Source organism: Canis lupus, chromosome 9, assembly GCF_003254725.2.
Source record: "Canis lupus dingo isolate Sandy chromosome 9, ASM325472v2, whole genome shotgun sequence".
Classification (NCBI taxonomy): domain Eukaryota; kingdom Metazoa; phylum Chordata; class Mammalia; order Carnivora; family Canidae; genus Canis; species Canis lupus.
The window spans coordinates 18,571,810-18,643,898 of NC_064251.1; the positions used below are offsets into that span (position 1 = coordinate 18,571,810).

At 39.2% G+C, this 72,089-nt stretch overlaps 1 protein-coding gene and 1 long non-coding RNA gene across 2 annotated transcripts in view; one reads left to right on the forward strand and one right to left on the reverse strand.

Moving 5' to 3' along the window:
* Positions 1–11,781: 11,781 nt before the first annotated feature.
* LOC125755818 (uncharacterized) lies at positions 11,782–50,636 on the forward strand. Its single transcript, XR_007413180.1, has 5 exons — positions 11,782–12,375; positions 32,262–32,436; positions 36,368–36,422; positions 43,883–43,937; positions 50,382–50,636. It is a non-coding gene; the product is annotated as an uncharacterized LOC125755818 (long non-coding RNA).
* Positions 50,637–70,780: 20,144 nt separating this feature from the next.
* Positions 70,781–72,089, reverse strand: part of LOC112656707 (translation initiation factor IF-2-like) — a 193,820-nt gene continuing 192,511 nt past the window's right edge. The window contains exon 6 of the mRNA XM_049113780.1: positions 70,781–71,318. The gene's annotated coding sequence lies outside the window, so the exon portion shown is untranslated. The remainder of the gene's footprint in view (positions 71,319–72,089) is intronic.

Sequence of the window (72,089 nt, forward strand, 5' to 3'; positions counted from 1 at the left end):
CCTGAAATCTGGCATTGTGATGCCCCCAGCTATGGTTTTCTTTTTTAAAATTCCCCTGGCTATTCGGGGTCTTTTCTGATTCCACACAAATCTTAAAATAATTTGTTCTAACTCTCTGAAGAAAGTCCTATGGGTTAGTTTCTAAATAGCACCCCCCCACACACACACAGATTTAATGTTCTAGGTACTAAGTAAGCTAATTAGACTTTGTGTCTACTTTTGCCACCTATTCCAATCAACACTCTATTTCTGCCAGAGTTGTCTAAAAAGTGAGTCTGATGGCTACACTTTCTCCTTAAAAATAAAGCAAATCTGCAACAGCAAAACTGTCCTCTTTAAACTCATGAGAGCCTTATAATCAAGCCAGTCCAAACTCCTGTGCACGTTCTCTCTCTCTAGATTCACCATTGGTCTGCCTCTTTATCTCCACTTCTCCCTCACAATTCGCCTCTAACATCTCCCTGTGGAATCTTTCACTTTCCTCTCTTGAGTTGATTCTACATGATGCCATGACTCTGTAGTGCATATAACACGATTTCTCATACTGATTTGTTATTATTCTGTTCCAGTCTTTGACTTCCTTGAGGGCGAGTCCTTATCTCTCTAGTAACCTCTACTCTGGGTGCTCACAAAATGTGTGTGGAATGAATGAATGGCACTGAGGAGCATAGAAAAGCCAGATCCAGCAGCTGATTTCAAATACTAAAGCGTGATATTGGCCACCAGAACTCATGACACAAATTGTTTAGTCTTCTTTTAAAAATATAACATTAGTTTGTGGAAATTTGGGCCACACACAGCCCTGGTATGGGAAAGCAAATCTGACGGAGTTTCAATAATATTCCTTTGCTCCAGCTGGCTAAAGGAATGCTAAGTCAATGCCTGTGTTTACAAAACCAATATGTTATTATTTGGTTTGCCATTTATCAACCTCTGAATAACTTGTTATAGGTAGAGTGATAGGACAGAAAGAGATATTTCTTTGAGAGAGGCTGGCTGGCTACTTAGGCTCCTGAATGCCATCATCCCAGCAGGGCTGCTCTGTGCTAGATTTGGTTTGTACAACCTTGATATTTCATTCAGCACAGAAAGGATCATATAACTGGAGCCATGAGACTGATACATATTCACCAAGATCCTGGTCTATTAATTTACAATGAAAAAAAGTGTGTTCTTACCACTTTAGGAAAACATGTTTGGGAAACTAATGTTTAAATCACTAGTTGTGTAGTGGATCCAAATAAAGAGAAAGGGGATAGGTGTCATTGAGCTGTGAGCTAGTCCCTAAGCTTCCAAGCAGACTGGATATTTGTGTTCAGGGGCCCTGGATGGGGGAACCATTAAAAAGTTCTTGTACCTTGACTTCCCACTTCTAAGACCCCAAAATAGTCAGTTCTTGCCATCAACAGGATTTCCTCAGACAAGGCAAATTAAAACTGTGGTCTCAAATTTTTATATTAGAACTATAATCCAGTAAGACTTCTGTCACACTGCACATCCTGGACACCTTGATTGGACTTTCAAATCCCTGCAGCCCTATATTTTCTTGAATTAATTTCTACATTTAGCTAATCTCATCCATTATGTATTAACTCTTATTAATTCCATTCGTAGAAAATGTTATATTATTTATAGGTTTGGGTGGATCTGGGCTTTGCCTCTAATGTTGATAACACAGTTTTTGGGCACTTGGTCCACTGCCACACTCTGTAAATTCTAATTGATAATTAGTCCTTAAGTAGTGCTTTTCAGACCACCAGTCCCTATGCATTAGTGTGTCATAAAATCAAATTAGTTAGTTCTGACCTGTGGCTTAAAAAATGAAATAGAGTAGAAAATATAGAAAGCATGGCACAGAGTTAGGTTAACTATTATTTTATGTGTGTTCTGTGTACTAGGTTGTGATACAAAATGCTTTTCCGACTCTGGGTTGGGGTTAAAACATTTTATAAACCACTCCCTAGAACTCTGAGCTTCATTCGCTGCCTCAAAGAGAGAGAGCTATTCATTGTGCATGAAGGTGTTAGCAAATTTATTTAAATAAAACCCTTGCCACGAAAAGCCCTGTTATTGAGGGGACAGTACAAACTGTGTCAGAAGGTTGCAGAGACATCCATATCAGGGAGTGTGTGACAGGAGCAGTGGTTGAAAATAGATGCAAGTCATGTAAAAACAAACGAAAGATGAAGAATCACCTGGGAGACAAGGCAGCAGAACTTTTGTTGGACTCCAGTCAGTGCTTCTCTGTTGCTCCAATCTCTCTTTTGCCCTGGAGCCAGGGATTCCTGACTGTCACAGAAGAGCTGCTCCAATCTCTCTTTTGCCCTGGAGCCAGGGATTCCTGACTGTCACAGGACGGATCTGCTTTCGTGTTAGGCAGGGTCACAGTGATGCCTGCTCAGACTGAGCCAGTCAGAACAAATGAAGAGATTTTCAAATGAAATTCTAATTTTCTTAGCAAATTGCTTTCATAAGCATAAAAATGCAGCATATACTTGGATACTTCAAGGTAAGTATTTGGCCAACTCTTCGAGGCACAAATACATTTGGATTTCTTTTCTCTTGAGTCCAGTTTACTTGATACAACTAGTATATTTGTGGACAGGTGGTGCTGAGTATTTGAGAATGTCAGACTGCATTAGTCATCTATCCATCCATCCATTTCCGTTCATCCATTTGGTCATTCATATGTGTGTCTATCTGTTCACCCATCCACTCCTCGTTGAGCACTTGTGTATTCTGTGCAAATGATTTGCCTTCTTGTGTATTTTGATGTCAGGGAATCTTAAGTTGCAAGGGAATTTAAAAGTTATTTGATGGATGTATCTTCTCTGTAGATCTGTGGGCAGGTGACAATTTAGGCTTCTGTCAGCATTGGAACATACCTCTCTGACTGAAAAAAGTTTTCTTGTGTTAAACTAAAACCTATTTTTTTGTAGCTCCCTTCAGAAACCTCTTTTCTGAGCCTCTCACAGCTAAAGATGCTGATGAGCTGCTCTCTATTTGGCCATCTTAGTTCCTGAGCTGATTCTTCATTTGGCTGGTTTCTGAGCTAATATATATATTAGCTGTCATATATATATATATTTGTTTGTTTGTTTTTTTAGAATTTATTTACTTATCAGAGCGAGAGAGCAAGCACAAGCAGCAGGATCAGTAGGCTGAGGAAGAAGTAGGCTCCCCACTGAGCAGGGATCCTGATGAGGGACTTGATCCCAGGACCCTGGGATGATGACCTGAGCCAAAGCAGATGCTTAACTGACTGAGCCACCCAAGGTGTCCCTGAGCTAATCTTAATCTAGCCTGATGGAACATTAGGATTTGCACTCCTATCAGAGAATGGGATCAAGAACAATATCTGATGTCTGATAAGTCTAAGGTGTGTCCCCATTCCAAGCAACACTATTTAAGCTCTTACAGGGTGCCCAGCAGTGCCTAGCATTGTGCCTTTGTTTTTCTGTTTTGGGGTGGTTACTCTAATGGTCCCTCAGGGATTGACATCCCACTCTGACTTTTTTTTTTTTCAGATTTTTTTATTCATGAGAGACACACACAGAGAGAGAGAGAGAGAGAGAGAGAGAGAGGCAGAAATACAGGCAGAGGGAGAAGCAGACTCCATGCAGGGAGCCCGATGTGGGACTCGATCTCAGTACTCTGGGATCACGCCCTGAGCCGAAGGCCGACACTCATGCTGAGCCACCCAGGTGTCCCCCACTCTGACTTTTAACTGGGATCTTGACGACCTTCCAGGCGTTCCCATAGGTCTATCCCCAGCCACTGGATAAATGGGATTCAACCGGAATGGCCTTCCACCTGGAATTCATCTCTGCCACTGCAGAGGAAACCGATAGGACCTGATGCCTTCTGAAATTGAGCTTGGGCTAGCCATACATCTTGGAGCGTTCTAATCTAGATTCTTTGTTTATTTCCTCAAGGCCAGTCCTAACACCAGATGAGTCCCACAACTCTGATGCTTTGTTCTTCTGGATTTCTCTAAGTCTTATCTTTGGAGTTCCAGCTTGCCTCTCAGCGAGTCTCTCCAAGTTATGCATATTGGTTCTAATTCTAGCCCATGTGGCCAAGCATATGATAGCTCTTCATATATTTGAAGATGCTCCTGTTTCAGTTTTCTCTTGCTGTATAACAAACTATCCGAACACTGACTCAACAGAAAGATAAGTTTTCTGCTAGTGGTTTCTCAATTTGGCAAAACTCAGTGGAAAAAGATCATTTTTGCTCCATGAAGCATCAGCTAGGGTAGCTTGGTGAGGCAAAGATCTAATTCTAAGTGGCTCACTATTATGAGCTGGCAGGGAGCTTGTCTGGGGCTATTGACTTGGTGCCTCAATTATGCTACATGAAGCTGCTTGAGATTTCTTAATACACTGTGACTGGGTTCTAAGAGAGAGGAAACAGAAGCTGCCAGGCTTCTTTGAGACTGGGCCTGAAACTGGCACAGTATCACTGTCCCTTGATTCTCTTGGTCAAAGTGGTCACAGAGCAGCCCAGATCCCAATGTTGGGATACATAACTCCACTTGTTGATGGAGAGAATTGACAAAGATTTTGCAGCCATCTCCTTGCTCCACCCCTGTTCCTACCCCTTCACCCTTCTCTAGGCTAAAAAGCCGTTATTGCTTTCTCACTAATGCAATGTTTTAGTGTAAGCCTATTGTGGAGAATAGAACAAGGTTTTCACCTCGTTTTTATTAAAGCTTATATCTTTCTTAATGCAACTCAAGGTCATGTTAACTTCTATACGAGTGACATTTCATTGTTAACTGACACTGAATTTATTACTGATTATGCCCCTAAGGCTTCTTTTCCTAATGTCTTGTTGGTATGACATGGCACTTTTATCTTGTACTTGGAAAGCTAGATTTTAGACTCAATTCAGTTATTTAAGAGCTGTCCTTGTGAAGTTTCACCTTGTTAGATCTAAACTACTTCTCTTGCCTGTTAAGATAATGTAGATTCTTATCTTTTGTTGAACATAGCAATGTTCAGTCAACATGAAGTTGATGGTTATGCCCTTACATGTTCAGGCAAGTAATTGGTAAAAATATTAAACAGACCAAATATAGAACCATGCGATCTGACATTAGACATCTTTTAGGGTAACACAGAAATCGTCACTCAATTCTTCAATTGTCCTTGCACTTATCCCATAAAATTTCACTTGATCTCACAGCATATCATGAAAAATCTCTTCAAATATCTTGCTGAGGTTCAGGACTTTGCATTTGCTATGTCTCCCAGATAGTGCAACCCAGTAGCCCTGTTGAAGAAGGAAAAACTGCTAGACAAATGTGACATTTTCTTAATGAAAATATACTGTGTCCCAATCAACTCTAGTGCTCTTCCAGGGTCTCTTTGACTTAAAGAAACCTTTTCACTTTTTGGTTATGTTTTAAAATATTAGTTTGATGGAGGTATAATTGATGTAAAATAAATTACACCTGTTTGAAGCATAGAATTTGATGAATTTTGGCAGAATTATGTATAGTCCCTTGAAACCACCTCCAGAACTGAGACACACAACATTTCCACCATCTTTCAAGGTTTCCTCATGCCTCTTTGCAGTTCCCCCTTCCCTCCATCCCAAGTTTTCAGGCAACCACTGATCTTTCTGTCATGATAGCTTACTTACACTTTCTAGAATTTCGTATAAATAGAATTATACAGTAGGCACTTTTCTATATTTGGCTTCTTTTACTCAATGTACAGATTTGAGATTCATCCATTCTTTCGGTAGGGTGTTCATTTTTAGTGCTGAATGATACTCTGTTGTAGGGATATAACACATTTTGTTTATCCACTTCTCTGTTGGTGGACATTTGTTTCTAGTTTTTGGCTATTATGGATGAAGCTGCTTTGAATATTCATGTATGCGTCTTGGTGTAGACATGTGTTTACATTTCTGTTTAGTACCTGGACTACTTCTCCTTTTTTTTGTTTTTGTTTTTTTGTTTTTGTTTTTTGTTTTCTTTTTCACCAGACTTTTCCTGCCTAGAATTAATGTCACCATTCTGCAGTTTCTGAAGCCTAACATGCCCTATTTTGGAAATCACAGCAAAAGTCATCCTCCAACCTTCTGGTATAACTTGGTAGTCCTCAAAATTCTCCATTTGTGAGTTCTTCCAGTTCTTTGAATATAGTTTTCTGCTTAGAGAATTTATTCTCTTTTAGTGAGCAGGTTTTGGAGTAAATATTACTGAACACTTAAAATGTGTGCCCGACCAAGAACTATATGTACATTATCTAATTTCCTGTTCGCAACAATTAAATAAGAAAGATACTATTGTTTTATTTTATTTTTTAATAGGTGAAAAAACAGAAGCATAGAGAGATGAAGTAAATGCCCTAAGTTCTGACCGCTGAGGAGCTCAGTTTGTAAGCTGTGTATTTCTCTCTGGAGCTTGAGTCCAAACCATTTCACAATATAAGGCAGATGATGATTATGATAGCAGAACTGGGCAAACAATGTGATGACGGTTTATTAGAAAGAAAGGTTACTCTGGGTGAGAAAAATGAGGAACTTCCTTAAAAAGGAAGTGATAGCTAAAGTGTGTCTTGAAAACTGGGATGAATATGGATGATGAGGTGGGGACCAAATGATATAAAATTCAGATGGACAGGTGGCATAAACAAAGGTCCAGTGGCAGAAATAGGAGCATCATCCTGACTCTTCAGTGCAGAGGTCTGTGAAGGGATGGGAGGCCAGGGGAAAAAAGTGGCTATGAGGTTAGATACAATGGCAGGGAGACTGTGGTCAGACCACCAGTTTTTGAATAATGAGCTAGGGAGCTGACCTTGATCATAAATTGTGATGTATAGTGGATATGCTCTTGCAGGCTGCACTAAAGGCTTAATATGATTTTAAATGGATCAAAGGAGGATGACATTAAAGTTAGGAAAGCCAGTTAGGAATCTGCTCCACTTAAAAAAACAAAACAAAATGAGGGCCTGAATCAGAATGGTGGCCCGAATTAGAATGGTGGCTGGGGCAAGGCTTGTATTGGAATAGTCAACTGAATTCTGCTTAGTATTAGAAATTCAAATGATTTTTGCATCATTTACTATTTTGGCCTCATCTTGAAACTGCTCCACATTAATATAAACTAGTTTTAAGTACTTAATTGCATTTATACCAGTTGATATTTTTCTGATTTTTCAATTTATAAACACAGATCTCTCAAGTTATGGTATTTGCATTAGAAGGAATTTAGATGTCAATAAATTGAAATTATCTATTTTGTTAACTATGCTGTTTCTTATCCTTAATTGGGTAATACTAGATTAGTAATTCTTTCGGGTAGCATCTCTTTTTGATTATATCTAAAAGACTTCATTACATTTACATAAATATTTAATAAAGGTGTTTGACTTAATAAAGTTTAAATATAAAATTAAAGAGCTTATAGAATACCATAGATTTTATTTATTGAGGTATATTTCATACACATCTTTTAAAATGATTATTAGGTTCAGGAGTAGAATTTAGTGATTTATCAGTTGCATATGACACTCAGTGATCATTACATCAAGTGCCCTCCTTAATGCCCATCACCCAGTTACTCTGCCTCCCCACCTACTGCCCCTAAAATTGAGCAACCCCCAATTTATTCTCTATAGTTGAGTCTTTTATGGTTTGCCTCCATCTCTATTTTTATCTTTTTAATTTTTCATTCCCTTCCCCTATGTTCATTGGTTTTGTTTCATAAATTTCACACATGAGTGAAATCATATGGTATTGTCTTTCTCTCAATGACTTTATTTCACTTAGCGTAAAACTCTCTAGTTCTATCTACATCCTTGGGAATGACAAGATTTCATTCTTTTTAATGGCTGAGTAGTATTCCATTATATATCTCTATCTATCTATCTATCTATCTATCTATCTATCTATCTATCTCTCACATCTTCTTTATCTATTCATCAGTTTATGGACATTGGGAACTTTCCATAGTTTGGCTATTGCGGACATTGCTGCTATAAACACTGGGGTGCATGTGCCCCTTCAAATCACCATTTTTGTATCCTTTGGATCAATACCTAGTAGTGGGATTGCTGGGTCCTAGGGTAGTTCTATTTTTAACTTTTTGAGGAATCTCCGTACTGTTTTCCAGAGTGGCTACACCAGTTTGCATTCCCACCAATAGTGTAAGAGGGCTCCCCTTTCTCTGCATCCTTGCCAATGTCTATTGTTTCCCCAATTGTTAATTTTAGTCATTCTGACCAGTGTGAATAGTAGCTCATTGTGGTTTTGATTTGTATTTCCCTGACAATGAGTGATGTTGAGCATTATTTTATACATATCTTAATGTATAGATCATAAATGTAGAGTTTGATGAATGTGGCAAATGTGTATGTGAACAATACCTCACTCATCCCATCGAGATATGGAACTTATCATTACTCACAAAGTGCTCTTGTGCTTCTCCCAGACAGTCCTGCACCATTCCTACCCCACGACCACTGTTCTGATTTATCACCATAGATTGGTTTGACCATCCTAGAATTGCACAAAAATGGAATCATGCATCATGTACTGTTTTGTGTTTAGCTACTTTTACTTAACATAGTGTTTTAGAGATTTCTCCACAATTGTTGCATAGGTCTGTGGTTCTTTCCTTTTTATTGTTGAGTAGTGTTCCAGCATAATGAAATACCTCCATTTCTTTAGTGATCTGCTTGTTGGTTTGGGTTATTTTCAGTTTAGGGCCATTATGAATAGAGTTGCTACAAATATTTTTGTGGACATGTGGCTCCATTTCTTAGATGAATACCTAGGGGTGCAATGGTTGTATCATATGGTAGGAATATGTCTAAACTTTTAAGAAACTGCAAAATGTTTTCCAAAGTATTTATATTTTTAAAATGTATTTTAGGATTGTATGGTTCCGGACTTCTTGTTTATATAAAACTGACCACAAGACTTGATTACGAATGCACTATTCACATTGGGCTTACAATGACATTTCCTGTGACAGTGAGGACTTTGTGATTATAGATGGCTAGCTTAGCCATCAACACCATTTTCCCCATAATTATGCTATAAATTAGGGGTGACCCCTGAGCCTCTCTCATAAGAACTTCAGTATCTGGAAGGTTAACATGAAATTCTCTAAGGTGTTCTTAAGTGGTACCTGAAGGAAAAACATGCTATAATGTCACATAAGTTAATAATTTTAAGGAGCCTATAGGCCTGGCAGTGAAATTAAATGCTTAACAATAATTCAAAAATGGCTTACAGAAACTTAAAAATGTGAATCATTTAGTGGGGCTGAAATTATGCTCCTGACATATATGTGTGACACATGAGAGCACTTACCTGGGAATTTATTACCAGCTTCTGAGCAAACAAAGCCTGACCTACATTTGACTAAAGTCAGCTGTCTTTGGTTAATCCTATGGGCTTCTTTTTATTAATGTCACAATTGCTAATGTGGTATAACATTGTCATTACTGAATAGCACCGCGGGATGAGCTGCAGCTGTTATTTCTCTTTCTGAACCTACTGAGTCATTAAATCTGAGTTTGGGGGAATACAAGTTGTAAAGATTATTCAAATTCTGATTGAGAAATAGGACTACTGGGAAATTGTAGGTACATAAAGTATAACTTTGAATCAATCAAGGCTCTTTTTTTTTTTTTTTGTAAGCTTGAATGTTCAAAATTGTTCCTTAGGTTTAATTTGAAATAGAATGTCAAAGAATAGAGGGTAAATGTAAGAAAATAAAAGGACAATGATATTTATATGCAAAGGCTTTTTTGCTGATGGGAAAGTGATATGTGGTTATTGAGAAAATATTAGGAAGATCATTTCCTTCAAAAGACCAAAACATTTTGTCGTAAGAATCCTAATGTTAATTTAAGAATATGCTTTTGTTCTAACAAGACAGAGAATAATTGATTTCTCTTTAATAGCTAAGTGAAATTTTGTTGTATTGCTCTTGGTGGTCCTTGCAAAAATTTCTATCTTCTTTTAGAATTCTTACTTTGCCTTTGGTCATGATTAGTATTTTGTAAAGGGTATGATCCTGCAGTTCCTAAACTGAGCCTCAGAAAGTTTTCAGTTTGAGGACAGTATAGCAATATTCAATATTTCTTGGATTGCAAATTAGCTCCTAGCTCAGGAAAGTTTTCAGTTTCTTCAATAAGATTCTACTACTACATTCCTTTCAGCGGTATTATATATTTGCAAAGCTTGGTTTTTGACAGTTGCTGTGATAAATAACAATTACCACATGAAAAGCAATGGTGGATGAGGATGGCAGTGACCAATCTGATTTCAAAGTTTGAGAAGTTGTGCAGTGCCCAGTAGATGCACACATCCAATTAGTAAGTACGTGTGGTTATTTACAGATGGAATAAAAACATACTTTCCTTCAGTTCATGAGTATCGTTGTTTTAAAAAAATGGCTACTAAGTTGTTAGGACCAAAACCAAACAACAGACAAACAGAAAAACAAAATACTTTACCAAGTAGGGTTCTAACTACTTTGTAAATAAAACAGTTGGTTATTTTCTTTGATCTGGGCATGCTGAGGAAGTCACAGAGTCACTAAGGATCCCTCCAAAGATAGAAATTTTGTGAACCTCTGGTATAATCTGATGATCATTTACATAATTATTGACCTTTTATGTTTATTCAAGATCTGTTTATGTTGGCCTGTCATGTGTTTTTTTAAAATTTTATTTATTTATTCGTGAGAGACATAGAGAGAGAGGCGCAGACACAGACAGAGGAGAAGCAGGCTCCATGCAGGGAGTGCGATGCGGAACTCGATCCCAGGACTCCAGAATCATGCCCTGGGCCAAAGGCAGGTGCCAAACCGCTGAGCCACCTGGGGATCCCCGGCCTGTCATGTGTTTTTGATGTTATTTAAAAATGTTGCCCCTGATAGTTCAGTGCACTGATAGGTCAGAGATTGGCATTTCTTTTTTTTTTTTTTTTTTTTTTTTTTTTTTTTTTTTTTAGATTGGCATTTCTGAAGCTCATTCTTCTGGATGATATTTCGGAAGTCAGATGCCTGCAATGACTTCGTTGACTCCAAGAAAAAAATTTGAGTTGAAAAATCTTCTTTTTTTGCATCACATCCATGGGTATAGAAGTCCTGGATACCTGGACTGCTGGTTTCCATGGTATGACTGAGAGTGTGGTCTGTGGACCAGAGCTCATTAGAAATGCAGAATCTCAGGTCCCACCCCCGACCTGCTGAATGCGAACCTGCATTATAATGAGATCTCTAGGTGATTCAGTCACATTACAGTTTGAGAAGTACCACTGTATCATTTCTATCCCATCCCACCTCAGCCTTCCCAGACAGAATCCTCCATTCCCTTTGAATGTGTCTTTAAAACCTAGTTTCTCTGTGCATTATTTGTTTGGGGCTTTACTATCCACTTGTTAAACTTTCTAAGAAATTAATGCTCGATAGTAGTTGAAATGTGCTATCATTTTCCAGACGAGACTTTGACATAGTGTCACACCGGATTATTTTTGTCTTATAAATGTCTTCAGCATCTCCCAATGCGGCCCAAAGCCCTTACTTTTTATCTTCTAGCTATAGTTTTGAGGGTTAGGCTCTCTATAAACCCCACAATGAGTTTCCCCGGTGTGGAGCAGAAGGTGTGGATGTTGGCATGTGAGATGGGAAAAAAATGCGATGTTCAAAGTGAGAAAGGGCCTTTCCATACTCCCCAGAGAGGGGCCCATATGGCATCGTTTTCGGGTCCCATCAAAACTTTAAGGCATACCTTCACCTTGTGCAGAGTCCTTGATGTCCTACCAAGGAAGACGTCCTCACATCTTGCAGCAGGAACCCATTGATACGGCGCCCACCTTGACTTCCGAATGGGACAGCGCATCCTCAGAAGCAACGGTGATGGCGGTGATGGCGCCTGCATCACACATCGAAGACGCTTGTGCTGATAGCTCAAGCCCTTGAAAACCCAGCCAAGGTCAGTGTCGTATCCTCCAGGAATCCTGGCCGGCAAGATGTGCTGGAAGTTGCTGCCGCCACCAGAGCCACCTCTGTTGCCGGCCGCCCCATCCTTGGACCTTCGCCAAGCCAGCCCAGGCAGTCCTCCGAGGGCCGCGACTCCCGCCGTCACTAGTCCCGCTGCTGACCAGCAGCGGCCCCGCACAGGTGCGGTCACCTGTGTCACACGGATGCTCCTCGGGGCCACGTGGACATTTCCAGCCCAGGCCGCAGGGGGGCGCTGGCCCAGAGCCTCTGCGCATGTGCAGCCCCTCCCGAGGCCCACTCGGGGAAGGAGGCCGCGCGGGTCTCTCCTGCAGAGATCCTGAAGGGATGGAACAGGAAGAGCAGGCTGCTGCCGCGGGCCACGACGGAGAAGGAATTTCAGGGTGAGTGGGCTGCCGCGGCTCCCGAAAGCACGGACACTTCCCGTGGGGCGGCAGGCGGAGCTGAGGGCGCTGCTGCCCTGGAGGCCTCGCGCACCGCGCGCTCCCGGGACTGGCCCGCGTGCCTGCGAACCCTCACCCGGGGGCCTTACGCTGTTCTTTCACAGACTTACGCACAAAATGGCAATAAAGCTGATGGAAAATAAGCAGTTTCTTTAAAAAGAAAAAAAAAAGTGGGAAAAAAAGCCACTTTTCAGCGGTAGAAACTGAGGCCCGGTGCAGGGGGCTTGCTGTGCACTCAGGCAGTAACAGCCGCGCTGGGAATGGAACTGGTGTCGTCTGATTCCAGTCGTGCTTTTCAGTGAAAGTGATGATAGCCAACATTGACTGAATTCTTACGTGCTGGGCACTGTTCTATGATCAGCACATATGCTGTCACCGAGCAAGTGGGCATATTATCTTGCTTTTATGCTGCATATGAGGAGGTAGATCCTATTACTCTCTTCATTTTACAGCTGCAGAGACTGAGGACATTATAACTTGAGCTAAGCGTCTTTTATTTATTGAGTATCAGATCCCACTTACCAGTTTCTTGTCTTTTGTTCTTCAGCATTTCCGGTGTGAGATTGGACTTTTTTTTTTTTTATTCATTACAGACACACAGAGAGAGGCAGAGCAGGCTCCATGCAGGGAGCCCCTACGTGGGACTCGATCCCAGGTCACGCCCTGGGCCGAAGGCGGCACTAAGCCGCAGGGCCACAGGGGCTGCCCTAGATCGGACTTTTTGGGGCATTTCTTCTTCTCGGTGGGGTGATGCTGAGCTTTGCAGTAGAGGGTGCTGGAAGGACACTGCGGGAAGAAGGGGCTCTCCACCCCCTGGCTGCTTTGTTTACTTTACCCTGCTCCTGCTGCGGTCAGTCAGGGGTGCACGTTGCTCTGCCCCAGCTGTGCACCACCGGAGGAGGGGGCGGTCCCTTAGCGACTTAGCCACCTTGTTCTGGTCCTCCATGGGAGCATTGCATGCTCCAGTCCTTGTGCCCCCAGTGGCTTCCCAGCTCCTTCTGTGTGCCCTCCCACTGAACTTTGCTTCCTGTGGCTCTCCTGGTGTGGACGCTGTGTGCTCCAGGCCTTGGGCTGCAGTGGTACTTGACTCCCTCTGCCTGCCTACTCACCAGCCACAGCCCGCTTGTACCTCGGGGTGGAGGTTGTTGTTGTGGCTTGCATAGCAGCTCAGGTCCAGGCCTGATCCAGGCAACCCAGTGAACTTCTTTACCATCTCATGAGCAGCAACCACATACATCTTCTTTGATGAGGCTGAAGCTCAGCCTTGGGGAGGGAGCCAAATTTGTCTTTTTTCTAAGTCTGTCCTTCCCTGGATTCACACTTGATTCAAGGTATCCTTTAGAGTTCTCTTTACAGTGCTCGCTTTGGCAGCACATATACTAAAATTAGAGTTCTCTTTATATCTTTATAGTTATTCTCCTGAGTTTAATAATGCTTTATATTAAACTTCTGTTTAATCATTGTGTGGTTTCTATTTCCTGATTTTTTATTTGATACAATCTGGTACAGATTGTACAGTCTGATACAATCTCCTCCCCTTTCCTCCCCTGAATAATCTTTACAACGGTCTGCTTTGCTTTATTTATGTTTGATTTCTACAAAAGTATTTTTGTATGATACCGATAAGTCAATTATTCTGTCTCTTTGAGCTCAGGGAGTGGACAAGGCAATCTCTAATAACTGATTGATTCCATAACACATTCATTCATAAAAACTTTTACTGAATGCATGTTTTATGCAAAATGTTTGAGTTCACAAGGTGGATTTGTCTAGATGAACTGGGTCCTGTAGAGGAGGCATACATTTAAACAGGGTAAATTAGAATAAAATGTGATAACTATTATAGTTGAAATGTGAACACTGCTTTCTGGGAACACAGTGACAGAATGACTCATTCTGTCTGAGGGAGCTGGTGCAGCCTCATCAGAACTGGATCTGGAGGAGTTTTCCCAGATTCAAAGGATATGAAAGTCTGTATAGTTATATATGAGGTTATGTATATAATTAGAGACCAAGTTTCTAGACTTTCTTTATTGGAGAGAGAGATTATTAATATGCTAATAAAAGTAACACAGAAAGTGAGATGGTAAAATATTGTTGTTCTGGACCATACATAGTCCTGGCTTTGTCATCAACTCACTGGGGGACCCTGGTCACAGGAAACTTTGTGGAACTATGCTTCTCCAACTATAACTTGATACTTTTAGATTATATAGTCCTGGGTGTCTCTTCTAACTCTAAATGGTATACAACTTAATGGAATGTATTTAAATAGCAGATGCTAGATTTACAAAACCAAAACAAAATTTTAATGAGAAACAGTCTGAATTGTATTTTTAAAAACAAGTAAGGTAATGTTTAGTTCAATAATAGAAGACGTCTTGGAGGAGGTCTCACAAATAGTTGTTTTAATTTGGGTGAATTAGTGTTACTTATTATTAAATTATGCTTCTAAGAAATATTTGTAATCATGAAATGCTGGCTTTATAATGGATATTTTATATTTTCTGAGCAAATAATAAAGTCAGCCTTGCTGACAGCCCTCATGTTTTGACACATCTTTAATTACACCGGTGGCTATAGATAGATGTTCCTAGGGATCAAATGGTAAAAGGGCAAATCATCAGATCTCCCACTGTGGAAATTTTTCAGAGGCTGGGAGAGAAGCTGAGAAATAATTTTTTCAATGAATATCATGAGTGAGAAAGAAAATGTCCATAGTGTTTATATATTAATTTATCAGTATGGTGTTGTTAAAAGTCTCAGAAAATATTAGTATTTGAAATTATTTTAAGATACTTAACACTGGAGGTGGCAAATGGGATTTTTAACAGATTCTACTTGCTCTATCTATAATAGCTTGGTATTATGACTGGGGAAATGGGCTTTGGAGTGAGTTTGCCTTGACTGAAATTCTAGTTCTAGCACTTAGCGTCTGTGATAGCTTTGAAAGGTCACTTAAATTCTCTTAGCCTTAAGTTTACAGGTCTTCAAAATAAGGACTGCAGTAATGGTACTTACATTATAGGATTAAAAGAGGTGATATATGTCATGAGTTACCAGTGTCTGGCTGGTATAGAGAAAGCACTCAATAAAAGTTAAGATTTATTATGATCACTAGAGCAGATATCTCAGGAAAACAATATCGAGGACAGATGCCAAAAGGATGGGTACAAGTCTTGGATTAGGAACTGACTACTTTTTTTTAAAAAAGATTTTATTTACTTGAGAGAGAGAAAGAGAGAGCAAGCATAAGTGGGGGGGGGGGGCAGAGGCAGAGGGAGAAGCAGACTCCCCCCTGAGCAGAGAGCCTGGCCCAGAGCTCAATCCCAGGACCTGAGATGAAGGCAGATGCTCAAACGACTGCGCTACCCAGGCACTCTGGAATTTGCTAATTGTTATTATTACTTACTCATTGAATCCTTGTGTTAGTCCATTATGGCCTTCAATTTCTGAGTTTTTTTAATTTGTAAAATTTCACTTTTTATGTCTGCTTCCTTCCCTTATAGAATTGTTGTAAGGATAAAGTGATAATGTGTATATGAGAGTAATTTCTGCATGTTGTGGACCAGTGGAAGTGATTACTGTAAGGCAATATCATCTTTCCCCCTGAGGTTCTTCATTCTTTTCTCCACCATCCTAACGTATAAAAGGAGTCTTGAATAAGGCCTAATAAGAAGACAGAAACTTGTTAAGCATGATACATATTTACTTTTTTTTCATCAAAATTAAAGATTTATTCTGTGAAAGACTTTGCTAAGAGGATGAAAGGAAAAGCCACAAATTGATAAAACAGACTTATAGACCACATATCTGACAAAAAGACTTATTTCTAGAATAGGTAGAGATCCCTCGACAATCAATAGTAAAAGAATTAACAATAATCTAACTTAAAATGGGCAAAACATTTAAACAGACATTTCAGTGAAGACGATATGCATATGGCAAATAAATTTATTGAAAGATGTTCAGTAACATTAGCCTTTGGGAAATGGAAATTAAGAGCAGGTTGAGATATCACTACATATATATTAAACAGAATTAGAAATAGTAATAGTATTAATGATGGCAAGGATGCAGAGAACCCAATCTCTCATACATTGTCAGTGGGATATGCCCAATGGTACAGCCAATCTGGACAGCAGCCTGGCAAGTTCATATAAAACATGTGTACTTACTGTACAACCCAGCAATTATACTCCTAGGCATTTATTCCAGGGAAATGAAGACATATTCACATAAAAACCTGTGCCCAAATTATCAAAGAAGATTGATTTGTAATAAACAAAAACTGCAACAACCCACATGTTCTTATTGGGTGAATGGTCAAATAAACTGTGGTATATTTATACCATGAAATACTATTCAGCGACAAAAAAGGAAGAAAGTATTGATACACACAGCAATTGTGGGTAGATATGAAGAGAATCGTGCTAAGTGAAAAAAATCAATATCAAGAGGTTACATGTAACAGTTTTGAAATTCCAAAATTATGTGGATGGAGAATAGGTTCATGGAGATGGTGTTGGAAGGGTCTTGTGGCTGTAACTCTATAGAGTCAGAGTTGGCCACTGAGTGTGTTACCTTTAATGACACTCTGCTGCTTTGTGTAATGGTACCTCTTTTCCATGGCATATTCTGTTGATTCTCTCCAAAACATATTGAACTGTTCATGTTTTTACCTCCTTTGCTGCCACCATAGTACAAGATACCATTATCTGTCTTTGAGGAAGTTGCTGCTTCATTGGTATTCTGCTTCTACTCCTGACTCCTTTTAAGCCACTTTCCACTTAATTTCCTGGGCAATGTTACTCTTCTGCTTAATGCCCTCTAATGGTGTTCCATCATACTTAGAATAAATTCTTAACTCTTTACCACAAAGTCATGTATGATCCATTTTCTGCTTACTTCCCTGATCTAATCTTCTGCTACTTTCATGTTGCCTACTGTATGCTGGCTTTATGAGTGTGCCTTCCTTTAAGAAGGCCAAGTTCATTCTTGACTTAGCATCAATCTAGTTGTTCTGCTATCCCAGAATATGTTTCCTTCTTATGGCTTCCCTCTGATTCTCTTGCTATGACTATTTCTTATCATTTTGTGGTCTTCCTAGAGAGGCTTTTTTTTTTTCTGGCTATTTCATTGCACTGTCCTATTTTAATTTTCACCATAGATTTCATCACCATCTGATATCTTCTTTGAAAGTTAGCTTCAGAAGAACAGCATCCTTATCTGTCTTATTTGATGCTTCATTCCTAGGACCTAACAAATATCTGGCATACAATAGGTGCTAAAAATATCCAATAGTTGAACATATAAGTTAACCTTTGAAAGAGGTCAACATCAGCAAGAAAATAATGCTATTGCTGCTGCTTTGTCTTCTTTTGGTTGTTTCACTTAGAAGACTCTAAAGGACTTAAAATATCCTCCAGGATAGGATCTCAAAGGCTTGAATATATCTCCTTCATCTACTCACCTCATGGAGCCTGGAATTGCTCTCGGCTTCGAGAAGGGCCTGACTCTTTTTTGATATTATAGCTGATATCTGAGGAGGATAACAAATAGAGGAAAAAGCCTGAGGGCACCATCAGCAGTAAAATGGATCTTTAGCAGTAGAACGTCTCCAAATAAACTATTATTGTATGTATATTCATACAATGGTATATTAGAAAGGGAGAAATGTTGCTACATTCAACAACACAGAGGACTCATAGTCATAATGGTGAATGAAAGAAACAACAGTGTATAAACTGTATTGTGTAATTCCATTTATATGAAGTTCAAGAAATAGGCAAAACTAATGTATGGTGACTAAAGTCAGAGCAGTGGTTACCTTTCAGGGGAAGATATTAACTAGGAGGGGGCATGGAGGAATCTTTTAGAAAGCTGGAAATACTGTATACTACATAAAAATGTATTCCCTTTTACAATTAATACAATGGAATAAAAGTATTTTATTTTTTTAAAAGATTTTATTTATTTATTCATCAGAGGGAGAGAGAAGGAGAGGCAGAGACATAGGCAGAGGGAGAAGCAGGCTTCATGCAGTGGGACTTGATCCTGGGTCTCCAGGATCATGCCCTGGGCTGAAGGCAGCGCTAAACCGCTGAGCCACCTGGGCTGCCCAAGTATTTTAAAATACTTATTTTAAAAATTCATGAGTGTAATAATAAAAAAAGACTGAGGGAGGCGGTCATGGGAGAAAAGAAGAGAGATCAGACACTGTGTGGATTCACTTTTTAAAAAGATTTTTAAAATTTATTTGAGAGAGAGAGAAGTACATGAACACAGGGAGAGGAGCAGCCAGAGAACAAGAATCTCAAACAGGCCCCCTGCTGGCTTCAGAGCCCGACATGGAGGTCTGTCTCATGGCCCTGAAATCTTGACCTGAGCCAAAATCAAGAATCGGACACTTAAATGACTAAGCCATCCAGATGCCTTTGTGCAGGTTCATTTCAGGTAGATCTAGTATAGACCCATGAACCTTGAGTTCTATGGGTAGGTGAGATAAGCCAGCATGAAACTTCTCCTTAGAACTTCACCTACACGTGCTCCAAGACTTAATCAGCCTAACCATGGGATCACAACTCCAGTGCTTAATGAATACTCAGAAGGTCCAGAATCTTTCAAGAATCAAGATTTTAGTAGCAAAAGCAAGCATAAGAAATGCTGATTTCTGTAATCTTTAAAAAACATCATACACAGTGACACGTTTCATGCAAAATTTAGCTACATGATAATGCAAAAGTGACAAGGCTGACTGCCCTCTGAAATAAGAAAACAAAACAAAACAAAAAACGAGACAATGTAAATTTATCATGCACAGTAGTCACAGAGGCTTCGATGGCACAAATTAGTCAAAGGAAAAGTCCTCACCACCTGACCTCCCTTCATGTACCAATTCATATTTCTCTCTAGTTTAAAATGAAATGTCTTTCTTTAGTATCATGTTCCCCTGAACTCTGTGAAGGGAAGGTCGTGGCAATAGGGTCAGCTGGCAGGAGACATGGCATTCTGAGGCTTGTATAGCCATTTAATTAAATGAAATAACAGTCAATGCCAATAGACTGCTGCTTGGATGATTTGCATTCTCCATAAATTATGGGGCAGATATTTATCCTTTGTGGATAAGGGTTACTTTCCTCCCTTTTGGCTCAAATTCCCTCTGATTTTTCAGAATGATCAAGTGCTTGGAAATAAATTTTGTGTGGTTTGTTTTATTATTAAAGATGTGAGGGCAGGGTGTATGTATGTGTGTGTGTGTGGCTGAAAAGCCAATTTCTAACATAAAGCCCTTTCCTTACTTGTGCACATGAAACTTGTATTTCCATGAGCATCCGTGGTTGGCATTTTGAAGAGCATCATGCTTGCAATTCTTTATAGAAGACTCAAGGTTGGCTTAAAGGGTTGGCTTGAAAAGCACAGCTTGTTTCCTTATTTCAACAGAACAAAATAGCTCATCTAGTTTGCAATCTGCAGCCATCCTGAATTGGGTAGCATTGTAGTAAGTGGTACATTAGTCCCTGTCTTTTAGAGTCCCTGTGGGTTTCCCTTTTAGTTGCCCTGTTTTCTCTGACAATTCATAAGTATACAGCATGTTCCTCCTACCCTTTGCTGAGATTTCTCCCGCCTGTGCTCACACATGGAACTACATTATTAAGAATAAGCTGGTTCCTCTGGCTTTTGCTTTTCTTATTCGCACAGGAACTTAGGTTCCTATGAGGTATTCCTCAAGGATTTCTAGGTGTTCCTAATGTGTATCTTAGTGTGACTACAAACCAGGCAGTCTCATGCTAGGTGCCACTGTGTCAATAATTATGTGTCTGCCACAAGTGAGGCCCAACAACCCTTGAGATGGCAAAGCCAAAGTGGGGAAGAATGTATGATGATTTAAAAATGTGGCTCCAAATTCTTTGATGTTACTTAAATCAAGTTGAGTTTGTGTTCCTCCTCATAGATTATAGGCAGGCCAATCATTGCTGTGACTAACAGAGTATGGAGAAATGATGGTATGTGGCTTCTGAGGTTAGGTCATAAAAAGCTATGCACTGCCACTTGGCTCTCTTGGAACATTATCTTTCCAGGTGTTTCCTCTTGAGATGCTCTCTCTCAGAATCCAGCTGCATGCTGCAAGACCAAGCCTCACAGAGAGGCCATGTGTAGGTACTTTGTTCAACAGTCCTGGTTAAGTGGAAACTTTGAGTAAAATGAGTTGGACATGTGAATGAAATAGCCTCCAGATAATTCCATTGCCAAAATGTCTGAATCACCCCATCCCTCTCACTCTTCCAAGCTGAGGCCCAGATACCATGATACGAAGATGAGCCTTTCCTCTGCCTGAGAGTCATGAGATATGTTAAAATTCTTACTGTTTTGCACTCTTCAGTTTGGAATGGTTTGTTATGCAGCAGTAGATTACTGAAGTAGAATGACTTACTTTCCTTCTGGATTTTGTGCTCTGCTTTGTCACAGGGCCCCAAGTAGTGCTATTTATGCCTCTGAGTCACTCAGATTCAGAATTGCCCCTTCCATCCTATAGCTCAAGCTTCTTCAGTAGGAGAAGACTTGAGTGCTTGGTTTCCTCTTCTATTCATATAAAGGTTGAGAAGACTTTTACCTACTCCCTGGCTCTGTTCTACATCTTTTCCAGACTTCTTTCTCCTAACATTCATCAGCATCTCTGTGTCAACAGACCTCTGGTGGGCACAGTTCACCAATTTCCAAATGTACCCAGATGATCTTAGTCCTAGTTGTTCTATTGGTAATACTAGTCCTATTGATACAGCTGACTTCCATTTAAATTTAAAAAGGGTTTGATGTTTATTGACTGGGGATGACATGAGTAAGTACAACAGGGGGAGGACTAGATATTTATCTTGTGATCTACATATGGAACCCAAATGCCTGACCCCCTCTACACCCTCACCACCGAAGTCCTCATAAGCACGTAGTGAGGACTTGGGAGAGAAAAAATTCTTTGCCCTCTCTTCTTATGTTCAGTTTTAAAATGGGCTAAAACAATGGAAATTTAACTTTTCTTATCTAGGGGATGCCACTTGAAAGTAATATCAATTGCCTAACCCCATAAAAGAAGGAGAAATAAAACATTTCAAATTTTTTTGTAAGTATGAAGAAGCACTGATAATGCTGATCACCTTTTGCACATCATGTCACCCAGGCCACCAAGATTCTGTGGGTAATGAAGTAGCACAGTTGGAGGGCTGATACCTGAGTTCTGAATTAATTTCACACTGGCCTAAGAATTGAATCACTAGTACCTGAGGTGGATGGAGCATTGAGAATTACTAGTCCACTTTTTAAAAAAAAATTTATTTATTTATGATAGTCACAGAGAGAGAGAGAGAGAGAGGCAGAGACATAGGCAGAGGGAGAAGCAGGCTCCATGCACCGGGAGCCGGACGTGGGATTCAATCCTGGGTCTCCAGGATCGTGCCCTGGGCCAAAGGCAGGCGCTAAACTGCTGCGCCACCCAGGGATCCCCTAGTCCACTTTCTTTAATCACAGGAAAGTAAACTGAAGTTCTGTGGGTATTTTTTATTCTCACATTAATAAGTCCTGTGAGACTGAAGTCATGAGTTGTGCAAAATCACACTATGGTGGTGAAATCTGGACTTCTGTGAGGTAAATCAATGAATTTTTGGTAAATGAATAAATTTAGAAGTACCTAAAAGATGTAGATAGTGTGTTTAGGTTACGATTCCTCTACCTGGTTTCTCATTTTGGAATCTTACCCTGCATCTTCCATTTACTAGCCTTGTCTTTAGATAATTCATTCAACTTCTTCATGTCTCAGTCTCTTCATCTGTAGACTGGGATAATGATACTTGAAAGAATTGTGGAAGAAGAATTAAGTGGGATAATGAGGCAAAGAGACTGGTACTCACTAACGTTTCTATCTATTCTCAGATTTCCCACCAACACTTGCAGTTAGGTGTCATTTCCTGGCTGATGAAATGTGAAAGTACTGTGCGTCACTTCTGGAGTGAGGCATTAAAAAGTTGATGACTAATCCACTAGTCTTTGTCTTCCCTTGCTGTGACAGCTGAGAAGGTAGCATATTATAGGTGGCAAAGCTACAAGATGGTAGAGCTTTAGTCAGCCTGGGTCCCTGAGTGATAGTGTGGAGCAGAGTCCTGGCTACTATGATCAGATAGGTTGCAAAAATGAGAAATAAACTTTTCCAATGTCAAGCCACTAAAAATTTGGATGACTTGTTACTGCAGCATAAGCTTAAGCTATTGTAAATAATACAGATCTTACAGGAAGTAGGATGCTGTTGTAATAAAAGCATAAAATATTTATGTTTTAAATATTAGCCTAAGGGTTGGACAAAAGGCATTAAGGATAGTGATCTCAGAGGTCAGAAGAGTGGCAATCCATGTTATGTAGTGGCAAAATGTTTGGCAGTACTGACATCTGATAGAACTTGAGGAGATCAAATTCTAATGAACTTTGAGTTCTAGGGGAAAGCCTGGAAAATAGAATATTTTCTGAAAGCATGCTTCACAAAGAACTATTGATGCAGATGTTGGTCCATGGAATTTCTGGCAATCAAAGAGAAAGTCTACTAAATATTTGAGAGAATCAAAAAAGAAACCACAGAATAGTAGAGCCTTGGTCAGATGGGTACCTGAGTATTATGTGGATTAAAATACTGTGCTAATCCCTATTAGATGTGAAATGCGTGCAAGAAATGAACCTTTCTGTGTTAAGTCATTGAGATTGGGAATTGTTGCAGCAGTGGAAGCCTTGTCTATACTGATTAACATAGTATATTACAGCATTAGTACAGTGCACAGAATGAACCCTCGGTAAGTGTTACCCTATACTTCTTATGTTTGTTATTATTGTTATTTTTTTGCAATAATTGTTAAAGTGTATGATTGTGGTCAGTGGAATCTAGATCAGTCTAACAGAAAAAGAGGATAAAGCTGTGGTAGTCAGAGTAGAGAATAGTGTTAATTTTGGTTTATACAGGGATTGCAAAATGAAATATAAATCAGAGAAAGAGAGGCAGTGTAAATAAATGAGTTGAACTAGAAATTGGGAGAACAGGAACTTTGTGCTAAGGGTGTAGTCAATCATGTTTACAGCTAATACACGTCTAGTTTTTCCAAGAGAGGCTATAAAATCAAAGCTTTATATGAATTTTCCAAGAGTTTGGAGTGTTGGTAATTATTTAAATATTTAACAAATACTAGGTGGGCCAGGTATGACTCATGGACTACTAGTTGTTCTCCACCAGAAAATTGACCCTAAGAACCAAAATGTCTAATAGCCAACGAGGTCTCTGAGGATAAATCTCAATATATCATAATTTGCAGAATCATAAATGTTCAAGGTTACTGTTGTTTGGGTTCATCTTCAACTCATTTGAAACTTACATTCCCCCTGCAGCATCTCTGCTGAATTGTCTTCCAGCTGAGAATTGAATTATTTCTGGAAGTATGTGGCTTACTACTTTATGCATCTTTGTTATCTTCAAATTGTTAGGAAGTTCTTATGTATTTGAGATGAACTCTGCCTCCCTATTGTTCCTCCTATCCTCTGCCTCCCACTCCTCCCTACCTCTGCCATTGGCTTATACCCTATAATCAATTTTCTAAAGCTGGTAATCAATTCACATAGTGACACTATGGTAGATATCTTTTTTTCTTCTAAGCTACTCCTCTTCTTCCCCTCTCTGCCCACTTTTTCTGGCAGTAGCACCTTCCTTTGAGTACTCTGTGTGTTGAAGAATTCCAAGTCGCCATACCTAGTTCCCTGCCTCTTGCCCCACCCTCACCCCAAACCAAGCTACCAAGGATCCAGAATTGGCGAACTATTTTATCACCCAGGCTTTGAGGATTGGTGCAGGGGTGAGTATGTGCCCTGAACTGGGCACCTTGAAGTCTTCTCCGTAGATTTAATATAAGGCATTGTGAGAGAAAAACTCTGTCTGTGGGTTTCCCAAACAAGGAATATCTGTGTTTCTTCTACCCCCAAACCATGCCACAAACAGTAAGGTGTCTGTAGCAGAAGAAAGTGATGGACGAAATTAAGAAAGTGGCAGAGCAGAAGAGAGAGAGAAATGAGAAAGAGCAAGAGAACAACTTCTATTTCTCTGTGACTCTTCATCCTTGTATCCTTGTCTTTCTTAGGTATGAAAAAAATAGTTTCACTAGTTTATGTTGAGTTCCTATCATTTACACCAAAAGGATCCTGATTTAAACTATGTTGGAGATCATGTGTGTAACAGCCTACATGTGATACTATAGTTTTAAACCCCTTCTTTGAATTTTTGTATTCTTTTATATATTATTATTCAGAGCATTTATGTTTTCTAGTCAAGTTATCTGCAATCACTCGCATCTTAATTTTATATTTCCGATAAGTTTAAATTATTATGCATTTTAGATGAAGCACATTCATTTTAACTCTTGAATATTTCTGTGTTCAGTCATTTTATTTTTGTTGCAAATGTTTTTGCATTTTTAAAATTTGTTATGTAAACTAACTCTATACAAAATTGATTCCATTTCTTTTAGTGAGCTTTTACTCTTTGACACTAACAGCAAAAAGATGTGATGGCTATGACGAAATGTTCTACATTTCATACATCATCAAGCAATGTTGCATCATGAAATACTTATCTGCATTTCTAATAATTATAGTTACTCATTTGCAAGAAATTGCAGGCACTTCTATTTTTTCTTTAGGTTGCTCCCACCCTTATGAGTTGGGACCAGGAACAGAATTCTGTAGCAGTTTGCTTTATTGCTATTTCAAAGCAGGTCTTTGTGTTAAGTACAATTTTCTGTAAGGATCACACTCAGGGTAGTCCAGTGGATTATGTCAGCTGCATGTAAGGAGTGTGACATTCATCGAAGTTTAATGTGTTTTCCACCTTGACTAGTCACTGAGTGTCATTCATGCTTTGAGCACATTTTTTAGGTTTCAGACATGATCTATCACAATATTCCTGCCTGTCCAAGGGATGGTGCCATTACTATGGTTACCTTCTGGCTGACTGGCCCCATGTAGTTCCCAGTGTTCTTCATTATACACCAGCCCAGGTGCTTCTACTTGGAAATTCTAAACACACTGGAAATACATTGAGAATAATAAGTAGAGCTAAGAAGAGATACAGAGAATTAAGGCAGTAAAGGTTTAACTTCGTCCTCAGGTAAAACATCCAGCTCTCCAGGGCTGAGCAGGTTTTCTTCTCCCTCTGGTTCACATCTGCATGGGATATCTCATGGCATGAAAGCTTTCTACACATCAAAATGGGTTGAAAATGAGATTTTTTTGGAACGGATGTGCCTTCTGAGAGCAATTTTCCAAAGCTGTAATTCTTATTTAGTAAGGGATTCAACAGTTAGGAAGTCCCTAATGCCCAAGTGGTTGGGGTTCTCTTTAATTCAAGTTGTCAGTCACCAACTATATATGGTGATGAATGAAGAGAATGATTATTTTTATTCACATCTTCCATAGTAGATAAATATGTCCCACTTCATTTTTTACTCTGAGAATGGAACGTCAAGATTTATTCCTTTTGTTCTGTTGCTGCGGATTTGTTAAAGACATCCTGTTATTTGATGGAATTATTTTTGAGGGAAGGAAAATACCTTATATCTTACTCTAATTTGTACCAGATGTTGGCAAGAATGTTACAGAAAACAGGTTTCAATGAGAATGTAACTATATCATACCCTATACCATATAGTACATATTATACAAGTACCGACTGCAAGCTGATAATAAGCTCATTCTTAAAAATGAACTAATTAAATTTCAAGCTCACATTTTAGATATTGCATTTTTTATTAATAAAGGTAGATTTTGAAAAAAGAAAAGATTGCCAGTCATTAATCACTATATGGAAACTAGTATTACCATGGAGCTTGCAACCATACAGCCACAAGGAGGAGCTCAAGCATCAAATTAAAAATTAACACATCTGATTAAGTGTGGTGCATGCTGCCTTTGGCAATGATTTCAGGCAATATTTATTATATGGAGGTGAGGTGATCTGTAGGTCTTTTGCTCAGATTAATACCACTCTGGGGCATTTATGTTGATATACTGGTACTTTTCAGAACATATAAATGAATATAATAATATAGACATAATACGCTCTTTACCCAGCAACCAGATGGATCTTTAAAAGAATGCAAGTGAGATTATGCCACTCCCTGGTTCAAAGCTTTTCAGTGGCTTCTTTCTGCTTTGAGAATAAACTGTGCAGTCTCTTCTGTGGCTCTGCATCATCTGGTTGTGATGTCCCTTTCTGATGCCATCTCATGCTTATGTCCCCACAAATCTGCAGCCGTGGCCACATTTGCCTTCTGACACATTGTAGAGTAGCTTCTTTTCTTCCTTAGGTACTTCACACTTCTGATTTCTTTTGTTCTTCCAGGTTTCCAGGTTTTTGCATGCCTGAGTCCTTCTCATCCTTTGGAATTTGGCTCTAATGTCATCTTCTAGATTTATTTCCTGACCACTACTGAATATAGGTTGGCCTGCCCTCCTGCCTCTCATTATTCTCCATCCTCATTCTCTGTTCATTCTTTCTTAACTTTTTCTTTTTTAAGACTTATTCATTTTAGAGAGAGAGAGAGAGAGCAAGAATATGGGGGGAGGGGCAGAGGGAGAGAATCTTCAAGCAGACAGACTTCCCACTGAGGGCAGAGCCTGACAGAGCTCCATCTCACAACCCCGAGATCATGACCTGAGCTGAAATAGAGTCAGACACTTGATGGACTGAGTCACCCAGGTGTCCCCATTCTTTCTTAACACTTACACAAGCTGTAATTTCTTTCATCATTTATGTGTTTCCCACTTGTTACCTGACTTCTTTGTTTGAATATATATTAGAGTAGGAGCTTTGCCTGTTTTACGCTGCAGTATCCACAGTGCCTAGCACAATTCCAGGTATTAAGTATGTGTGCAATACTCATACATTGACTGAATTTTTATAATTGGAGTTTAATAGAACATGACTGGGTGTAGTGTGGGTCTGAAATCATAGTTGTGGAAACAGTTTTAAAAAATTAGTCTCCAGGGCTCCTGGGTGGTTCAGTGGTTGAGCATCTGCCTTTGGCTCAGGTCATGATTCTAGGGTCCTGGATCAAAGTCCTGCATCAGGTTCTCTGCAGGGAGCCTGATTCTCCCTCTGCCTATGTCTCTGCCTTTCTTTCTATGTCTCGTGAATAATAAAATAAAATATTAAAAAAATTAGTCTCCTACCTCTGTGACTTTTACTCATAGTTTGAAGGGCCACTCACTGATGCCCCAACAATACACATTATATTCCTCCTGCCCCCAAGAAGAGGCAGCAAATGCCACACAGTGAAATCTAAATGGACACCAATATAGATTACAGCAGCATTGCTGGACAAACAAAATTAAAATTAAGCAAAATATGCTACCATCTTCCACTGCTATCTGTATTATTTGACCTGTGAGAATATGAACTTTTTTTTTTTTTTTTTGAGAATATGAACTTATTTCTGAGGAATAGCTTCTTTGGCCCAATCAGTTGGTACTTAACTGTGGCAGTGTCACACCAGTTTTGGAGGTACAGATAGGACTGGCTCTTGGTGATCCCATCTGTTAGATGCAGAAGGATATTTGGCTTGTTTGGAGCTGCCGGCCTTCCATACAGAGGTCTTTGAGAAGGCCCTCATATCTTCGCTTCTCCAAGAGTCCATCTTTGAGTATGGACAAGTAGGTCCCTTTAAGACTAGACCTCCTGATCGTGTGAATGCTCACAGGAAATTATTGGCTCTTCTAAAATCATGTCCTAGAACACATTAAGCTTGAGTTTCTGCCTAGTTTATTATTTCACTAGGTATAACATATTTCACTTTATGTGGGTTTGTAAATAATTTCTGATTCTTTCAGTAATGACCAGTAATTATTCAACCTTGCTAATTTTCTCCTTCTTCCCAGGAACCTTAGCCAAAGTAGTACATTTATTTATCAAGAAAATAAACACATGATTCTGGGAAATGTACTCATGGAAGATTTCCCAATGAAATATATTTGATTCTTTCACAGGACGGAAGTTGACATGTTATCTGTTAGGATGACCATTCCAAAAACCACACTTAAATATTTAAAAATTTGGAGAACAACAAAAGAAGTTAATTTATATTTTTTAGCATAAATTCTAAGGGATCACTTTGTCAGGATGTGGTATTAAAAATGTTCTTTTACTTTTGGGAGAATTGGAAAAAATAAACACAATTGAAATAGACTATCAGTTTCTTTGCACAGGTTATAACTTAATGGGGAACAGAGATAACCTGACACTATATGACTTATTTACCAGAGCCTAATGAGAGAGGAGACTAGGATTTAGGTGTCTTAATCTGTAACATTGTGCTACATAGGAGGTAGTTGATGAAGGTGCTGGGTTAAGATGTAATTGTTTCTGGGTGATATTAAGCATGTGATGGTGACATGCTTATGGTGTTTTATATTTGTGACCAAAAGACAGTGGCACTGGATGGGTCTTGTACCTTTAACTGTTGGTGTCACTTGTATTTCCAAGTATATGTGGTACTGTTTCAAGTTATCTTCAGCAGGTTGGTTACAAAAATGGCCTTGATTCTCTATACATCCCTAGACCCATATCCTTTACAGTGGGACTTTGCAATAACTTTCATGCCATTAAGAGTAGAGTGTGTTCCACTCCCTTTTTGAATCTGAGTTCACCTTCCCACTTGCTTTGGTGAGCAGAACAGGACTGAAATAATGTTATATTATTTCTAAGCCTAGACCTCAAGAAGCCCAATGTATTACTGTTCATGTTGGTATCCCCCTTCCTTTAATATGAGCAAGCCTGGGCTAGCCTGCAGGAAAGTAGCAAATCATTTTTGGTAGAGCTGAGTCATCCTCAACCAGCCAGCTCCTACTTAACCTACCAGCTGATTGCAGCCAACGAACAAGTTGGGTTGAGATCAGTCAAACCTGGGCTACACCAAAAGAACTGTCTCATCCATCTGTGGAATCATGAGCAAAAGTATATTGTTACCTTTTAAAGTCACTTTATTTTTTTTCTTTTTCTTTAAAGTAATTTCATTTTGAGTTCATTTGTTAAATAACATTATTGTGAAAATCGCTAACTTATGTATTACTGGACATATGTTTCTGGTGATAGTGACTATATAGTTTTAGGCATTAGTAGTTTTGTGGTTCTAGATTATATTAACTATAGTTTAAATAATAGTGGTCTTGTGGTTCAAGGTATAGGGTGCTTAATGACGATGGGATTTGGAGGTAATTATGGCAATATGACCAACATTTATGACTTGATGTTGGTAATGTTAATTTAGATGAATATGATATTTATGCTGTGAGGTAGCTGTAGGTGTTGGCAGCACTTAGTATTGCTACCCATAATATGTTGGACAACTCAGATTTTCTGCCACATTTTGCGACAATTTAATAACTAAATGATAGCTTTCAATGCCACTGTATTTCCAAGAAAGCCCAATACACATTGTTCTTAGTTTCTTGCTAAACTGGGAAAGTCGAGATATTGGTGGGCTTCTTTTCACTGTTATGTGTGTGCAAGTACACATGCATACTGCATACACACACACATACAGACACACACTAGAGGAACACTATGGGGGATCCTTGGATATTGCACTGTATATGTGGAAATCAGCCTTGGCTATGTCAGTCTGGGTCCAATTGGCACAGATGCCAGAAGGGGACACCTTCTTATACCTATTTCCATGATTTTTCGGAAAACAAACAAAGCCAACCAAACAAAAGATATCTCTCTGGGCTTCAATTCAGCTTTTATAAAAAGGGTTGATAAATTGGTATAAAAATATCGGTCCTTTAAAAAAAAAAAATATCGGTCCTTTGTTTTCTTTGGTTAAGCATGTCTAGTGATGACAGCTATATCTATACTTCAGCAGTGGGGCAGTCTATGCATGGCACCGCAAACAGGAGAACCCTAATCCCATCACTGAAACAGTCCTACTCTTCCAAGTAGAAACTGGTTATGCTTGTATTTGTTTTCTACATAATTTCTTTGCCAATGTATCCATCTGAACTATGGGGCCCCTTTATCTCTGTAGGGATCCCTGTATGTTTTCTGAGGATGTTTCCTTTGTTAACTTTTTAGATAAGTGGTTAACAAAACTCTTTTGCTTTCCGAATGAGAATTTGTTAACTCTTTAGATAAGTGGTTAACAAAACTCTTTCGCTTTCGGAATGAGAATTTGACCTATGATTTGCTAATTTAGTTCCCCTGGTAACTTGACAATGACAGAATGTCAACTATGTTTCTAGGCAGGATTGCTTGTGCTAAAAATGATCTTTGGCAAATTGCATCTGGACTAGAAGGGTTATGAATGGACTATAAATACTTGATAGGGAAGCTATGCTTTGAGTGTCTTTAAGAATTGGGACTCATATCTGGGCACACATCTGCAGGGAACTTGGAAACTATGGATCCTATGGATTAGCAGGTTTTAGGCCATGGTAGATCCTGTACCTATCTGATGTGAGTCTCATCTTCTTGTATCTGAGCTGTTAGATTGCTTCAAGGACTATTGCACATACAAAACCCCTGAAGCTGCCCTTAGGCAAGCTCTGGTTTTTATCCTTTAACATAATAGATGGATGTCGAGCCTGGCCTATGGTAGTCTTGTGAGTCTGAATGTTTAGTTGAACCTAAAAGATTTGTGGTGGACACAACATGGATCCATAGGTCCAGCTGCTGATACACTCGGGGTGTCCTCTGGCTTGAAAAGACTCCATGCAGGTGATCTGCCCATGTATGTGTGTTTGGGTATAATTCATCATGCATGAGGTATATCCCAGGTGATTAAGTGTCAGAATGCTGTTCACCTGGGGTTTGTAGACCGTGGTACTGACATATTGGCAAAAGTGCTGTCTAAGCAATGTGCCAACCCACAACATCTCTAATTTGACTAAGAATATATGGAGAAAGGTTTTCTGGGAAGGAGACTGAGTGAGGATCTTGGAGGATGGGTATATTGCTGGCAGTACTGGCCAGGGATGACTGTTTCCTATTAAAACCAAAGAGCACTCACAACAATGGGCTCTCAGGAACACCCCCCCCCCCAACCCTGCCCCCAACCAATTACAGGAAAAACAGCATTAACATTCATCTCAGGCTTTCTTCTAACCACAAGAGGGCCTTATTTTGGAAGAACCAGGAGAAGTCCTGGCCTCACTGCCATGAATGTCTGCCCTTGCTTACAGCGGGGGTACAGATCTCTGCAGGATGTTTCAAGTATTCAAGCAATGGCTTCTGAAAGCTTCTGTCAGGCTTTCCTTAGGAAGAGGAAGCAGATGGCCACAGGCAGCTCCAGGCTTCAGTTTTACCAGCTTAGCAGTCATAGAGAGAAGAGCTTGCCTCCTTCACTTCATCCCATCAGGTATGCTGTGGCTGGCACTCCTGCCCTGGCTTGGAATTCATGGGCTGCCTGAACAAAGAGGCCATGATGGTGAAAGCTCTCATGTGGCTGCTGAGGAGCAGGCTGTTCAGGACATTTGAATCATAGGGCCTGAGAATGGAGAAGAGTGGTTTCCCAGAGGAAGATTGATGGGCTGGGATGCAAGGAAGTGGTACAGGATGCTGGGAAGGCTAAATGATAGTTCTCTACAACAGTATCTCTGAGCATCTAGAAAGAAAGTGGAAAAGCAATTGTTTGTATTCATTTACTATCATCTTAATCACCAAAAGCCACTGAATGGTGCAAGGTCAAAGACAAGGACAAAACGGGTTTATTTTATTTATTTTAAAGATTTATTTATTTATTTATTATTTATGATAGACACAGAGAAAGAGAGAGAGAGCCAGAGACACAGCAGGAGGGAGAAGCAGGCTCCATGCTGGGAGCCCGATGCGGGACTCGATCCTGAGACCCCAGGATTGCGCCCCGGGCCAAAGGCAGTCGCCAAACCGCTGAGCCACCCAGGGATCCCACAAAACAGGTTTTAAATATAAAGGTACCTTATTGTATGATAGAGTGCAGGTGAGAGAGATATGTGAAAGTTTTAGACATAAAAAAACAATAACTGCCATGATGTAGGCAGAAACCCAGAGCTTATAAAAACCAGCAATGATAGTGACAGCTCAGAAAACACTGGAGAAGAATTCTGGCATTCTTGGCTTCCAGCCAGTGGAGTTGAACTCCTCAAACTTCAGTGTGCACACTAATCATCTAGAGATCTGGTTAAAATGCAGGTTCTGATTCAGTAGGTCTGGGGAGGAGCCCAAGAGCCTGAATTTCTAACAAGCTCCCAGATGTCTCTGATGCTGCTATTCAGGGACCTGGCACTGAGTAGCACAGCAGGAGAGGGGTTAGGTCACTGCACTTCTGTTCCTACAGAAGAAGTGTTAGCAGCTGCCACCCAGAGACATTTGGGTGGCATTAGGTTAGCACAGAGTGTGAGAAAGCTTGTTGGAGGGGTCTCCTCTAAATGACAGTTCCTGGTGGGGCAGGTTGCATGACCCTGGAATGCTAACATTGGCAGTTTCTCTTTGTGCTGTGGCAGCATTTGCAGAAGCACATTATGCTGCTAAATGAATTATACACAGTGAGATAATCATGGACCTCCACTGCCAATGGGCAGCTCCCACTGGAATGAATTTGGAGAGGGAGAATATTAAAAAAAATAGCCAAACTGCAGGATAATGTGTAACCAGAACTATTTTCAAAATGAGCCATAAAAAGATGTTTGGAGAAAGTTAATTTTTAAATGTCTGCTCCCACTGTGTTGTATGGACTCCCTGGAAAGCTGAGAATATCATTCCTTCTGTTTCTATAGCTCTCCCCCAGGCTGTATTCAGAAAATATTGATTTGTTTCCTTGATTTGTTGAGCATCAAATCCAACAACAAGTTTTAACTTGCTTCATAGCATGCTTCATAGCATGCTCTTATTCAGATGCAGCTTAAAGCAAGGAACGCAATTGTATTCTAAATTGAATTTTTGTTTTATTATAGAATTGTCTCCTCAAAATATTCAAGGACCAATATTTGTAACCAGAACTAGAATGATGGGGCATCTGGGTGACTCAGTTAGTTAAATGTCCAACTCTTGGTTGGTCATTATCCCAAGGTCATGGAATCAAACCCTGTGTGGGGCTCCTCACTCAACTGAATCTATTTGGGATTCTTCTCTCTCCCTCTGCTCCTTCCCGACTCTCTCTCTCTCTCTCTCTCTCACCCTATTTCTCTTTAAAATAGATAAATAATTACTTAATAAAAGAACTAAAATGAAACAAAAAGAATTATGGAGAAATATAACTCTGGGAATTCAGGACATACTGCAATTTAGGAACTACCAATCTTTCAGGAAGTCACTGGTTATTTCAACTTTGAAATCATTATTTAAAGGCAGAAATTAGAGTTTTTGACTTAGACCAGTATGTTTAAAAAGGAATTGTTTAATAATATTTTAGGTTAACTTTTCTGTAGCAGCTAAAAGTTTTGAAAAGGATCGAAGGTATGTACAACCACTAAATCAATGCTTTTTCCTGTTTCACTTCACTCAAATTAAATGACAAATGGAATGCAATTGGCATAATGCACATTGGATTATTCCAACAAATAATATGCTCAGCAGTAATTCACCTGAACTGTCCTTAGATCTGTTTTTTTGTTGTTGTTGTTGTCTTGTCTTTTTTTTTTTTTTTTTTTTTTGAGTGTGGAGTGGCTGGGGTTATTCCATAGTCAGTAGTTTCATTATGCATAATGCCTGTTTGTTCCTGACACTGGAGTATAGTGAGAAGGCAGAGTGACTTCAAGGAAAGAAAAGCAGTTTGTAACTCAAGGGCTCAAGTTTCAAGCTCTGAGCTTGATGAGCTGATTTTGTTGGGTTCATCTCTCCTCCATTTGATTTTTCTCATTCAATAGACATGCAAAGCTATGTCAGTGTTTATGCCTCACAAATATAATTTGCAAATACTTAGCAAATAAATTTAAGAAAATGAGATGGCAGCTGGTCTTCATAACTAGACAAATTACACTTCTTAAGGAGGCCTGCCCTGGCCACTGTATATAATACCTCTGCTGTGGGTCCCTGCTTCCCCCAAGTCACTGCCATCCCTTTCCCACTGCAGCCCTGATCTCTCTGACTCTGAACTATTTTTTCCAAGGTATTTTCCCTTCTCACACAATTTATCACTTTTAAATTTATTTTCCTCATTGGCTATCTCCCTCCTCTATAATGTTATCACTTATAAGAGCAGGAAACTTTGTATTGTTCACTGATGTATCCTGCATGCCTAGAACAATGCCTGCCTAGTCCTTGCTAGGTTTTTAGTGAAGAAATGACCAAATATATATATAGATACATGGACATATTTAAGGTTTAGAATAAGTCTATTCCTATTTTCTTAGACCAGGTTAAAATTAGGATATAAACCATCTACTTATGTCATATTTCAAAAATGATAAGGATATCATAAAACATCATCTCCTAAACTTTTTTCCAACCAAAGATAAAACATTTTTTTTTCTGCCATGGAACAAAAGAGACCACTTGGTTATGGCATTGATGAGAATCCATTTGATCATAGTAAAAATTTTATTTCCACGTAGATTAATTAAACCCCAAAGCATTCAGTTAAAACCAGGGTTTCACAACCATGGCACTATTGATGTTTTGGGTGGATAATTCTTTATTGTGGGAAGCTGTCCTATGCATTATTTAGCAGCATCCCTGGCCTCAACCAGCTAGGGACCAGTGTGAATGCTCCCTCACTCCCACCAGTTGTGACAACCAAATATGTCTCTAGCCAAATGTTCCCTGGTTGCAACCACTTATTTGAACCAATCAACTTAATTAATTAAATAGGATTATTAGCCTACAAAAATTTATCTTTAACCATTAAAGAGATAATAGCTGTCTGTCATTCAGCACTTATGTGGTAGACAGAATAGTAGCCCCCAAAGATGTTTATACCCTAATTCTGGGAATCTGTGAATATGTCATAGGGACTTGCTGATGTGATAAGGCTAAGGACTTTGAGATGAGGAGATTTTCCCAGTTATCCAGGTGGGCCCAATCTAATTAAACAAACCTCTTTTATAAAGTTAAGAGCCTTTAAAAAGAGAGAAATGTGATCACAGAAGGGTTAGTGAGATGCAGTGTGTTAAGGACTCAACTCTTGTTACTTGCTCTGAAGATGAAGGAAGGGGGCCCCTTAACCAAGGAATGTAATGATCTCTGGAAGCTGGGAATGACCTTCAGTTGACAGCCAGAAGGAAAACTAGGACCTTGGCCCTACAACTACAAGGAATTTGAATGAGTGAGGAACACATCCTGTCCTCAAGCCTCGGATAAGGAATGTAGCCCTGTTGACATCTTGATTTTAGCTTGGTAAGACCTATGTGGGAGTTAGGAGCTGCTGAATCATAAGATATAAATTTGTATTAAGTCACTAAGTTTGTCATAATTTATTATAGCAATAATAGAAAACTAATATAATTTATCATGCTGAAACCTTTCCATCCTCCCATTTTATAGATATTATTGGCTGAACTATGTCCCCACCAATTTGTATGTTGAAGTCCTATCTCTCAGTACTTAGAAGGTGACTACATTTGGAGATCAAGTCTTTAAAGAGATTAATTAAGATTAAATGAGGTCATTAGGATGGGCCCTAATGCAATGACTGATGTCCTTATAAGAAGAGGAGATTAGGACACAGATGCATACAGAGGGAAGACCATGTAGGAGACATATGGAGATCATGATCTACAGGCCAAGAAGAAAAGCCTTCAGAAGAAAGAATTTGCTCATATGCAAAAGTGTTATTTTCTTTCCAAGATTACTTTTAGAATTAAAATGGACAATGAATGCAAAAGTACTCTGTCATGTGCGGATATCATGGAAATGTGAGGAGGTATTAATAAAATATTTCTACTGCAGGGAGAAGAAATTAAGGGAGTCTTGTTCTGAGAGCACCATTCAGACCTTCTTTCAGGTATTCTTAATAAATGTCCATTTTGAAACTCAAGAAGCAGTATAGGAAGTATTCTTTAACTAGGGGGAGTAAGAATGGACAAGAATCAGTATTTTCTTTCTGTACTTCCTTCTAAAAGATAATTCACATATATTTTATTGTTTGGAATTCCCAGTAGAGGCATTATCAAGTAGAGTGTTTAGAAGGCCTGTGGGAAGAACAGTAGCTGTTTAAAATAGTGTGTATGTGTGTGTGTGGGGGGGAACTGTTTACTCCAAGTTGAACTGTCTATATTGTCTGCTTTATTATGGGATAAGAATAAAAAACAAACAGAGAAACTTATGCTAAAGTTAACAAGATGGCTTTACCACAGAAGAGCAAGTCTGTGGTTGTGTGCAATATTCTAGGGAGGAACCATTTTTTGGTTTGAAACTCTGTAACTTTCTCTTTCCATAATATCTACTCTCACAAATGATAGCCCTTGTATGTAAGAGAACAGAAGCTTCAAGTGGCTGAAAAGGCTATCCCAATCCCATTAAGCTTGCTTCGTCTGTTCCTTTTAGGAGAGGATTTTACAACTGCCCCCATCCTGCCATCGAATTCCTGATGAGGACAAATTTAGTATCAACATGGGGAGCTAACATACTTTCTTGTAGATGTTACCGAAATAACATTACCTGGCATTAGCAAGTTACACACATGCTATTCATGTTCTAGAATGTCTTTTCCCTTCCACCCTGTCTTGAGTACTTCTATTCAGCCTTCTGAATATTCAGTTTAAGTTTCACCTTTTTTTTTTTTTTTTTTTTTTTTTGGTGAATCCTTTCTCATCTTTCCCAGATACTATAAATTCCTCCTATCTGGGTGCCTACAATATCTTATTCAGATCTCAGATATACTATTTACTAATTTATATGATAATGATTTGTTTATCACTTTGTGTAATAATGATTTGTGAGGTTTTCAATGACAGGTGTAATTTAGTGTCCCCATCACTGTGCCTGGGACAGAGCAGGCATACAATATATCAGTTAATTTTGGATCAAAGGAAGGGTCTTGGTTAGTGTGTATCAATAGCTATTTTAAGTAAATAAGTTGCTGGCTTACAGATAACTGAAATTACCTTACCTATCTATACATAGCAGTCATATAAGTTGGGTCTTTATGTTCCCCATCTTATGGATGAGGAAATTGGGGCCTGAGGTTAGGTGATTTGACCAAGGTAATTTGGCTAATAAGGACCAAAGAGAAGTTTCAAATTTAGGCAGATGAGGTACATTTATATGGAGAGTGGATGATGGTGTTATAGGCTCAAGGCAAGATGAAAGAGTACTTTTTAAAAAAAGATATTTATTTATTTATCTGAGAGAGAGAGAAAAAAAATAGACGTTTTCTTTATTGTAAGCCACTGAACCTTTGGGATCGTTTGCAATGCAGAAAGAACTAATACACTTGGCCTTCTTTTTTATTTTTTAAGATTTTATTTATTTATTCATGAGAATACACAGAGAGGAGAGAGAGGCAGAGACATAGGCAGAGGGAGAAGCAGGCTCCATGCAGGAAGCCTGACGTGGGACTCAATCCTGGCTCTCCAGGATCAGGACCTGGGCTGAAGGTGACGCTAAACCACTGAGCCGCCCGGGCTCCCCTATGCTTGGCCTTCTAAAAGCACTTTAACCAAGACTTTCTGTTGGGAATTAAGATGGCAGAGAATTAGGGGGACTCTGGGCTTTTCTAGTCCCTTAAACACAGCTGTATTGAGGTCAGGTCACTTAGAACACCCAGGAAATAGATCCAAGGACTGGGAGAAGGATCTCCATGGCTGGCGGGAGACTGTGTGGCAGATATGAGGTACAAGGAAGCGAATTCGGGGAGAGGAAAACTTTCACAAGTGCCAGGGAGAGGAGGGAATCCTTTCACAGAGAGAGAAAAGGGAGAAAAATAGAGAGAGGTTGAGTGTGGCCTCAGTCTACACAAGGTGGAATCCTCTTCAGAGGACTGATTAAGGAGCGAGAGGTACTGAGTGTCGCAGGTTTTTTGCAAACAGCATGTAGAGCTCACACTCTGAAGATTTGGAAATGTGGGACTTTTGCCAGAGCAGAGCTGTAATGTGAGCTCCTGGAGAGAAGGAGGGTGCTGTCCTCGGAGTGCACACATTGGTGTAGGGGTCTCCTGGATCGCATTGGGAGACAATGTACCCCTTCCTGGAGTGCATTTGGAAGAAGGTATAGTGCCTCTTCAAGGACAAGAGACCCTGAGGGCACCAGCACAAGGGCCTTCATGAGCAGGGAACAGAGGCCATGCACAGAGGGTGGATAACGGGGTTGCTGCTTTTCTTGCAGTGCCACACCATAGATTTTGTGTTATGTGCAGGCATGGGACTGAGGGTTTTTCTGGGACAGAGGATACCAGACATAGGGCAGCAAGGCTATCCTCTGGAGGAGAAGAGTGGTTCCACAGGGTGCCAGCTCCTTTATGGTTTGGCATTTTGAATCGCAGATGTGTGCCAAAAATAAAACGCAGGACAGCTATGGCGCTGGGTGGCTCATGACCCTCCCTATTCTGTGAGGGCTTCTTGAACTGCAGGGTGTGTGAGGTCTCTTGTCTGAGGACAAGAGAGTGGGGTGGAGACATTATCTACCTCACCACCAACAGAGTGAGACTTCAGAGAGCAACACAGGGGCCCCCAGTGGAGGTGGGTATCACTTAACACCAAACACTGCCCCCCCTGTACCTAGAAAGAGCATATTTACTATAACAGGCTTTTTTCTTCTTATCCAAGCTTATTTTAACAAACAAATCAAACCACACCTCGTTAAAGTTCTGAACATTTCCCATTGCAAGCAAGGAGGAGCTCTGAAGAGGCCTGACCAGAGGGAAAGAGCAGCCAAAACACAACAGCAGAGTGCACACAGTGTACAACAGAAACACTTCCTGAAGTTTCAGGCCCTGGATAATGTATGATCCCTTTTTAATATAGCATTACTCTTGGGTACAGGAAACATAAGAAACTTTCAAAATAACCAAAGACAGAAACTTAGGCAAAATAACAAGATGGAGGAATTCTCCCTAAAAGAAAGGTCAAGAAGGAGTCATAGCCAGATGATTGCTCAAAAGATCTCTGTACAAGCAGTATCTCTGAACAAGAATTTAGAACAACAGTCATGAGATTACTGGCTGGAAAAACAAAACTGGAGACATCATGATTTCGGGTTTCAAGCTATATTACAAAGTGGCAGTTGTCAAGACAGTATGTCCTGGTGCAAAAAGAGACACCCAGACCAATGGAACAGAATAGAGAACCCAGAAATGGACCCTCAATTCTATGGTCAACTAATCTTTGACAAAGCTGGAAAGAATATGAAATGGAAAAAAGTCTCTTCAACAAAAGGTGTTGGGAAAATTGGACAGCCACGTGCAAAAGAATGAAAAAGAAAGAAGAAAAAAGAAGAAACCACTTTCTTATACCATACACAAACATAAGTTCAAAATGGGTAAAAAACCTAAATGTGAAACAGGAATCATCAAACACAGGCAGAAGCCTCTTTGACCTTAGCCATAGCAACTTTTTTTTATTTATTTATTTATTTATTTATTTATTTATTTATTTATTTATTTATTCATTCATTCATTCATTCATCCATCCATCTATCTATCTATTTATTTATTTATTTATTTATTTATTTAATTTGTTTTATTTTTTGCCATAGCAACTTATTAGACCTACTGCCAGAAGCAAGGAAACAAAAGGAAAAATGAACTATTGGTACTTCATCAAGATAAAAATCTTCTGCACAGTGAAGGAAACAATCAACAAAACTAAAAGGCAATCTACAGAAGGGGAGAAGATATTCACAAATGACATATCAGATAAAGGCCTAGTATCCAAAATCTATAGAGAGCTTATCAAACTTAACACCCCTAAAATAAAAAATCCAGTTGAGAGATGGGCAGAAGACATGAATAGACATTTCTTCAAAGAAGACATACACATGGCTAACAGACATGTGAAAAGATGCTCAGCATCACTCTTTATTAGGGAAATACAAATCAAAACCATGATGAGATACTGCTTCCCACTGATCAGAATGGCTAAAATTAACAACTCGGGAAACAACAGACCTTGGCGGAGATGCAGAGAAAGGGGAACCCTCTAACACTGTTGGTGGGAATGCAAAGTGGTACAGCCATTCTGAAAAACAGTATGGAGTTTCCTCAAAAAAGTTAAAAATAGAACTACCTTAGGATCTAGCGATCAGAGTACTAGGTATTTATCCAAGGGGTACAAAAATAGTCATTTGAAGGGGGTACATGCACCCCAATGTTTATAGCAGCACTGTCTACTATAGCAAAAATAAGGAAAGAGTCTAAATGTCCATCGACTGATGAAAGATAAAGAAATGGTACACATACAGACACATACCTTGGAATATTACTCAGCTATCACAAAGAATGGAATCTTGCCATTTGCAATGACATAGATGGAACTAGAGGGTATTATGCTAAGCGAAATAAGTCAGTCAGAGAAAGACAAATACCATAAGATTTCACTCATAGGTAGAATCTAAAAAATAATGAGTGAACAAGCAAAAGGTATAATCAGACCTATAAATATGGAGAACAAATTGATGGCTGCCAGAGGTTAGGGTATGGTGGATGCTTGGGAAAAATGGGTGAAAGGGAGTAGGAGATACAGGCTTCCAGTTATGGAATGCATAACTCATGGGAATAAAAGTGTACAGCCTAGGGAATATAGTAAATGATATTACCATAGTATTGTATGGTGATAGATGGTAGCAACCCTTGTGGTGAGCATAGCATACTGTATAAACTTGTCAAATCACTATATTGTACATCTGACACTAATGTACCATTGTGTGCCAACTATAGTCCAAGGAAAAAAATAAAGTGAAAGTGCTCTGTAATCATTTGAGATCTCATCTCTCACCTAATCTGTCAAAGGGGAAGGAAAATTCTATTGAGTTAGCAAATAGGAGTGTAAGCTTTCAAAGGGCATCCTAAAGGTTGGCGCATAATATGAGGTAAAAAATGAATGTGAGATGCTGCAAATTTCTCTGAATGCTTTCTCCATTCTCTCCTTGCCTTATATTGCTGCTTTATTGACAGTTCCTTGTTTAATAATGCCTGCCTTCTCATTCTGGCACCTAGGATGCATCTCAAGAGTGTTGCCCAAATAATGTTGGCTTCTTCATTCTTCTTTTTGGAGAGAAAGAGTATCCTTGAAGGTCCTTCTCTTCTACCATGGTGGCCCTGGTCATTTCCTGTCCCACATTATGCAAAAATGTGTATATGTGTAACCTCCACTTAAAAAAAAAGATTTATTTATTTATTTATGAGAGACACAGACTGAGAGGGAGAGGCAGAGACATAGGCAGAAGGAGAAGCAGACTCCTCACAGAGAGCCCTATGCAGGACTCGATTCTGGATCCCGGGATCATGATCTGAGCTGAAGGCAGGTGCCCAACTGTTGAGCTACTCAGGCATCCCATGAACCCCACTTTTAAATACACTTGCATTCCCTTCCCTCCCTGGAGCTCAGACACTGATCTGGAGTGAAATGAGGAGATGCTCAGTGCATCACGCCCTCAGACAGAGCTGTCTTTTTGTCTTATTCTCCCTACCATGTCACATCCATCCCTACATTCTTTCTTGGTTACCCATATCCTCCTCTCATTCCATCCTGTCCCCTAAGTCCTGGTTATAATTAGGTGTTTGAAACAAGTCTTATGTTTCACTTGAAATACTTGGCTAATGTGTGCAACTTTGCTACATCCTCATAATGACTTGTGAAGATAGAAATTACTTTTCCTGATCGTACAGATAAAATAATTCATCTCATTAATATTGGAAGTTCAGTTGAAATCTCAGGTCTGTCTGACTCTATCTAATAGATCTATGATTTTCAAAGTTTTGTCCAACAGCTGAGCTCTTTTTTTTCCTTAAATTAAATTTTACCTGGAATCTTTCATTCATAGAATGCCTTGGGCTACAAGTAATGAAACCCTGATTCAAGCTGGCTGGCATGATGAAAAGAATTAAAAATCTCCCCCAACAAGAAGTTGAAAGGTGGCATGAGCTATGGTGTTTTGAGCTCCAGCACTACTTCTACATGGTTTTTTTTTTTTTTGCTTTTCCTTCCCCTGTGTGATGCTTTCATCCTCAGACTGGGAGCAAGACAGCTGTAGTGATTCCAGGATTCTAGGCATCCCACCTGGATTAGAAAATACACAAAGTTGGAACAGAGGTAATCTCACCTTATGAGAGAGGAATGTTTCCTAGAAGTTCCCTAGCAGACTCACTTTGTGTCTTTGCCTACATCTGGGTCACATGCTAGTTTTAAATAAATTCCTGGAAAGGGGCCATCATGATTGGTGTATGTAAAACAAGATTCACTCTGAAGCTGAGAATAGGGTTCCCCTTGCCCTCAAAATTCTAAGATAGTCCCTAGGATTCCCATCTCCTGATGCACATGTACATAATCTCCTAACTTGGAGTGTGTGTGAAAATTGTGAATATGATAGGATAGTCATTTCTTTGATTCGATTGTTATGTGGCCAATAGTGATAGAGTAAACCCTCTGGTGATTACACTATGTAAGATTGTGTCATGGCAGATGGGAGAGATACTGGAAGTGTGAGAGAGGTTCAGTACAGTGAGGATTCTAAGCCACTAGCTTTGAACATGGAGGGGTCAAATGGCAAGGATCTGAGGGTGACTTGTTGGAGCTGAGATCAGTCCCTGATTGACACCAGTAGCCACTAGGAACTGAATTCTTCCAACAGTCTGAATGAACACAGAAGCAGATTCTTCCCTAGAACTTCCAGAAAGGCATGTAATGTGGCTGACACCCAGATTTCACCCTGTGAAACACTGAGGAAAGAACCCACACACATTCCCAGATTTCTGATATATGGAACTATGAGATAATAGATAGGTGTTTTTTTTTTTAAGGATTTTATTTATTTATTCATGAGAGACACACACAGAGAGAGGCAGAGACATAGGCAGAGGCAGAAGCAGACTCCTGGTGGGGAGCCTGATATGGCACTTGATCCCAGGCCTCTGGAATCACGACTTGAGCCAAAGAAAGGCGGACGCTCAACCACTGAGCCACCCCGGTGCCCTAGATGGGTGTTGTTTTAAGCCATTAATATATGATTTATTTTGTAACAATAGAAAACTGAAATAAACCATAAGGTACTAAACTCTGCCAATGGCCTGAATGGACTTAGAATAGACCGACCGGTATTCCTTGGATGGCCTCTCAGTCCCAGTTAACACCTTGATTCAGCCTGGGAGACCCCGAGCAGAGAACCTAGTTTCTTTGTGTCCACACTTCTGACCTATGGAAACTGTTAGACAATAATGGGCATTGTTTTAAGTTGCTAAACTTAAACAGGTTTGTAGTAACCATTGATAAGCAATATATGATTAATACACTCCCCATTCTCTACCCTCAGGTCACATTGGAGGTGGACATCTGAAAGCACTGGGCTCTGTCAAAACAAAGTGGAGGTTAGATGTTGAGTATAAAATAGATAACAGTAACATTTTATTACCATGATTTTATTTTCTAAATTCATAAACATAATAAAGTTAATAAAGGAAAATCATAGTACTGTTCTACAGAATGTATGAAATTGAGGGTTATGAATGACAATTACTACATCTCATTTGTTTCCTATTTTCTGTTGGTTGCACACATCAAGACAATCCTGACTCACACATATTTAGTAATCATGCAGTCAACTTAATAATTTTAGACATGCATAGGTTTGAATAAAAAAAAAGACCACTGTAGAGACATAACCCCTGTAATCACTGAGACAGTTACAAGAAGTCTAATTAAATACAAGACATGATAGAATTTTTATACTACGATTTTTATAAAATCAAATTTTTTTGTGGTTGCATAATTATTACTGTTTCTAGAGTGTTTCAATCTGATATGACATTTAAATATACATGTTAATTTTATTACGGTACTTATAATAGCTGAATATATAAAATATTTAAAACAGGTGAATATATTATGCACATATATGAGTACATATATATTTTTATGAAGTTTGAATCCAGCTTTGTGGAGCATTAAAGCACCTTGCTAGTCCTCTAGAGTTCCACAGAAAATAATTTGAAAGCTCTTGCTCCAATCCCATGGTTCTGTGCTGACTTCTGCTGATCCTTCAGGATAGCTCACCTCATCTAGGAGAAAGCTAAATGGCTTACTTAACTAATAAATACCTCATGTTAAGCTGTTGTGAAACTAAAATTCTGGGGAGAAGAAGAACTTCAGGTTTTGGGTGACAACAGTTCTCAGCCCTTTTGAGCTCATCTCCTGGGATGGATGCTACCTCCTAGAGGGGAGGCCAAGCAAGGATTTCATGTACCTGAGATTCTACATGTTTGTGGGCCATGCAGTAGTGGAACTTGCCTGCAATAGAACAGATCTTGGGCTGTGGAGCTGGTCTGGCCTCACCACATGGGCACTGGAGGTGACTTGTTCTTCTAGACTCCATTGACTATAAAGTGTGGCTTAATTTTCCAGTTAGTCTAGAAAACTAAATGTCAAGATGTCTATGAAAATTTTAACCCACTATCTGGGACCTATTTAAAACTCAAGAAAATGGCTCAATATCCCTAATCTAAAACCCTGGGGCCAGATGTTTTTGGGAACTTAGAAATTTTTGGATTTCAGAAAGAAAATTTGGTGCAGATACTCACTGTAATGTCCCTGGAAAAGTCTAGGACAGCAGCGCATAATCAAGCATGGTGATGTATCATTTTTTAGATCCATATTAAGTGTGAATATTCATACCAAGTGGGCTAAAGAAAAACCACAATAACTCCCTGAGTTAGAGACATTTTATAATAAAAGAGTTCTAAGAAAGTTTCCAGGAAAATTTAACAATTATAAACATGCATGCATCAAACAGGGGAATCCCAAGCACCTGAAGCAAAAACTGGCAGAATTGGAGAGAGAAATAGATCTATCAACAGTAGTGGTTGAAGACTTTAACACCCCACTCAAAATAACAGATCAAAAAATTAGACAGAAAATCGGTCATATTTAGAGGCTACATATGGTAACTAAAGATTCCCAAACTGTAGCCCAAGTATCTTTCTTTTTTTAAATATTTATTTATTTTAGAGAGAGAGAGTGTGCGTGCAAGTGGAGGGGCGGGGGGGTGGATAAGCAGACTTCCCACTGAACAGGGAGCCCATGTGTGGCTCCATCTCAGGACCCCAGGACCCTGAGATCATGACCTGAGCCAAAACTGAGAGTCAGATGATCAACTGATTGAGCCACTCAGGTGCTGCTAGCCCAAGTTTCATTTGGACTAGCCCAGCTTCCCTATCTAACCATATGATCTTAATTTCTGTGCTTATTAACTTAAGCCTCATGGATCCCCAGACAATCTATTTGTGGCTTTTAAGGGCTTCATAAACTTGTAAAATAATATTTAATTTTTGTGAGTGAATGTATTTGGAGAAGGTATGTTTATAGTTTTCGTCAGTTAACATTTATGCATTTGAGGGTGCACTATATATCAGGTACTGGACTAAAGTGTTACAGCTGTGAATAAAATGTTCATATGGAGGTGAGGTGGCTAAGACATTCAGACAAAGATCATAAGTAAATGAGATTACTTTAAATACTAATGTATGCTCTGAGAACAACAGGATAGAATAGTGTGATAGGTATCAGCTTTGAGGACCACTAATTTAGCTGAGGTATCAAAGAAGGCTTCTCTTAGGAGGTGATATTTGAAGGGTAGAAGGAGAAGAGGGAACACTTAATATCTTGAGATAGGAACAAATGTATTATGTTCAAGAGGCTGAACAAAGACAGAGTGGCTGGAGCATAGCAACCAAACGGGAGCATGGAGAGAGGTGGTATTGGAGGAGGCAGGGTTCATGTTTGGGATTTCCCTTTATCCAACCATATCTTGCAAAGATACAGGCATATTTTCTAAGATCAGCTTTGTAAAGCCAAATTATGTTACAAGATAGATAACTTAGTTGCTGGTTTGAGGGCCTATTAGCAATAATCAACACTTGTACTATAAGTAGAATATGAACATTTAGATCCTGTAGAAAGCTTAGAGCCATGGGTTCTTTCCTACATATTTGTACACCTTCTGACTGGGTTACTATATCTAGTATCTCTGTTGTTCTATCTTTAATTACAAAAGTTATAGCTGATATTTATTGAATACTTTCTATGTGGCAGGCTTTCTTCTAACTATTTTACATGGATTATTGCAATCTTTACAAGTAATTGTGAGGTAGGTATTATTTTTGTTATAGTTGGGGAAATTGAGCACAGAGAGATTATATACTATTAGAAAAATCATAGATTCAGGGCTGTCAAATAAGATATCTTTCAAGGAATTTGGAGAATCTTTCTGATATAATTTTTGCTTGTGAATTTTTGGAGAAAGATTTTTTTTTTTTTACTTTTCTATATTAAAGTGTCAGTAACAAATTAGACTTCCCTCACCTTGTTTCCCAGTTAGTTTCACAGGAAGAATAATGTCAATGCTTTCTGGCTACATAGCATATATCTTTACAAGTATTCTAGATGCTTCCTGTTAGCTAGTGATGCTCATAATATTGACAGTTTTGTTTTCAAGGATGTGATGGGCTGAATAAACATGATTCTTCACTATAGACCCATTGCACTCTTGGCATAATGTTTCTGAATACTTGGATAAAGTCATTTTTTCACAAGAACATCTTGCTTGTGTTACCAAAATTATACTCTGCTGAGGAGACAGCTCATGACTCATGTGTAAAAGAAACCTTTGTAACTCTTCTGGGAAAAGTGCTCATTTTCAACTTGCATTTATTGGCACTGTTCAATTTAGGTGAGAATGCTGTGTGAAGTAGCTCTCCTAAAAAATCATCTTAGAGTTTATTTAGTCAGTAACACAATCCAGCACTTGTCAAATCCATTTACTACTATTTACATATGAGCCGTCTTAAAGAGGGCTGAAAAATTATTAATAGGCTATTCACTTTTCAGATTGTTCAAAAATGAGATGCTAAGACAGAAATTGGTTCTTTTGCATTTTTATATTTCCTCCTAATTCTTGGCTGATGTCCCTTGCTCTTGTATACTGTGGGAAACTTTCCTATGGTGTTAATGAGCTCTGTCAGGAATCATAGCTAGGGAGCCCAACCCACGGTCCCTGTCAGACCCAAGAATTCGCACAGTGTTAAATTTTTAATGTGAAGTCCTTTAGGTGGGACATTCCTGCCCCATTTTACCCTTGTCACCATTACAGTGTTTTGTATGACCCAAATTATATACTTATATGTTGGGCTCGGCTTCTGAAGAATACCTAAGGATACTCTTCAGTTTGTAGAAGATAGTTCCCTAATTTTCTCTTTTTCAAAATATGAGTGCCTTTTCGGCCAGCTCATCAACTGAGTACATTTTGGGATTTCTTAAACTCAAACATGTCTGGCAAGGACTCAGCCTTATTTCTTTTTGGGGTCCAACTTTTTGTAACCAAGCATTCTACAGGATTGAGAAATTAGCTATTGGAGTTGGAGTCTGTTAATAGCAATCAAGATCTGGGCTCCACATGTGGGATAATGACTGGGGCCAGTGATATGCTTGGCCCTAAATACTATTCTAAATATTTATGTAACTTCCGACTTGATGTATGAATTTTTAATCACCGTGTGCCTTGGGGGAAGAGTTTGAAGTTAAGAGACTGCCAATTATTTATTCTGTAATATGTAGCACACTTTCTTATCACTAATTTTCATATAAGCCCCAAGTCCTGAAAAAAAAATCTCTAAGATTCTATACTTGTATTGTCCAATATAGTAGCCACTAGCATGTAACTAATGAGCACTTGAAACATGGCTGGTCCAAATTAGTTCAAAGATGTACAGTAAATGTAAAATATTCACCAGATTTCCAAGAGATAGTATGAAAAATAGAGTATAAAATATCTTCTTAGTAATTTTTTATATTGGTTACATATTAGAATGATAATATTTTGTATATATTGGGTTGAATAAAATATATTATTAAAATTGATCTACCCATTTCTTTTTTCCCTTTTTAAATGTGACTACTAGAAAAATTAAAATTAATGTGTGGCTTGTATTTATGACTTGTACTATATTTATATTGGACAACATTGATCTAAATAGCTAACAAAGACCATTATAACCCTAACACATATTAATGTTTAGCACAGATCACAACTGGGAAATATTAACATTCATTGGTCTTGGTGTAGTACTAAATGTATTTGTCATAGGGCAGTCATAATTTAAATGCCAATACATTCTCATTGAGTCAGTATACTTATTTGTTGCATGAGTTCCTCCATTCATCTTCCAATACTTCCACTTTAAAAAAAGCTCCCCAAAATACAGTTGGATGTGGATGTTCTGGTGTCTGAAATAGTCTATTGCTTTTAGTGGATTATAGTTGAGAAGCAGGAGGCACATGGTTTGTTTTGACAGCTAGGAATGCAAGAGACTTTCTAGTTTAGATTTAACATTCCATCTGCTGTGTTTTGCAAGTGGAAGAGCTGAAGCTCAGTGAAGAGGAACCTGATGGAATAGGATGGTGGTAGCTGTTTTATCCTATGTCTTCTTTAAAAAAAAAAACTTATGAGCTAAAGAAGAGACATAACAAACAATATCACTGTGCATTAGCAACTTTGCCAAATTTAACAGATGAACATACTCTATTGAGTATCACTCAGATTGCTCACTGCTCTGCCTCAACTACTAGGGAAAGCCACCTCTTGAAAGCTATAGATTCCATTTCTGACTTAGAAAGCCTGCCTCCTCTGGACTGCTAGAATAAGTCAAACAAAGCAGAAGATTGCTTCTTAGAGCAAATTGAATAAATTTCTGATTGCCAGGTCTCTGTGGAATTCATAGGTGAAAGGGATTCAGAAATAGAGACTCAAAGGATTTCTTTCTCACCCTAACACTTAGGCCAAACTTGTATCTTCTAAATTCAGATATCTAGTAACAGTGTTCTGAGTGAATGGCTGGGGACTATAGCAGCTGCTTTTGTAGATTGACTGTTAAGTTCCTTAAATGAACTAACTACAGTGGCAGAAAATATTAGCTCTCCAAGATTTGTTCTTCCTTTCACAGTAATAGGATTATACTTGGAATGTGACTGGTCAGCTAGACATTAACATTTTCAAACTTCTTTGAAGTTATGTATACAGTTATGTGTTTAATTTCTCTCTAATGGAATGCAAGAGGAAGTGAGATGTGCTATTTTTAGCCCAAGCCTTTAAGTTGCTGAACGTGCTTTCTTCATATATTCTTACCCCTTCCTGTGAGCCAAAAATTGGTCAATATTGACCAAAAAGACCATATTGACCTGAAACTTGGAGATACGGAATCTTTATCAGCCTAGGTCACTTAATGACCATGTAGAACAGAGTTACCTGGTCTGGGCTGTTCCTTGAGAGAGAAATACATTTTACGTGTCTGAGCTGTTTCATTGTGGGATGTGTTACAGTTATTTGGTCTATCTTAACAAATGGAAACCTATTAGGTGTTATATTGGTATAATTATCTGATTTGAAAATAAGGAAATATAATCACAACAAAGATAGTTTTCTTTACTATTCGGATACACTTTTATCTGCAATAGACATGAATTATTTTTCTTGCCTTCCACTTGAGATGGCTGCAGACATTAATCATAGAGATAGAGGATATTTGAACTGGGAAAGGATCATTTAGTCCAACCCATTTTGCAAATGAGGAAAAACCTGTAACTTGCCAGCCTGACATGGCTAGTGAGTTGCAAGAATTAAACTAGAATTCAAGTTTCCTATTTCTCATGCCAGTATATTTACAATATATCCAAGAGATATATTAATTTTCATCCAACATGGCAACTGTGACTGATCAATAGTGCCTGTCATGACTAGTGGTTTTTTTTTTTTTTTTTTTAAGATTTTATTCATGAAAGACACAGATTGAGACAGACAGAGGCACAGACAGAAGCAGACTCCATGCAGGGAGCCCAACATGTCTCTAGGATTACACCCTGGGATGAAGGCAGCGCTAAACCACTGAGCCACAGAGGCTGCCTAGGACTAGTGTTTTCAGGAGTATGAAGCCACTTTCTGGCCCATGGGGGAGGGAAGAGAGTGGACACAATTCTGCATTGCATTCACCAGTTGTGCATTATCAAATGCAGCTTCACATCAAGGTAAGTTCTGTGATTAATCTTGGCAGTATTAAAAAAGTTCTAGATAGCTATTTGGGGTAACAAAGGATTTATGGGGGGGAGGAGCAAGATGGCGGAAGAGCAGGGTCTCCAAATCACCTGTCTTCACCAAATTACCTAGAAAACCTTCCAATCATCCTGAAAATCTATGAATTCGGCCTGAGATTTAAAGAGAGACCAGCTGGAATGCTACAGTGAGAAGAGTTCGCGCTTCTATCAAGGTAGGAAGACGGGGAAAAAGAAGTAAAGAAACAAAGGCCTCCAAGGGGGAGGGGCCGCGGGGAGCCGGGCTGAGGCCGGGGCGAGTGTCCCCAGGACAGGAGAGCCCCGTCCCGGAGACGCAGGAGCTGCACCGACCTTCCCGGGCGGAAAGGGGCTCGCGGGGAGTTGGAGCAGGACCCAGGAGGGCGGGGATGCCCTCGGGCTCCCCGGGACAGTAACAGCAACTGCGCGCCCAGGAGAGTGCCCCGAGCTCCCTAAGGGCTGCAGCGCGGGCGGCGGGACCCGGCGGGACCCGGAGCAGCTCGGAGGGGCTCGGACGGAGGCTCCGCGGAGGGGGCTGCGCGGCCCCGGGAGCAGCTCGGAGGGGCTCGGGCAGAGGAAGAGGCTCCATGCGGAGGGGGCTGCGCGGTTCCAGGAGCAGCTCGGGGTGCTCGGGCAGCGGCTCCGCGGAGGGGGTTGCGCGGCCCGGGAGGGCGAATCCACCAGCGCAGGCTCCGGAGCACAGGGCGCCGGGACACAGCCCAGGATCCCGCCTCCCCCGGGACAGGCAGAGGCCGGGAGGGCCCAGGACAGCGAGGACGCTCCTGCCCCAGCTGAGCAGATCAGCGGCCCCGCCCGGAGCCTCCAGGCCCTGCAGACCGAGTTCCTGCCGGAGCTGAATCCAGGTTTCCAGAGCTGCCCCGCCACTGGGGCTGTTCCTCCTGCGGCCTCACGGGGTGAACAACCCCCACTGAGCCCTGCACCAGGCAGGGGCACAGCAGTTCCCCCAACTGCTAACACCTGAAAATCAGCACAGCAGGCCCCTCCCCCAGAACACCAGCTAGACTGACAACTTCCAGGAGAAGCCAAGGGACTTAAAGTACACAGAATCAGAAGATACTCCCCAGTGGTTCTTCTTTTTTTTTTTTGTTTTGTTTTGTTTTGTTTTGCTTTCTGATTTGTTTCCTTCCCCCACCCCCTTTTTTTTCTCCTTTCTTTTTCTTTCTCTTTTTCTTCTCTTTTTTTTTCTTTTCGTTTTTTTTTCTTCCCCTTTTTTTTCCTCTTTCTCTTTTCTTTCCTTCTTTCTCTCCTCTCTTTTTCTCTTTTTCCCAATACAACTTGCTTTTGGCCACTCTGCACTGAGCAAAATGACTAGAAGGAAAACCTCACCTCAAAAGAAAGAATCAGAAACAGTCCTCTCTCCCACAGAGTTACAAAATCTGGATTACAATTCAATGTCAGAAAGCCAATTCAGAAGCACTATTATACAGCTACTGGTGGCTCTAGAAAAAAGCATAAAGGACTCAAGAGACTTCATGACTGCAGAATTTAGAGCCAATCAGGCAGAAATTAAAAATCAATTGAATGAGATGCAATCCAAACTAGAAGTCCTAACGACGAGGGTTAACGAGGTGGAAGAACGAGTGAGTGACATAGAAGACAAGTTGATAGCAAAGAGGGAAACTGAGGAAAAAAGAGACAAACAATTAAAAGACCATGAAGATAGATTAAGGGAAATAAACGACAGCCTGAGGAAGAAAAACCTACGTTTAATTGGTGTTCCCGAGGGGGCCGAAAGGGACAGAGGGCCAGAATATGTATTTGAACAAATTCTAGCTGAAAACTTTCCTAATCTGGGAAGGGAAACAGGCATTCAGATCCAGGAAATAGAGAGATCCCCCCCTAAAATCAATAAAAACCGTTCAACACCTCGACATTTAATAGTGAAGCTTGCAAATTCCAAAGATAAGGAGAAGATCCTTAAAGCAGCAAGAGACAAGAAATCCCTGACTTTTATGGGGAGGAGTATTAGGGTAACAGCAGACCTCTCCACAGAGACCCGGAAGGCCAGAAAGGGCTGGCAGGATATAGTCAGGGTCCTAAATGAGAAGAACATGCAACCAAGAATACTTTATCCAGCAAGGCTCTCATTCAAAATGGAAGGAGAGATAAAGAGCTTCCAAGACAGGCAGCAACTAAAAGAATATGTGACCTCCAAACCAGCTCTGCAAGAAATTTTAAGGGGGACTCTTAAAATTCCCCTTTAAGAAGAAGTTCAGTGGAACAGTCCACAAGGACTGAATAGATATCATGATGACACTAAACTCATATCTCTCAATAGTAACTCTGAATGTGAACGGGCTTAATGACCCCATCAAAAGGCGCAGGGTTTCAGACTGGATAAAAAAGCAGGACCCATCTATTTGCTGTCTACAAGAGACTCATTTTAGACAGAAGGACACCTACAGCCTGAAAATAAAAGGTTGGAGAACCATTTACCATTCGAATGGTCCTCAAAAGAAAGCAGGGGTAGCCATCCTTATATCAGATAAACTAGAATTTACCCCAAAGACTGTAGTGAGAGATGAAGAGGGACACTATATCATACTTAAAGGATCTATTCAACAAGAGGACTTAATATATATGCTCAATATATATGCTCCGAATTTGGGAGCTGCCAAATATATAAATCAATTATTAACCAAAGTGAAGAAATACTTAGATAATAATACACTTATACTTGGTGACTTCAATCTAGCTCTTTCTATACTCGATAGGTCTTCTAAGCACAACATCTCCAAAGAAACAAGAGCTTTAAATGATACACTGGACCAGATGGATTTCACAGATATCTACAGAACTTTACATCCAAACTCAACTGAATACACATTCTTCTCAAGTGCACATGGAACTTTCTCCAGAATAGACCACATATTGGGTCACAAATCGGGTCTGAACCGATACCAAAAGATTGGGATTGTCCCCTGCATATTCTCGGACCATAATGCCTTGAAATTAGAACTAAATCACAACAAGAAGTTTGGAAGGACCTCAAACACGTGGAGGTTAAGGACCATCCTGCTAAAAGATAAAAGGGTCAACCAGGAAATTAAGGAAGAATTAAAAAGATTCATGGAAACTAATGAGAATGAAGATACAACCGTTCAAAATCTTTGGGATGCAGCAAAAGCAGTCCTAAGGGGGAAATACATCGCAATACAAGCATCCATTCAAAAACTGGAAAGAACTCAAATACAAAAGCTCACCTTACACATAAAGGAGCGAGAGAAAAAACAGCAAATAGATCCTACACCCAAGAGAAGAAGGGAGTTAATAAAGATTCGAGCAGAACTCAACGAAATCGAGACCAGAAGAACTATGGAACAGATCAACAGAACCAGGAGTTGGTTCTTTGAAAGAATTAATAAGATAGATAAACCATTAGCCAGCCTTATTAAAAAGAAGAGAGAGAAGACTCAAATTAATAAAATCATGAATGAGAAAGGAGAGATCACTACCAACACCAAGGAAATACAAACGATTTTAAAAACATATTATGAACAGCTATACGCCAATAAATTAGGCAATCTAGAAGAAATGGACGCATTCCTGGAAAGCCACAAACTACCAAAACTGGAACAGGAAGAAATAGAAAACCTGAACAGGCCAATAACCAGGGAGGAAATTGAAGCAGTCATCAAAAACCTCCCAAGACACAAGAGTCCAGGGCCAGATGGCTTCCCAGGGGAATTCTATCAAACGTTTAAAGAAGAAACCATACCTATTCTCCTAAAGCTGTTTGGAAAGATAGAAAGAGATGGAGTACTTCCAAATTCGTTCTATGAAGCCAGCATCACCTTAATTCCAAAGCCAAAGACCCCACCAAAAAGGAGAATTACAAACCAATATCCCTGATGAACATGGATGCAAAAATTCTCAACAAGATACTGGCCAATAGGATCCAACAATACATTAAGAAAATTATTCACCATGACCAAGTAGGATTTATCCCTGGGACACAAGGCTGGTTCAACACCTGTAAAACAATCAATGTGATTCATCATATCAGCAAGAGAAAAACCAAGAACCATATGATCCTCTCATTGGATGCAGAGAAAGCATTTGACAAAATACAGCATCCATTCCTGATCAAAACTCTTCAGAGTGTAGGGATAGAGGGAACATTCCTCGACATCTTAAAAGCCATCTATGAAAAGCCCACAGCAAATATCATTCTCAATGGGGAAGCACTGGGAGCCTTTCCCCTAAGATCAGGAACAAGACAGGGATATCCACTCTCACCACTGCTGTTCAACATAGTACTGGAAGTCCTAGCCTCAGCAATCAGACAACAAAAAGACATTAAAGGCATTCAAATTGACAAAGAAGAAGTCAAACTCTCCCTCTTCACCGATGACATGATACTCTACATAGAAAACCCAAAAGTCTCCACCCCAAGATTGCTGGAACTCATACAGCAATTCGGTAGCGTGGCAGGATACAAAATCAATGCCCAGTAGTCAGTGGCATTTCTATACACTAACAATGAGACTGAAGAAAGAGAAATTAAGGGGTCAATCCCATTTACAATTGCACCCAAAAGCATAAGATACCTAGGAATAAACCTCACCAAAGATGTAAAGGATCTATACCCTGAAAACTATAGAACACTTCTGAAAGAAATTGAGGAAGACACAAAGAGATGGAAAAATATTCCATGCTCATGGATTGGCAGAATTAATATTGTGAAAATGTCAATGTTACCCAGGGCAATATACACGTTTAATGCAATCCCTATCAAAATACCATGGACTTTCTTCAGAGAGTTAGAACAAATTATTTTAAGATTTGTGTGGAATCAGAAAAGACCCCGAATAGCCAGGGGAATTTTAAAAAAGAAAACCATATCTGGGGGCATCACAATGCCAGATTTCAGGTTGTACTACAAAGCTGTGGTCATCAAGACAGTGTGGTACTGGCACAAAAACAGACACATAGATCAGTGGAACAGAATAGAGAATCCAGAAGTGGACCCTGAATTTATGGGCAACTAATATTCGATAAAGGAGGAAAGACTATCCATTGGAAGAAAGACAGTCTCTTCAATAAATGGTGCTGGGAAAATTGGACATCCACATGCAGAAGAATGAAACTAGACCACTCTCTTTCACCATACACAAAGATAAACTCAAAATGGATGAAAGATCTAAATGTGAGACAAGATTCCATCAAAATCCTAGAGAAGAACACAGGCAACACCCTTTTTGAACTCGGCCATAGTAACTTCTTGCAAGATACATCCACGAAGGCAAAAGAAACAAAAGCAAAAATGAACTATTGGGACTTCATCAAGATAAGAAGCTTTTGCACAGCAAAGGATACAGTCAACAAAACTCAAAGACAACCTACAGAATGGGAGAAGATATTTGCAAATGACATATCAGATAAAGAGCTAGTTTCCAAGATCTGTAAAGAACTTATTAAACTCAACACCAAAGAAACAAACAATCCAATCATGAAATGGGCAAAAGACATGAACAGAAATCTCACAGAGGAAGGCATAGACATGGCCAACATGCATATGAGAAAATGCTCTGCATCACTTGCCATCAGGGAAATACAAATCAAAACTACAATGAGATACCACCTCACACCAGTGAGAATGGGGAAAATTAACAAGGCAGGAAACCACAAATGTTGGAGAGGATGTGGAGAAAAGGGAACCCTCTTACACTGTTGGTGGGAATGTGAACTGGTGCAGCCACTCTGGAAAACTGTGTGGAGGTTCCTCAAACAGTTAAAAATATACCTGCCCTACGACCCAGCAATTGCACTGTTGGGGATTTACCCCAAAGATACAAATGCAATGAAACGCCGGGACACTTGCACCCCGATGTTTATAGCAGCAATGGCCACGATAGCCAAACTGTGGAAGGAGCCTCGGTGTCCATCGAAAGATGAATGGATAAAGACGATGTGGTTTATGTATACAATGGAATATTACTCAGCCATTAGAAATGACAAATACCCACCATTTGCTTCAACGTGGATGGAACTGGAGGGTATTATGCTGAGTGAAGTAAGTCAGTCGGAGAAGGACAAACATTATATGTTCTCATTCATTTGGGGAATATAAATAATAGTGAAAGGGAAAATAAGGGAAGGGAGAAGAAATGTGTGGGAAATATCAGAAAGGGAGACAGAACGTAAAGACTGCTAACTCTGGGAAACGAACTAGGGGTGGTAGACGGGGAGGAGGGCGGGGGGTGGGAGTGAATGGGTGACGGGCACTGGGTGTTATTCTGTATGTTAGTAAATTGAACACCAATAGACATTACTTCTATAAAAAAAAAAAAAACTACCTAGAGTTTGTTAAACTTCATGGTGTATCCTCTAATTTCATGAGGCTTCTAGGCAAAGAATACCAAGGAGCTTTATTTAATTCACTGACCAAAAAAATGCACAACAGGTCTCTACTTGATTCCTTCCAATAAATGATGCAATAAAGTTTAGGTTTCCTTAGGAAAAAAAAAAAAAAAGAGATGAATGAGAGACAGACAGTGGTCACAATACAAGTCCAGGATTTTACACTTCCCAGCAGTCAAAGCTGATTTACCCTAATGGCAGAGGCCACTTAACCCAATGTCAGTTGCACAAGTTTTTTTTTTTTGTTTTGTTTTGTTTTGTTTTGTTTTTTAATTGCACAAGTTTTTAGGTAAGTCCTGATCTTAGCATTAGGGATTAAAGGAGCTCCATCTTAATATTTGGGGTATTAGCCTCATGTCTCATTTGTGGCCTGTCTGGTCCAGAATTTGTGAATTGTCTTTGCTTTTACCCTTCCTTTGGTGCTGGGTCTGGAACAGAAATTTCCGTCTCAGTTTCCACATTTGAATCCTTTCCTTAGTTTTTGCCCCAGAGCCTATAAAATTGTCAAAAGTTGGTTTTCAAACTGCCAATGCCCTTTCCTGGACCCTACCTTCATGTATGAAGTCCTCAACCTGTTCAGATTTCCCTCTCTGCCTGGATCTTTGAACAATATCTACTCTCAAAAGTACAGCCTCTGTGTTCTGTTTGTATTTTACAATTTTAGTATTTTGAATCTTTTTACTTGGTTAGTCTAGCTAAAGTTTTATTAACCTGGCTGATCTTTTTAAGGGACTGTTGATTACCTTAATTTTTTTTGTCTATTTTTGTTTCATTTATTCCTTTTCTTTATTATTTTGTTTTGTTTTGCTCACTTTGGGTTTAGTTTGCTTTTCTTTTTTCATTTACTTAAATTGGAAGATTCAGTTATTGATTTGAGGTTATTCATTTTTAATAAAAGCATATACTGTGATCATAAACTTCCTTTTAAGCACTGCTTTAAATTCATCCTGTAAGTTATAGTATTTTGCATTTTTTTCTCATTCATATCAAAGTATTTTCTAATTTCTCTTGTGACTTCTCTGATGTCTGATTCTTTGTTAGTTTGTTGTTTAATTTCTACATATTTGTGAATTTCCCAAATTTTCTTCTATTATTGATTTCTAACCTAATTCAATATAGTTAGAAAATATACTTTGTATGATTTCAGTTCTTTTAAATTCATCGAGATTTGACTTATGACTTAACATATGATATATCCCAGAGAATATATCATATATATCATATGCACTTGAAAAGAATGTGTTTAATGCTATTGAGGGACATGTTCTATTAAGTCTATTAGGTCTATTTGCTTTATGTTGTTGGTCGGGTCTTTCTTTTTTTAATTTATTTATTTGAGAGAATGAGAGAGAATGAGTGTGTGTGAGAGAGAGTGAGAGAGCGAGAGCACGTGCACTAGCAGAGGGAGGGACAGAGGGAGAAGTGGACTCCCTGTGGAGCAGGGAGCCTGATGTAGGGCTCTATCCCAGGAGCCCCTAATCATGACCTGAGCTGAAGTCAGATGCTTAACCGACTGAGCCACCCAGGCGCCCCAGGTCTTCTATAACATTGTTGATCTCCTGCCAAACTGTTTTACTCACTATTTGAACAGATATTGAAGTCTCCAACTATTATTGTTGAACTGTTTTTTCCCCTTCAATTCTATCATTTTTTTCATGTCATGCATTTTGAGGCTCTCTTGTTAGGCACACATATATTTATAATTGTATATATTCCTGATAGATTGATCTTTCTTTCATTATACAATGTCCCTCCATATATTGAGAAATATTTTTTCCCTTTAAATTGTGCCTGATACTTGTATACTAATATATATTAGTATAGCACTTCTGCTTTCTTAGCGTTGATGGTTGTATGGTATACCCTTTTCCCCTCATTCTTTTTTTTTTCCCTCATTCTTTTACTTATCTCTCTGAATGTAAAGTGTATCTTCCATGAACAGCATATAATTGTGTTTTTTTCTGTATGATAACCTTGGCTTTGATTGGATTATTTCACCATTTACATGTAATGATATTAAAGATATGATGGATTCACTTCTATTATTTTGCTTTTCTGTCTTCTGAATGCCACAAGAATCTTTTTGTTCCTCTTTATTCCTTCTTTACTGCCTTCTTTTGCAATAAGTGGATATTTTCTACAATAAAATTTTAAATTCCTTTAATAATTTCTTTTTTTCTTTAGTAATTTCTAAATTATGTTAAAAGTGTATTTTCTTTGTGGCTCCTCTAAGGCTTACATATATTCTCAACTTATCTGAATTTACTTCAAATTTATAATCATTATATTCAAGTGAGATATAGAAACTTTACTCTTATAAAGCTGTATTCCTCTATAGTCTTCTCTCTTTTTCAGTGCTATTATCATGACGTGTAGTATGCTTGTGTATATGTTACAAAGCCAACACTATACATGATTATAATTATTACTAGATTTATTCAGAAAAGCCTATTTCCTCCACAACAAGCAACCTCTGGTGCCACTCCTCGAAGTGCAGCTCTGGGCATGTGCATAGTCTCCCTGACCAATAGGGATGATTATGGTTTTACCCAGACTCTCTATGTCTCTCCCTTTCCCTGACCTCCCCACTAAGCTTCTGACTGCTTTGCCTCTATTGATACCACACCCAGCTGTTAGCTTCCACTAATTGCTAGTTGATTTCTTTTATTTTCTTTTTTTTTTAAGATTTTATTTATTTATTCATGACAGACACACACAGAGAGAGAAGCAGAGACACAGACAGAGGGAGAAGCAGACTCCATGCAGGGAGCCTGATGTGGGATTCGATCCCGGGTCTCCAGGATCACGCCCTGGACTGAAGGCGGTGCCAAACCACTGAGCCACCAGGGCTGCCCCTGCTCTGTTGTTTTCAACCACAAGCTTAAATTCTCCATCGACTCAACCAGTTAAATTCAAGCATCTTTTCCAGGTTAGTGTATTTGCAGTGTTTGAGGCATGCTCCAGCTCTAGGAGGAATATTCTGAACTGTCTTTTCCTCTCTGTTAAATGTCTCGTGGTCTGTTGTTTCACTTGCTGTTAATGTGAACCTATCAGTGTCCTCTTAATGGCTCACCACTAACATCTTCCTTGTTTGACAGAGTCTTCAGGCATGAATTTCCCCATAGTCTGTTCCATACAACCTCAGTCCCCTTAGGTAAAGTTACAGAGCTCTCTGTTTTTGTGGACTGCCTATTCTCCTGAACCACTTTGACAGAACCTTTGCATGCCTGCTCTGGAGTTGGGGGAAAAGGCAATAGCCCACGTGTTCCAGAGTGAAACTGTTGGGTTGGCAGGTGTCGGAGGCCCCAGTCTTCTTGCCTTGCTCCTCTGTGTGTGGAATCTCTGCTTCATGAACGCGCTGTAACAGGGATGATCAGAGTTCAGTATTCTTTGTCCACCAGGTCTTTCATCCATTCTGCCCTAGTTCTTTCAACTCTGTCTGCCTAGAATTGTTCTTAAACATGGTGTTAGCTCTTCAGGCTGCCATGCCGGAAATCCTGCTCCTTTCTTGTCTTCTTTGCCTTATAGCAACATAATTTCCTTTTTGACCACAAATTTGGCCACAAATTTTTCCTTGCTTATTCCACTTTTCTTTTGCCTCTGGGAACAGTGGAACATGTGATATGAGAACACAATGCTGAAGGCAGTCGCAGCATTGGACATTAGGCTGTTGTTCTGATGGCCTCTTTACCTGATAGGTGGGTGAGGTTACTTTTCTCAAGCTTTGGGAAAACCTAAACAGAAAATTTTTACTACCACCAAAGGGAATATATGTTCAGCAGAATCCCTGTGACTAGGTTTATAGTGCAGGGTCTTCTTAAAAATAGCCTCATTCGCTTTCTCCAGTTTCTGTCCATAGAGCACCTATGTTATAACTTGATTTCTTGACTGTGCTCAGAGATTAAAGAGAATGTTCAGGGAACTGTATATGATCTATTGGAAAGTATTTTAAAGCTACTGGTGTAGGATCGTCGCAGATCTGGTTCAGATCTAGCCCTTTGCCCTTCTCCTCTCTAAGGGCCAAAGGAATATATAAAACTATTATTATTTTTAATGCTCTCATCCTCCCCAATAACAAGGTACCCCACAATTGATAGACATTGAAATAAGTCTGTGGATTATGAAGATGTTTAAGAGTTCAAATCCCTTCTAGAGCTACGTAATGGAAGTGGATACAGAGTGATATGAGGGAAAGGAATGTGTTAAAAATTATTCTTAGACCCTTAGGATTGTGCTGTAGTATATTAAATATCTTATCGGGAGTGTGCAAAGGGAGGACATAAAGGACTGAAGCTCCCAGGAATTAAAAGCTGTGGTGAGGAGAGTGAGCCCATAAGGAAATTGAGAAGTGGAGATCAGGATGGAAGAAGGAGAAAATCAGGAGGTTCTGGGGTAAGATAATCTTTTATGTAAGGAAAACAGTGAAGGTATGATTTGCTCTTGAGACTTTATGACAGAGGAAGGCTGAAAAGGATCCTCTGATTCTGTGGCAAGGGTGTCATTGGTGACTTTAGGAGGAATCATTTGTGTGAGGATTGGGGTGGAGTTATGTTGTGGAGGTTTGTGGGATGAATGGGTTGGTGACTTGGTGGAGATGGACACTTGGAGGCAGGAGATGACTGCTTCAAACCTCTTTTCCTTTTTGAATCCGGGAGAGGCAGTTTGAGAGCAGGAAGGTACCAGAGGAAGGAAGAGATAAGTCTTACTGTGGAGAGGAAGTTTATCATAAGAAGGGATGAGGACATCAACTCTTCTACTATATGGAGTGAGCATGGAGTAAAACAATATTGGAATAGGCAGCCATTCTGGCCCTGACACTTGTTGCTTGTGTAACCCTATGAAAACAAAACATTTAGTCTCTTTGTAGCTCTGTTTTCTCATCTGCAAGATGAAAGTAATGAAGGCTACACTGAAAGGTTCCCATGTCAAATAAAATCATGTATTGATACAACAGGTACATAATAAGTTTCTAATAAATGTTTCTTTCTTTGCTTCACCTTGCTTGCCCTATTTAATTTCAAATGTAGATGAAAATGCTATTAATGTTTTGTTTCATACACAGCCACCTTTACAAGAACACTGGCTATTCCATTAAAATCATCTGATATTTATTGAGCACCTCTATAAACAAAAAAGGGCTTAAGCATGTAGGTGACACAGTTTGATTGCATTTAAATATGGTTGCTCTGTCTCAATTGTAGAGAAAAAAAAAAAAGCTATATACAAGAGTGTGTAGGAGCATAGGGAATATCTAGGCTCCTCATAGGCCCAGGTCCTGGGGACCACGATGGCTGTGTGGGAGACTGACTTGAACTGATTTGGGAAAATTCTAGGTGAGAGCATCGACAGACATGGAAAGTGACTAGACCCGGAGGGTGAGTGGAGAGAATGAGACAAAGATGATAATCTAAGTTTTGACTTGGACACTCAGAGGGATATTAGTGTCAGTCATCGAGAATTGTCTTGGTGATTGATCAGTTGAATGACTGCTGTCCCTAAAAGCTATGGTAAGCACATCAGTAACATACTCCATATATCTCACTCCATATATGCTCACTCCATATAGTAGAGGAGTTAATGTCCTCATCCCTTCTTATGATAAACTTCCTCTCCACAGTAAGACTTATTTCCTCCTTCCTCTGCTGCCTTCCTGCTCTCACACTGAAGCAGTCAGTCGTCTCCTGCCTCCAAGTGTCCATCTCCACCAAGTCACCACCCATTCATCCCAGAAACCTCTACAACATAACTCCACCCCAATCCTCACACAAATGATTCCTACTAAAGTTCAGAGGATTTCTAACAATAGTGTGGAATTAAATGAACTTTTGGCGTGATCTACACAGGAGAGTATGAAATATATGAAAATGTCTATAAATTTTTTAGGCAGTAGTGCTCTAAGGAGTCCCAGAACTAATTATTGCCACATTCAGTTTTGCAGAAAATTTTTCGGTGAATACTGCCAATCATGTAAAAACTCCATGTGTTTCTACACGTGTCACTTATAGAAAAAGTTGCTACAGGAAGTTAGCAGCCTTCCCCATGCTCTTTCCAGACGTGGAAAGCTCAGCTATGGCTACTGTGGGGGAGCGGGAGGAGCGAGGTAAGATTCCACTCAGTGCTTTTTCTTCTGTCTGTGTTTTGACTGTCATCCTTTCAGCTTGTAGCAAAAGGAATGGGTTTTCCTGTGGCTAGATGGGCCTGAGAGGTTTGAAAAGTAAATCATTAAAGGGTTTCATGATGAGATTGAAATATATTATTGATATGCTGAACACCACATGGGTATAAAACGAAAGCAAAGTAAACAGAGAATGTCTCCCCACTGACCCTAGCGAGGAATTTCCAGATGCTGTCACAGCAGGCTCTGTGGATGGAACCTTTGCTGCTTCCCGGAGGTCAAATTTATGACCTTTCCTGGACACACACACACACACCCTGGACACATGTGTGCATATACACACATTTTTCTAAAGTTGATTATTGTAAGCTTCTGGTAGTATCTGTTGCTTTCCTGCCTTGAGTGGACTTAGGACAATTAAAATGAGTTTCAGGGACATATATGATTTGAAGAGCCAGGAGAATTTGCCTTCTACCAGAGGAAGCCTAGATTCTACATTAAAATCCTGATGGACACCATTGAGGTTCTTTTTTATGGTTCACAGTCTAATAGAGCATCAGAGATACGAGAGAAATCTTAGCTCAATACCTCAATATTACAGATAAAAAATAGCAGAAGGTATAAGTACTTTATCATAGTTATGATATCTATAAACTATATCATAATTTATAGTTTATATCATATATCTAAAACTATATCATAGTTATGATAAAGTACTTATATGAACATATAAGTTCAGGCAACTGCTCTGTGGCAGAACACAGATTAAAACAAAACAAAACAAAAATCTTTCTTTTCCTTTTCAGCCACATTTTATAATGTGTTATCTCCTTTTCAGTTTTTCTCAGTGACTTTCCGAGAGACATATGAATAATCCCAAGCAGAGAATAATCTGCGAATCAGTTCTTCATTCCCTTTGTTTTCCCTAGAAAAGTTTTAGGTGAGTTATACTTCCTTTAGATTATTTTGGTTTATGTGTAACCTATCGCTGCAGGGGTCCACGTTCCATGAACATGCCATGTGGCAGAAGAAAAGCAATCTGAGATTTAAACAATTAATTTCTTTTTTTATGATTTTATTTTTAAATAATCCTCATCCCTAATATGAGGCTTGAACTCACAACATGAGATCAAGAGTCACATGTTCTATCAACTGAGCCATAAAAAAAATGAATTTCTACCTGTAGAGTTCAATGGTTTAGTTATCTGAGATTAAACATAGCTGCTTTTCTGTTTTATTTGCTGCAATATGCATGCTTTAATGCATGTTCTAATGAGGGTCACTATACCTCAGAACTGTATGTACTTTCCATCGTACAGTTTGCTTTAAGTATATTTATATTCTAAAATGCATTAAGTGTATTTATTTCTAAAACCTAGTTTATGGCAAAGTTTATAATTTATACACTAAAAATAAAGTAAAATAAAGTAAATATAAAAAAATAAAAAATAATAAAGTAAATATACTCGAGGTAGAAGGGGGATCACAGATTTTAGAGTAAAGTGAAACCTGGTTTCAAATCCCATCTCCTCCAGTTCCCCGCTTTGAGAAACACACAGGCCGATCCATGTCCCTGTTTTTTCAGTGGCATTGTGTGTGAACTGTGGATCCCATAGCATAGTTGCAAAGATAGTATAAAATAATACTCTTAAAGGCCTCATGCACCGTAGACAGTTCGTAAGAGGCATGACAAAGCGAGCCAAGCAGTCCATTCCTATTTGCTTGGTTTAATGTTCTATCACAATTCTGTGAGCTACATTTGGACTATATCATCCTGTTAGGAAAAATTAATTATTTTATTATTATCATCCTTTTGGCATTCATGAAATTATTAGACTATTTCCAGCATTCTTCCAGTCTTGAGAGAATGTGTATGCAAAGGGAACTTCCAAAGGAGCAATAGGGTCCCCATTCAACTCCACTGAACATGACAGTGGCTGTAAGCAGGTTGGTCAGTGCTGGTGCTGTCACAGCACACCCTGACCAGCAAAGGACCACGGCTGCTGCTCAGAGTGGGACACGTGTATTACCTGTTGGTGAGGGTCTGGCTCTCAGCTGTAATTGCTGGACAGCCTCTCCCAGTGATCTCATCCCAGTCTCTCATTTTACAGACATGGACATGAAAGTATACAAATTCCACTTGAAAACTCAGTGAATAGATTTGGCATCTAACAAACAGATGACCTAAGTAGAGTGTTCTGAGGTGAAGCAGGTTATGCAAGTTATCAAAAAATGTGAAATGACAGTGCTTTCAGTTTTTAAAAATTGCTGTGTTTAGTTTTAGTTTCTCTAGACATTTACTTTTATTTTCCTTGACTTTAATTTTATTTCACCCTATGGATGATTGATAGACAATTAATTCCAAAACAATACTTTAAATTGTTATATGAAGGCATACTTTTTTTTTCTTGAAGTTCCTTACTGAGCAACTGCTGTAGACAAATGCCTCCCTGTTTCTTTATTCTTTTTTTTTCCCCAAGAGATGATTGTTTCCTTCCACAGATTAAACTGAATCTCAAGGTTAGAGCATGCATTTTAGCTCTTAGTTCCACTGATTTAGTTCTTTTTTCCTAACATGATTCGCTTGAATACTATTTGCTTTTGTGTGTGTGTGACTTTTCTTCAATTATTGATTCATGTGGTTTAGGTTCTTGGTTTGGGTCCTTTTGTGCAAGAGCTTTTTAGAGTAGTCCAAGTGGGAACATAAAGAGGCTATTTTAGAGGTATTTTAATCTTTGCCCAAAGCATCTGGAACCTTCTGAGTGAATACATTCCCACAAGTATCATAATCTGTCTGTAACAATTTTAATGAAAAAAATTGTAAATACCAGCCGTGTGATACTTGCACACCTAAAGCTAGATTCTCTAAGAGGGGAAATAAAAGGTGTTTCTACACTAGCTTCATTGAAGCTGCATTATCATTAGGGGCGAACTGACTTCTATCATGTGCAGGGGAAAGGGGCCAGATGTGAGTTCTGTACATCACAGACATACAAGGCATATGGTGGAAGGTGCTGGAGTTGGTTCATGTTTTCTTCACAGAATATGATATAACCAAAGGATTCATACCTCTATTGAGTTTGTGAACCAAATTCAATTCATGTTTTAGGAATTTTACAGGGTTAAATTTTAGAGATAGAAATACTTGGGTTTTTGAGAAAAGAACAGGGTTAAATTTTTGAGACAGAAATATTTGGGGTTATTTTCTCTTTAATAGTTCCAAGGTCATGCTGAATAATGTAGATGAACCCTGAAAATGATTATTTTTATGTGAATTTTCCCAAATATTAGTTGGTAAGATTGAGATGAGTAAAATATCTAAATAACTTGAGTTACTCTTTCACTTATTTATGTGTTTACTTATTATTTTTTTTTGGGGGGGGGGAGATTAGGAATCATATAGTCATGTCCAGCCTATGTTGGCAGAAATTTGTTTATACCTAAGGTAAATAATAAAAACCTTGAGTCGGTTAATGGACACTGTATTTCCCTTCCTTTTTTCTTTTTTCCTTATTTAAATTGTAAACAACGTATCTTATGAGGAACTGGAGAAGCAGTGAGTAGTCCAAAGCAAATAATTACCTTTTCTCTTTGTTTACGAGGTTCAGAGAGAACTTCTTTTTCCTTTTCATTAAAAAAAAAACCCAAAACAAAAAACTCCCTCTTCTTTCTCCAGAAAAATTTAATGGTAAGAAATAATCCCAGCCCCACTAACATCGTTAATAAGAATGGAAAGCGCTGGGCATCAGCCTCACTGCCCGATGCCTTCTTTCCCTTCCTGAGTGAGGAATGTTAACTGCATTGTGCTGTAATGAGCCATGCCCAAACTACTGTTTTCTGGTCCACTGTTTATTTGATTTCTTTATTGTAATGAAACTCAGATGGTTGGTGTTTACACTAGCAGTGTGCTGGGCGATCACGCTGGGAACCGTTCTAATTAGCTGCAAGTGGGTCTCAGAATTAGAATGGAGGAAAGAACAAATTTTTAGTAACGACTTTAAATTGAAGCCCTCATTTATTTTCATTATGGCCAGACCAGAAGCAAGCTAATGTTTCCCAGGTCTTTCCATGCAGGGCCTGTGGTTGAGCTCAGTGGAGTAGAATTCAACTATTTCAGATGCACTCAGCCTCCATTGCTCAAGGAAGGGGAATTTTAAGATAATATTAGAATGGGCACCCACTAGAATTGTCAGGGCAGAAGACAAAGTGCACAGGAGCAGTGTGGTACTTTTTTCAACTTTGAACACAGAGAAAGTTATGTTTTTTGAATTCTGTGATCTAAAAACACCTTTTCTTCCCTGAGTGTATTTTCAGAAATGAAATCTTTTGGTGTCCATAAAGAGTGACCAGCGAATTACATTTTACCATTCAGCACATAACAGAGACCACAGGCTAACAAGAAAATGGCTTGCTCTAATGAGCCAGTGTTTATATATCTTCAGGATTTGTGGTATTCATTCTTTGGAAGCAACTAATTGGTCAATCATATGAGATTGGAACTATCCAGTCATACTTCATGTAGAGGGTATCTCTAACACATTTTCTGTAGCACAGAACATCTTTTTAATGAAGACAGCATGTAGCCAGATGTCTTCTAAGACTCCTTTTGAAATGTAATTCTAGTATGTGAATTTGTAAAACATGATTTATAAAATTATGCACCTTGCAGGGATAGTCAGAAGTTCCTCTCTGTAGAAGCACTTATGTATATATCTTTGCATATTTATTTTATTATCAACCAACATTAGGGATGTCTTTAAAAAAGTTTTTTTCAAGATTTTATTTATTTGGGTGCCTGGATGGCTCAGTCAGTTAAGCGTCTGTCTTTGACTCAGGTGATGATCTCAGGGTCCTGGGATCGAGTCCCTCTTCAGGCTCCCTGCTCAGCAGGGAGTTCATCTCTCCCTCTCGCTCTGCCCCTGCTCTCTCTCTCTCGGTCACTATGTCTCTGAAATCAGTGAATGAATGAATGAATCAATCTTTAAAAAAAGATTTTATTTATTTGAGAAAGAAAGAAAGCACAGTCCGGGGGAGGGGCAGAGGGAGAAAGGAGCAGACTCCCCGCTGAGCAGGGAGCCTGACATGGGGCTTCATGCCAGGATTCTGGGATCATGACCTCAGCTGAAGGCAGACACTCAACCAACTGAGCCACCCAGGTGCCCCCATTGGTGATGTCTTTAATGAAAGTTTAGAAAAAAGCAGAGTTTAAACCATTTGATGATTGCTATATAGAAACTCAGATGTGTTTTGCAGAAATAATACACTTTTTATAAACTTGTACTGGAAGACTTTTGTTTCTGTCCTTTAAAATGTGGCAGTGTTAATAATCTGACTTTTCTCCTGATTGGGAACAAATCCTACATTTGATAAGGTACTTGTACCTAGAAGAAACATTATATGTTCTCATTCATTTGGGGAATATAAATAATAGTGAAAGGGAATAGAAGGGAATGGAGAAGAAATGGGTGGGAAATATCAGAAGGGGAGACAGAACATGAAGACTCCTAACTCTGGGAAACGAACTAGGGGTGGTAGAAGGGGAGGAGGGCATGGGGTGGGGGTGACTGGGTGACGGGCACTGAGAGGGGCACTTGACAGGATGAGCACTGGGTGTTATTCTGTATGTTGGCAAATTGAACACCAATAAAAAATAAATTTATTATTAAAAAAAGAAAAAAAAAGAAATCTTAACAGCACTTCATACTCACTGGGATTGCTGTAATCAAAAGACAAATAATAACAAGTGTGGGTGAGGATGTAGAGAAATGAGCTCTCATTCTCTGCTGGTGAGATTATAAAATGGTGCAGCCACTTTGGAAAACAGTCCAACAGTTAAGTAAGAATTACCACACGAACCAGAAATTCCACCCATAGGTATACACCCAAGAGAAATGGCAACACGTGTCCACATAAAAACTTATACATGAATATTTTTTAACAGCATTATTCATTATAGTCAAAAGACAGAAACAGCAAAAATGTCCATCAGCTGATGAATGAGTAAATAAAATGTGGTATTTCCATATAATAATAGTCAAAAGATGGAAACAGAAGAAATGGTCCATCAGCTGATGAATGAGTAAACAAAATGTAATATTTCCATACAATGGAATATTATATAGCTTTAAAAGGAATGAAGCACTGATACACAATACAACTAGATGAATTTTGAAAATATTATACTAAGTGAAAGAAGCCACTTACAATCCAGGTTTTATGGTTCCATTTATATGAAATGTGCAGAAAAGGCAATCTATAAAGTCAGAACGTAGATTAGTAGTTGCTTAAGGCTGGTAAAGGGGATGATGGAATTTGGGGGTGATAGCTAAAGGATGTGGATTGTTGAATATATTCTAAAATGTATTAGTTGGACATATCTGTTAATATACTAAAAAATTGACGTATTTTAAATGCCATACAATTTTAATTGTATGGTGTTGAATTACAGCTAAAGAAAGCTCTAACAAAAATATAAATTGATGCTTACATGCTTTGACTTTACATATATATATATATATATATATATATATATTTTTTTTTTTTTTTTTTTTTTTTTGTAAAAGAGAATGGACCTATGGAAAAATTCTTTTGCAGCAACCAGGCATGCAGGACTCTGCAGTTCTAGGAAGTACATGTATTTCCTTTTCCCAACTTTTACTGATCTTGTCCCTATCTGGAAAGTTTTTCCACTGTATAAAGCCTTCTCATTCTCTGTGGTCTACCAGCAATGCTCTTTTCTTCTGTGAAGCCTTCCTTGATGAATCTGTCTGAAGACTTTTTCCTTGGTATTCTTACAGAACTGATGGGTAACTATCATCTCCTGAATGTTGATCAGAAGCATCTCTTAGATATTACTTAATTGAAATCATTTTATAGATGAGAACACAAACATATATAGAAGAAGAGTGCCTTACTCAAAGTCACACCACTATTTTAAATATCATCAAGGTTTCTCTATAGAGTCTTGACACCAAGAATGAAGTGCCTCCAACCCTCAAAAAATGAACAGGGAAAAAAATTATGTTTTTTCCTTAATTTTGTCACCATAAAATCATCTTCTTGCTCTGATACACCTGACATTTCTTGCTTGATTGTGGAACTACAGGAGGTGATATTGGAGGAAAGAAGGTCTCTCTGGGAGGCAGAAGGTGATGCTGGAAAAGCAGGCCAATTTAGAGCTTTATGGTAGGTTTGAATTTCAGCTCTGAAGATTTCTTATACCCTTCCATCCTATTTCTAGTAAAGATATGTGTGTTATAGGGATAACCAAATTTTTTTTTAAGATTTTATTTATTTATTCATGATAGACACAGAGAGAGAGAGAGGCAGAGACACAGGCAAAGGGAGAAGCAGGCTTCATGCAGGGAGCCCGATGTGGGACTCGATCCCAGGTCTCCAGGATAAGGCCCTGGGCTGAAGGCAGCGCTAAACCGCTGAGCCACTTGGGGATCCCGGGAAAACCAAATTTAAATGGTGATTGTTTCCTGTATGAGATAATACCCATGATCTTTATAACTTCTCCCTTGTATAATGTTCAGAGACATGATGTATGCATGATGTAAAAGAGGTAATAGATGGAAAAAAGAGAATAGCACAGGCTTTATGGGAATTCATTTTTAATCCAGTTAACCATGTAGATTTTGAGAGAACAAATTGGATCTGAAGGGGTCTAGTTCTTGGACCTATGGTAACAAACTTGTTCTTTTCTGTGTCTCCAGAAGAAATGATGGGTGTAAAGTAAGTAATACCTCTCTGCCTCATGGTCCTTCTATGAGAGTGCATTAGAAACTATAGAAGCTAAATTTCTGGAAGTTGCAATATAGAGTTTATAAGAATTATAATCTACATTTTCTCAACTTAGTTTAAAAATTATCTTTCTGTTTTTATGGCATCCTTACTGTTGTACTAAGAGTCACAGGCAGTTAAAAAAAAAGGCACTGGGTGTTGTTCTGTATGTTGGCAAATTGAACACCAATAAAAAATAAATTTATTATTTTAAAAAATGGCACATGAGATGGTCTCTGTCTTTGAAAGCACTCCACTCTCTTTTTCTTCTCCTGCCTGCTCTAATGTGGATCAGCAGGCAAGGGAAGTTGCTTCTCTTGGCACGGAGTGTCCTGTCCTCCAAATTCTCTTTCTGCAAATGAAGGTAGAGATATAAATCAGGTCAGTCCTCTTATTCCAATCTATTTTCCATCAGAAAACCCTGAGTAAATCTAATTTTTAAATCTTATTTAGGCAAGTCATCATTGCACCTATTTTCTCCATCAGATAAACACAGAGGGAAGTCTTAGATTTGCAAACCTCCAATATATTATGCGTGACACAGGAAGATCCTTAGGGTAGAAATTCAAAGTGATATTTAGGGGCAGAAATATAACTTGAGAGAGGAAGACCCTGGAGAAGCCACCATGGCCATCCTTGACTTGTTGTTTGCAGGACCTAATATTATTGACATAACTGCATTTTAAGCACTGATTCTGGAATTAGACTGTTAAAGCTGAGCTGTATTAATCAGCTGAATTCCAGAGGGGATACAGAACAGGTGTGCTTGGCATTTTGCTCTGTGAATGTTTTTATCCTGTCTTCGATTGGTAATGATAAATCATATGTTCCTAATTCTGTTCTTCTGTGTCTTATTTTTAACTTCATCCCACATCAAGGAAAACAAGACTGAGGGATGACTGCTGGCTTCCTTGTCTCCTCTGCAGATTCCTGAAGTTACGTCTTCTAAATACTGTAGGTTTTTAATTCTCCTTGGATTATTTAATCACGAGTGTCTTGGTCCTGTTTGTGGATTCATACGAAGCATCTCATAAAGGTGAAGGAAGGATAAGGACCCAGAGGCCCTTAGAATGGAGGCTATGTTACCATCTTGGCTTGAAGTATGGAAACATCCCTGTGATTA